Raw genomic sequence first — 71349 nt, 5'->3', positions numbered from 1 at the left:
AGGTAACAATGGTAAAATGTTTCTGTGTATGTGTTCTTTTAGAGTTATGCTAAAATCTAGAGAAGCAAAGTCAATTCTCACAGATGATTTTAGTCTTTGGACCCTGATTAGGGACAGTTTACACCCTAGACAAGAGAGAAAGTGGTTTGAGAAAAACATTCCTCCCAGACTCTCCACAGATGCTTTGGAAAAAGAAGGAAAATGAGATTAAGCTTTTTAAGAGCTCTCCTAGGGACATCCTGCCTCCTTGCTGGCTGCTATTGGAGAAGTGTTTATTTCTGGTTCTGGGTCCTTTAGGATATCTGGGTCCCTTTGGTGGGACACCATCTAGCTCCTTCCCTCTATGTCTATTGTCTGTCCTTGGTGCACTAAGCTGTCCATGTATGTCAATTTATGTCTGGGTTTTGCTTCTTGTTGCTTGAATATTTTGTTTCATGTTTAATAGAAAAAAATGGTGAAAACTTTAAATGCTGGTTGATTCCCCCCTTGATTTAGTTTTAAGTCCTTTCAAGAAAGGAACAAATAAATAAAAACAGTTTCAATTGACCTTTGGAGCCCTGCATCCTAGATAACTGGTTGTGTCTGGTGTTAACTGTCATGTGTGTCTCTGACTGGATCCGGCCTCAATGGAGGAATGTAGCTAGGAACCAAGGTCTGTCCACTGGGGAAGCTCCAAAGGGGGCTGGCTAAATGTCTACACTAGCTGCCCTTAAAGGTGCCAGCAGCTTCAAAGCTTCTATGGTAAGGGAGCTGATGTCTGATTCTCTTAGAGAAATCTGTGACTGTGATTATTGGAATCAACAGGTAACAAGGTGCTTCTTTTAAAATGACAGCTAAAAAAGTAAGAATGGTGTTTGATCTAAATACTAAAGATATGTGCACTCACTTCATTTTTTTTTGGTTTTAAATGTATAATACGCTTTACATGTCTTGGCTACAGGTGACTGGCTTTTATGTTATTTTGTAAGGTTGAAAATTTGTAACATTGGTAATAGAAAGTTGGCTTTAAAAAGGAGTCATTCTAGACAACATGTGGCATGAGCCAACCCAGGGGAACAGGTCTAGATTGGGATAATATTTTAATATAACTCTTATCATGGAAACCGGACTTATAAAAGAATTTAAGGCAATGTCTCTTTGGTGAGGTATTAGAGCCTGCACCATCGTTCCTTCATATGCAAAGCTTGGCCGTCATACTTTATAGCACGAGGAATGGACTTGGTGTTTTGGAGAGACAGGATTTTGGAGGATAGATAGTTTGGTGGAGGGTGCGCTTTGCTTTCCAAAGTTATGGCTATGCTCTGGGGTTAGGAGGGAAACTTGAAGATTGTGGCTAATGATTGCCAGTGTTACATTGACTACAGTTTACAGTCTGATCCCAGACAGACTCAGGATTCTAACTCACACATATTTGTGCTTAAGAAAAAGTCAAACAGGTGGAGACTGTGACAAGGGTTGATGAGGCTATGGAACTTATAAGAGCATTATAGCCCGGTTGCTTACTCCAACTACTATTTCAAGAAATACATATAGAATTATTATAGGTTTAAGAGATTGTTTTTATGCTGTTTCTTGCACTCTTGGGTTGTTGTGAAATATTTCACTTCTTGTGTTTCCTTGGGTTTTGTTTGACTTGACCATATATTTGTATGCTTTTTCACAGAAAAATGTGTTCATTTTTATTTATTTTGGTGAATTGTTCTTGGCTGACTTTTGTCTGTGGTTCCTCTGAATGCAGTTCCCTCGGTAGCCAGAGGAGGGAACCAGACACCGAGTTATAAATGATGGTTAAGCACCCTGTAGGTCCTCTGAGTGAAGACAGCAGGTTGCCCAGGTGTGCACCATGATGTGCTACAGCTTCTCTGCTTCCTCCTGCTCTTCCTTGGCCAGCAGCACTTATGCATTCTGCCCCTCCATGGCTCTCGGTTGGGTCTCAGTTCCCTCACTTTTGGGGATTTTAACTTTAAGAATGGACATAAAGTTTACAATTTGATGTTTGCCCTATACCTGAGAACCTATGTTGCCAGGAAAAGGGAGTTTCCATTGCACAAAATGGGATGGTAAGACAGAGATTTCAGGAAAGAACATGGGTGGATATATTGAAACCAGGACCCCTCTCAAGGCACAGTCCATGAAACAATGTACTCCAACTTGCATATATTTAAAGGTGTAGGAAAAAAATATTGGCCTCTAGGGAACAGTAAAACTGTGGAAATTGGACTATATGTCACATGCATGGACCCTGGGTTTATACATTTCAGGAAGAAGAATATCCATCATCCATGGTCTTTAGATCTTTGGCTGTTAACAAAGATGTTCTATCCATTTCAAGGCCTGATACAACTCTCCCTGTCCTCAGCAACTGAGTTGTAATGAAGGAGTGAGAACTCTGAAGCTCTGGAAGGAGAGTGAGCGAATGGGTGTTCCTGGCTCAAAAGTGAGTCTCTGGAAAAGCCACTGCAGAAACTGGTCAGTCTGGGTGGAGGTAGTTAGCAAGTAAGCTATGGCATTTCCCAGTGACATCACTGGTTGTGTCTTCCCTGGAAATTCTCTTGTATCCAGGAGACACTAGAATGTTCTAAAATTTGCCTCCCTATCCCCTCCTGTGGATATTTTTGTTCCCCCTTTAAAGAAGGAGTGAAGCCTCCTTCTTTAAAAGGGGAAAAAGAATACCCTTGGAAGGGAAGAGAGAGGCAAAGATTAAAACAGAGACTGAAGGAACACCCATTCAGAGCCTGCCCCACATGTGGCCCATATATATATACAGCCACCCAATTAGACAAGATGGATGAAGCAAAGAAGTGCAGACCGACAGGAGCCAGATGTAGATCGCTCCTGAGAGACACAGCCAGAATATAGCAAATACAGAGGCGAATGCCAGCAGCAAACCACTGAACTGAGAATAGGACCCACGTTGAAGGAATCAGAGAAAGAACTGGAAGAGCTTGAAGGGGCTCGAGACCCCATATGTACAACAATGTCAAGCAACCAGAGCTTCCAGGGACTAAGCCACTACCTAAAGAGTATACATGGACTGACCCTGGACTCTGACCTCATAGGTAGCAATGAATATCCTAGTAAGAGCACCAGTGGAAGGGGAAGCCCTGGGTCCTGCTAAGACTGAACCCCCAGTGAACTAGACTGTTGGGGTGAGGGCGGCAATGGGGGGAGGGTTGGGAGGGGAACACCCATAAGGAAGGGGAGGGGGGAGGGGGATGTTTGCCCGGAAACCGGGAAAGGGAATAACACTCGAAATGTATATAAGAAATACTCAAGTTAATAAAAAAAAAAGGAGTGAAGCATCCACATTTTCGTTATCCTTCTTGAGTTTTATGTGGTTTGTGCCTTAGATCTTGTGTATTTCGAGTATAACCAAGAGGTGAAGATGCAAAAGAATCAAATGGATAGCTTGACGCCAGAGGTTGGTGGTGAACACCAGAGGGAAAGATCATTCTTCCAGAGACAATTGGCAGATTTCTGGTAACTCAGCTTTACCAGACTACTTGTCTTGGGTCCACAGAACTCTCTGAGTTGCCAACACCAAGGTATGTTCTACCTAATACACTGGACAGTGTAGAAGGAGATGTCAAAGCCAGATGTCACATTTGCACCTATGTAAATAAAAAACAGAGATCATTTACCCAGAGAAGATTGCATACAGGTAGCCAATGCTCTGATAAATTATGGGATCCTGAGTTTACTGACACATGGTCTCCTAGAGTAAGACAAAAGTGCCTGCTTTTTTTTATTGATTCCTTTTCTGGGTGAGTAGAAGCTCACTACATCAGACTGAAACTGATCATAGAGCAACTAGAAAGCTCTGCTAGGAACTTTCCCCCAATTTTGCCACTCACTAGGAATGCTGTCATATAATAGCCCAGCTCTCACTGCCAAAGCCTGTGAATAACAGTCAAAGATGTATGCATAGTTTGGAGTCTTTGTTGTGCAGAATTCTGGGCAGGTGGAAATAATGAACAAGACATTAAAGGAAACACTATGGAAACTCTCATTAGAGTCCGGTAAGGGTGGAAAGGCACTTTCCTTACTTTGGGCTTGCTGTACTCCATACAAGGAGGGATTGAACCATAGAATATTATGTTTAGAATATACCCCCCATTGCTTCTGACTCTTAGAGATCAGCAGTTGGCAGAATTCTTCAGCTATTTTATTCTTGAAATCCTATTCGTCCAGTTCTCCGTAAAGTCTATTACTTTCACTATTGGAGAGACCCAGTGAACCTCTAAATCTACCAACAATATCCCCTAATTTGGACCTAGTGGTAGCGAACCTGCATGAGCCAATTGGGCATCGAAAAGGACAAAGCAATTTGCGATGAACTTACGTGGCGATGTTTTACACTCTTACAGTTATGAGGTTAGGTGGAATTTTAACATGGATTCCTCACAACTAGGTCAAGAACGTAGAAGCCACAGATGACAAGGCCAAATAGACTCCCTCCAGAACTTCTGGACCTATTAAAGTTGAGCTTTCACCTGACCTCAAGCCCTTCCACTCCCTGCCCAACCTCCTGAATCTTATGTTTGGCATGAATACAGGATCATGGTCCAAACTCTAACACCCTCAGGCCTGTCCCTGGGAACTCAGGAAGGTGGACACTAGAGAAGTGACGTCTAATGGAACTGCAGAGGACCAATCTCCGTCCACGTTGTCCTTTGCTCACTGATATCTGGTTATTTTTTGGAGAAAGGATTTGGAAGTTTATCATCTGAAGTAGGTGCACAACACTTAAAGTTTTATATTCACTGTGTAACTGGATTAACTATGTTACCAAGATCATTGCAACAGAGTCTCTGCAAAACAGAGACTTTGTGAGTAGACATCCATGAATATATATAAAGAAAGCCCCCTTTGAAGGAATGCACAATAAGAAAATGAAATCCAATATCCAATAAATTAAAGGTCTGGAGGGAAATACTGACTTTTGGGAAACAGGAAAACCTAGGAAATTGGAATGTATGTCACAGGACTGGATCTGGGAATAAAATTATTATGCAGAAGAATGTCTTCCACCCCATGTCCCGTGATGTTTTCTCCCCATGCCAAGCCCCTGACGCAATCTGCCCTTTCAGAGCATGAAACTACTAATGGAGCAAAGAGAAATCTCTAGCTTTAGAGGGAGGAGATATGGAAAGGGTTCCATTGTGTCACTGGAGAGCCTCCTGGAGATGGCACCTCAGAATCTGGTCACCATAAGGAAAGCTGGTTAGCAGGAGGCCCTGGTAGTTCCCAGTGACGTCGTCAGCAGACCCTTCCCTGAACAATCTCTTGTATCCAGGAGAGCCCTAGCATCTTCTATGATGCCACAAGTGTTGTGGTGGCACCAACTGCTTGTGGGATATTTCTTCAGTGCCTCCAGATTTCACTAATCAACCTGTTGTCCAGGCTAAGCAGGCCGTTTGGGAGAAAGAGCAAAGAGCATGAATCGGTGAGAGTTGGGGAGAAGGAAGCTGGCCTTCTGTCTTGTTGTAAAAAAGGAAGAAATAAATGGTCCTTGGGAAAGCTCAGTGAGCTCTGGGCTAAGGGTGAGAAGGTTCCTTGAGGAGATGGCCTTGAGCTGAGCCTTCTGGAAACCCAGAGCCGGGAGCCTATAAGAAGCAGCTGGACTTCCCTGCTTGATATGGTTCCTGGAAGTCAGAGACTTTACATCATTATTTTCTCTGTTTCAGTGCCAGTTGTTGGGAAGGGCACCACTGTTTTCCTGAGAGATTAGGGCTTTTACTCCTTTTACTTAGAAGACAAAGGTCCTTAGGAAGAAGGGAGAGACTAGTGTGGTATCCTCAGGGCTGACTGTTTCACCTTTGGATTGGTTCAGTTTGTGTCTGACACTAATATCTGGGAGAGAGAAGAACTTCTAGATGAGACCTCATCATCTCAGGCTTTCCACTAGAGTTATTCTGACTACCATTCCCTGATAGTGGTCCCCTTAGATTTCTGAGTCAACACGTGTGAGTGTCATGCAGTTTTCTAGTGCAGTGAAGAACTGTTAGTCAGTGAACCAGAACCGGGACTGGCTCCTTCCTGACTTCTCTGGGTGTCCTGAGCAGTAAGTAGGGGAACTAAACGACCATGTTCTACCAATACAAGGCATCTATTACTACAGTCCTGGGATCTAGAGAGATCTATCCATGATTCTGGGCATCTCCATAGCAACTGGGTGCTGATGGAGTTTTCATCCTGGCTTCTATACCTCAGACTAGGGTGTTCTGAAGCCAAGTTCCATCCTGTGCAGCTGTGAATATGCCTGAGGAGGCTGTCTCCTTGGTTTTCTGAAACATTGCTAAGGGAGCCAGAGGAAATCAGCACCTGCTGCTCAACAGAGCTCTGGGAATGTTGACATTCTCAGCTTCAGCTACATATTAAACTGGGTCAAAAGATCACCTATCAGGTCCATTCTTAAATATCCTACAGGGTGCTAGGGGTGGACTGTAATGAAGTAGTATGCAGGAGAGGTGCTGGCCCTCAGCTGCTACATATCAGTGTGTGTGTGGGAAACACCTGAACTCTTCTATTACAGATCAGAGAGATGAGCTGCAATCAAATTCAATAGACTGTGTATATTCCTGGGGTTTGGCTTTGACCATGCAGGTCTGTAGTCTCATACTTCATTGTTCATGTGGCCAAGTTGTGGGAAAGCACCACTCACAATTGTTTCCTATCCTCCGTCCTAGGGTCTTAGATTTTAGCACAACACTTCACATCTTACCTTCTAGATCCACTGTCCTAACTTTACTTCAACATGCACATCTCTATTATCCTTGCACCGTGTGTGTGTGTGTGTGTGTGTGTGTGTGTGTGTGTGTGTGTGTGTGTATGGGTGCATACAACTTTAGGGAAACCTTGCCACTGAAATCCTCTAGGAGTCTATGTAAGTAATCTGTAAACTGTGGAGGGGCAAAATCCAAATGCTCTCCCGCAACCTGGCCTTCTAGAAAGAGCAGCGTAAACTGCAATAAAAGGATACACTTGAGAGTAAAACTTGGACGAAATGCCCTGGCTTATCTACATTATCACTGTGAACTGTGACATTGCTCTCTTGGCTTCTGTGGCCAGACATGAGGGCTCTGAAGTTGTGCTGCCTCCTGTGGAACTGTGAATGAGCTTGTGTCACACGAAGCATGTGAATGGAGTGAGAAGACAGTAGGAGGACATTGTGACATTGTGCTCCCAATGGAGACATGGAAATGTTGACAATCACAGTGGGTGAGTCTCAAGCTGCACTTTGAGACCCAGCCAGGCTATGTTTCACCTGTCAGCTCACTTCCTGCACATCCACCACAGGCCAAGGGCAGGCTCAGATGAAGCTCTGTTGAAGACAGGTGCTGTCCCTTGTGAGCTGTGTCTCAGGGTATGCGGAAGACCATTCAGCCTCCTGTGATGTGAGAGATCAGAGTAGTAAGAGGCAGGCAAAGGGGACAGTTTTGTGTTAGTTCTTCTTGGCTACCATAACTACATCCTCCAGGTTAGGGATTTGCTCATGGAAGTCTGGTGTCTCACATGTGTAAAGGCCAAGCTGTCTGAAGTCTCAATAACACAACTGGCTCCAGGCTGCTTTCTCAGTCACTGGGATTTACAGGAAGTCCTTCGTACCTTGTCTTCTAGAACCACACATTCTTTTCTGCCTTCATATGGACAAGGCATATTTTCTCACTCTCTCTTACTAGAGACCAGTAGGAACACATATATTGGACAGCCATGCTTATTGTCTAAACTGCTGGCGTCCATGTACGGCAGTAGTGGGTACAGCATCATATCTCAGCATCTCTTACTGTAAGGGTTGGAGCAGAACTCCCACATCTCATCCTCCGTGACGATGTAGATTAGACCCATCAGATTAAATAAAGAATTGAAAAACTCTCCTGGGGGTGAGGTGGTAAGGAAATCATGTTGCCGTCCCATAAATGCACTGCTATGAGCAAGCTTCAGACATTCTGGGGGGATGCAGCCTGCAGCAGAGACCACAGGCCTTTGGTGGAGAATGATTCAGTTCAAAACTGGGGAGGGATAAGGATGGTTGATATTGTTCCAGTAGATCTCACTGCCTATAAAAAGAGTTTCTTCCAGATCAATGAATGGTTCTTGTAAAGCAGCTCCTGGACTGGACTACTGAGACCAACCATGAGCCCACCAGACTGGTGCTTTCCAACCAACAGACAAAAGTATCCACTGTACAAATGATACACAGATATATACACAGAATACCAGATGGATACAGAGTTTCTTCAGTTCCATGAATGAGGGATTCAGCAGGTGAGATGGCAGCAGATAAAGGTGATTGTTGCCAACTCCCTACACCTGAGCTCCTTCCTAGGACCTACATGATTGACGGAAAGAACAAACCTCTCACAACTTGTCCTCAGATTTTTATGTAGTTGGATTTTTCCGGTCTTGGTCCACAGAAGCAAAGACATCAGGTTTTCCAATCCCATTTGACACGGGACCAGTACCTTCAACCGAATGTTCCTTCCTGGAAAGCTGCAGCCTGTCAGCGTGGCTCAGTGGTTTGTGAACTGCAAGTTCCCATCTGGGAAGGTGGTCATGTTCATCCAGCCCACCTGCCCCTATTGCAGAAAGACCCAAGAAATCCTCAGTCAACTGCCTTTCAAACCTGGTCTTATGGATTCGTGAACATCACAGCCACTAACAACACCAATGAGATTCAAGATTAATTACAACAGCTCACTGGATGGAGAACAGTTCCTCAGGTCTTCATAGGTAAAGAAAGACTGCATAGGCAGACACAGCGATCTGATCTACATGCAACAGAATGGGGAGCTGATGACCCAGCTGAAGCAGATTTGAGCTCTGCAGTTAGGAAAGGGGTGCAGGCAGAGCCCATGCCGAGAGCCATCATCCAGCCATTCCGACGGCCAGTGCCCCTGAGAGATGATGTGCATCACAGAGGATGTCACTACTTTTTGGTGATGGGGATTTTCAACAAATTGGCTTTTATTTCTTCTTTTCCTCAGTGCTAAAACCTGTTGCCGTTTGCCTTTAACCATGGGGCTGAGAAGCTTAACAGACAACACTGGCTTGATTTTCCACTCTTCATGTGCTGACACATCTCTGCCTCTAAGCCCATGTTTCCCATCCAGTTGATCTAAATCCCCATTGAATCTGTCTCTGGTTTCCTGCCATGCTGGTCAGCTCAAGTCATTTTGCAGAAGTCCACTTCCTGAATGGTTATTAAATCAATGGATATTGTGAATTTGTTTATGACCCACACTCAGGCCTTTCCCTCCCTCCTGCAAGCACCGTCCCACTTCTCCATTCACAGCTCTCAGCCAGTGTTCTCAACCTTGCCCTCCCACAACCCACAGAACTTCACACTTGTATGAGCACGCTGTTTGAAAAATCAGATCAAGAGCTTTAGCATACTTGGTCCTCACTGTAGCCATAATAACATAGACGACAGAGCTGATGGTTCATTCATCTCTATTCGTAAAGGAGATTAAGAAAATCCCAAGAAGTTTTATGTTGATCCTAGTCAGAGTACCAGCAAAGTCAAATATGAAATGCAAAATTGCAGAGCTCTCCTACCAAGAATATCTGTATCAAAACTTGTTTGCAAAACACTGTCCTAAAGAATTTCCTCCATTCACACTTTGACATTTTGTTTTGATGTCTTGCTATGACACTTAAGTATCATGGAACTGTAGGTCTCTTCTCTGGTCTCCAGTGAGAAGGACACATTCCTAATAATGATGTATCTGTAGATGACTAAAAAAGAAAAAAGAAGATCAGGATTAAAGTTCTGGGTTAAAGGTGTGACTTCCTACCTCAAACATCCAGACTAGAAGTAAATTTGAATTTACATTAAATGGAAATCCCTCACAGATTTCCCCTCTACTTTTGTGGTTTGGTTAATCTCAGATGAAGACAATTCAACAACCAAGAATAACCTTTAGAATCATATTCTCCTCCTCACTAAAATACTTGAACAAATGGCACACTAAAAGATCAAAAGGAAGGAATGGTTAGAATCAAAAGCTACATCTGGGTCAGCTCTAACTCTCTTAGTCAAGGTGACTTTGGATACGCCCCTTAATGCCCATGGATTGCTCACATAGGACTCTGTAGAGTGTTGTTTCTACTTCCTCACTTTAAGCTCTAGGCAGACCAAGCTATCAAACCTGCCCAGGTCTCTTTGGATTGCACATAAAAGACACATACATTAAGATACTTTTGATGAGATGGCTCAGTGGCCAGGTTCTTCTAAGCCTCCTCCAAATAGGATGCCCTCCTTTTTACTCCCAGCTCAGCACCTCTAAGTCTGCCCTCAGCGCAGTTGCTCAGTTGCCTTTAGTCATAGCTCAGAGCCCAAATCTGCTCTCAACTTATTGTGTTATAGCCTCCTGCCTGCTACGCCAAGCCCAGTCTGGGAGGCCACCAATGGCCACTCAGCCCTAGATCTCAAATGGCTGGTAGCTCTTACTCCCTCTGAAGTATTAAATCCCTTCTCCTCTCCTGTGTCTCCTAGCCTGCCTGGAGGAAAACTAGAAGACCTGCCTATGCCACCCAGCTGGTTGGCCAACAGCATCTTTATTGAACTATCAAGAATCAGTGTTCACAGGAAGATTCCTGATCTAAGCATCAAAACCACACCCTACGGGACTCAACGCCTGTCTCTGGTTTAAAGTGGGAGATAGAGTAGTTAGAATTGGATAATTGAAATTCAGATAATAATGATATATATATGTTACTAATTATGCCTTGATAAAAGGCTCCTAGAGAGTGGAAATGGGTAACATTTAAGGCAAAAGGGAAAAAGCCCTAATGCAGCAAACACAGTGGACCTGCCAGAAATGCTGGGGTCTTTCTGCACATCTGAATTTGGACTTGAACTTCTTCAGACAACTTCTTGATCACTCCATGCATCCTGAGAAGAATAGAACAAATAGAAAAACAAAACAAAACAAAATAAAATAAAAAATCACCAAATGGAAAAAAAGCAAAAGCAAAAGCAAAAAACAAAACAAAACAAAAAACAAAAAACTTAAAACAGGAGGACTGAGGGAAGATTGCTTGAAGTCTTCATTGTTAACTACAACTACAAGCTACCAATGGCTTTCAATACAAAAATTATTTATTATTTTACTTGAAGCTTCTGACTGGGTCAAAGAAACAGTATTTGGAAGCAGCACCACCAGGAAACTGGAACAAATAATACTATAGAGCTCACCACTGATTATTACCGTGGTGACTGAGGGCACAGCAGAGAATACTGGTGTGAGACAATGGGTCTTTTGGTGTTCTAGATGCTTGCAATATCTATGACTCTGAAATGAGTTAGAGCCATCCTGAAATCATGACTAAATGGACTCTTCCATTTCTTTGGAGCACAAGATCTGTCATCCAATTGACTGACTATGATTAGTACTTGGGACCTACCCTCTGTAGTAAGGCTAAGGCTTCTGATGGAAAATCCTTCACCAAAACAGTGAATGGGCCATGGCGGTGCCAGCCAACAACCATGCCCTGAGTCCACCCTGCAGCCTCCAGAAGAGGTTTGAAGAGGTCAATGTTACCAACATTTTATCTGTGGCTTTGACTTGTTGTCACTTTTTATTTTAAATAAAGTTCGATTTCTGTCATAATTCCTTCTAATTTCTTCCTCACATGAAACTTCACTTGTGACCTCAAATTCTATTCATGAAGTGTTACTTTTCTCTGGAGTAGACTAAGGTTTGTATTTTCCTTTTATACCTTGCTGTGATGGCTAAGTGTAGCTGTCTAAATGGTGCATTCTTGAGCAATTGACGCCATCAGAATGGCTGGCAGGCTGTGTCTTTGGCATTTTCTTGATGGCAATTGATGTATGGGGACTTAGCCCACTGTGGGTGGTACCAGCCCTAGTAAGGGGAGGAGAGGTCATAGAGAAAGGTAGCTGAGCAGATGAATAATCAGAGTTCCTATCTGTTGTCAAGCTGCTGCCTTGTGTTCTTATCTCATATTCCATTGATGATGAACTGTAATTTATGGGGTGAATAAAACCTTCACTTTCCCACATTGGCATTTTTATGTTTCCTATAACAATAGGAAACTAATTTGAACATTTGGAATTTTCTTGAGATCTGCTCTGATAATCCCTCCTCCTGAAGGTTTTTAAATCAATAAACACAGTTCCTGGACACTCTAATCTGTTGAAATATTCGCTCTGCCAACCGCATGACACTGCTTAAGTATCTATCACATTTTTTTCTCATGACAATTTTTCCTTCCTCTTTTTTTCTCTTTAAAATTATATTTCTAAACATGTTAGCTCTTTGTACTTTAAAAGTTGTCCTTTTTCCCATAGTAGAATATTTATATTCAAATTCATGCGTTTCATAAAAGTGGGTGATTTATTGTAGTAAAATTTTCTAATCACTATTTATTGTATTAATTTTATTAATTCATCAAAAACTGACCTTATTATATTATCTACTTATCCATAAAGATATAAAAGCTTTGATTTATTCAAGTCTTTAAGGTCTTTCAGAACATCAGCTGGAAAGTTCTTATATGTGTTCAGGATGGATCATGGGTACTTCCTATGTCTTCTTACTAATAGTATGCTTTATAAGTGTGCTTATCCAGGGTGTTTTGTTATATATTTTAAGACTATTTTGAGTAGAATATTTCCCTGATTTCTTTCCCATGGTTTGTTTTTGGTATACAGGAAAGATAATGAGTTTTGTGTGTTATTTTGCATTCTACTACTTTAATGAATGTATTTTCAGCTTTAAGAAACTTAATTTTTTAGAGACAACTTGTCTGTTTAGCATCACCTCTAGCTAGTTCATAGTTGTCTTTGCATTAAATATTTTAATCCACATCATTTTATTTTATATTTTCAAATTATTATGAGGGGAATTTTTCCCAGATTTTCTCATGGTATGAATTGGATTGGCATAAAGGATGGCTAAGAAATTTTGTGTGTTCACATTGTATTGTGTTTTTATGAATGTATTTATCAGTCTTAAAAGACGGTGATACATTTTTAGAGTTTTTAAAATAGAATCAGGTCATCTGTAAATGAGGACATTTTGACTTCTTCATTTTTCATTTGGGTTACCCAAGTTCACCACCCACCACTGATGCTTATTGTTATTTATTCCACTTTTCCTCTGGGTTTCTCTCGTGTCTCTTTTCATTGTTGCTACTCCCCCCACCCTTGTCCATCCTTCCCTGCCTCTACCTAGGTCCCTCCATCCCTCTGCCTCCCATGATTATGTTGTCCCCCCTTCTAAGTGGGTCTCAAGCATCCACAATTTGGCCTTCTGACATGTTACCCTTCATGTGATCAATGATTTGTATAGTGGGTCTTCTGAACTTTTGGGCTAACATCCATTTGTCACTAAATACATCCCATGTTATGTCCTTTTCGATCTCTGTTACTTCACTATTTTCCAGTTCCATCCCTTTGCCTACAAAGGTCCTGGTATTCATTTTTGATACCCGAGTACTGTTCCTCTGTTTGAATAGAGCGCACTTTCTATATTCATTCCTCAGTTGAGTTGAGGTCTATCGTAGTTCTTTCCAGCATTTGACTAATATGAGTAAGGCTGCTATGAACATATTCAACCACACGTCCTTGTCATATGTGGATCAGGTTTGAGTATATGCGCTGAAGTGAGTGGTAAAGCTGGGTCTTCAGGTAAAGCTATTTGCAATGTTCCCTGATCCTCCACATTGATATCCAGAGTGGCTATACAGCGAGTAATCGCACCAACAATGGAGGAGTGTTCCACTTTCTCTGCATCCTAGCCCACTCTGCTACTGCCTCAGTTTTCTATCTTAGCCATTCTGATTGGTGTAATGAAGGATCTCAGGTTCATTTTGATTTGCCTTTTTCTGATAACTAAGGATGTCGAACGTTTCTTGATGAGTTTCTCAGGCATTGAGATACCTCAGGTGAGAATTCTTAGTTTAGCTCTCTGTCCCAGTTTAAAAGTCGGGTTATTTGGTTGTCTGGGAGTTTACCTATTTGAGTACTTTGTATATTTGGAATTTTGGCACTCTCTCAGATGTAGGGTTGGTAAAATTCTTTTCTGAATCTGTAGCTTGCTGATTTGTCCTACTGGCAGTGTCCTTTGCTTCAAAGAAAGTTTTCAGATTGTTGAGATTTCATACATTTACTGTTGATCTTAGAGCCTGACCCTTTGGTATTCTGTTCTGACAACTTTCTCCTGTGCAAATGTGTTCTAGGCAATTTGTGACACTTTCCCTTCTATTAGCTTCTGCATGTTTGGTTTTATGTGGATTTCCTTGATTCACTTGGATTTGAACTGTGTAGAAAGAGATAGAAATGGATCCATTGGCACTCAACTACATGCAGACCACCAGTTAGGGTAGCATCATTTCTTAAAATGCCTTCTGTTATGTTCAAAGTCCTCAGTCATCAGGGAAATGCAAATCAAAACAACCCTGAGATTCCACATCACACCAATCAGAATGGCTAACACCAAAAACTCAGGTGTTAGCAGATGCTGGCGAGAATGCGGAGAAAGAGGAACACTCCTCCACTGTTGGTAGGATTGCAAACTGGATTACCTCTCTGGAAATCAGTCTGGAGTTTCTTCAAAAATTGAACATTGCACTGCCTGAGCACCCAGTATACCCCTCCTGGGCATATAACCAAAAGATGCTCAAACATACAATGAAGGCACATGGTCCACTAAGTTCATAGCAGCCGTAATCATAACAGCCAGAAGCTGGGAAAAACGCAGATGCCCTTCAACAGAGGAATGGATACAGAAAATGGGGCACATCTACACAGTGGAGTACTACTCAGCTATTAAGAACAATGACTTCATGGAAATTTTACGTCAATGGAAGGAACTAGAAAATATAATCCTGAGTGAGGAAACCCAATCACAAGAAAACACACATCGTATGCACTCACTGATAAGTGGACATTAGCACAAATCTCAGATTACCCAAGATGCAATCCACAGACCACATGAAGCTCAAGAAGGATGACCAAAGTGTGGAAGCTTCAGTCCTTCTCAGAAGGGGGAACAAAAATATTCACATGAGGAAGTATGGAGATGAAGTTTGGAGCAGAGACTAAAGGAAAGGCTACCCAGGGACTGCCCTAACTGGGGATCCAGCCTATATACATCCACCAACCTCAGACAATATTGGTGATACCAAGAAGTGCGAGCTGACAGGAGCCTGATATAGCTGTCTTCTGAAAGGCACTGCCAGAGCATGACAAATACAGAGGCGGATGTTTGAAGTCAACCATTGAACTGAGAACAATGGAGGAGGCAGAGAAAGGATTGAAGGAGCTGAAAGGGTTAGCAACCCCATAACAACAATAATACCAACCAACTATAGCTCCAAGAGACTAAACCACCATTCAAATGGAACACATGGACAGACCCAGGGCTCCAGCAACATGTGTAGAAAAGGAGTGGCTTGTTGGGCTTCAATGAGAGAAGAAGCCCTTGTTCCTGCGAAGGCTCTATGCCCCAGTGTAGGAGAATGTCAGGGCAGGGTGGCAGGAAGGGTTGGGTGGGTAGAAAAACACCCTCAGAGAAACAGGGTGAGGGGGATGAGGTAGGGGGATATGGGTGTGAAACAGAGAAAGGCTTTAACATTTGAATGTAACTAAGAACAAATAAAGAATAAAAAAATTTAAAAGGCATAAGAAATGCAAAAGATTGGGGTGCCATTCCATACTCGTGATGTGTTTCTTCTGTGAGAGCATAGTGATTAACTCACTTCTCTATGACTGTCTTCTTATTTGAAAGTAAATAATGGGATCATCTGTGGAGTGGTTAGTAAGAATAAAAGCATTGCCTAACATGAATAGGTCCCTCCAGAGCGTGTGCTTAATATTCTAGGTATAGAGCAATTAGCTGGGGGGATTAAAAACAAAAAACAAACAAAAAACAACATCAACGATTAAAATAAATTTTGAATGCTGGGATTAAGGCGTGTGCCAACAAACACAGGTCCTGTCACAATTCTAGCAGTCGCCAGCAGAGAGAGCTGTGAGGTAGTGTGTGCTTCTTCCTTTCCAAGATACCCCATGGCCTCAGGCCTGTATCCAGTGAGCTGGAATGTAGAGCAGCCTAGTTGAAAGTCCTGTTGTGTTGATTACCTGAGACCATATGAGTTAACTCTCTTCTTCATGCCTTTTTTTCTTATTTGAAAGTAAATAATGTGATCATGTGTGGTGTGGGTGGTAAGAGTAAAATCTTTAACATGAAGAATAGTGCCATGAAGAGTGTGGGTAACATTCTAGGTACAGAGCAAATAGAGGGATTACCAAAGAAAGCAATGGGAATTCTAACAATAATTACAAAAAAAGAAGAGAAAAAAAGAGAAAAAAACCCTTATGGGTGCTGGGATTAAAGGCATGTCTCAACTCTGACCAGCATTGTAGGTATTTCCAATAAAATATTTAAAAAAACAAACAATCCTATTATTATTTTAGCAATTGCAGCAGAGAAGACTGAGAGATCGTGTGCTGCTGCCGCCATGCCATGATCCTGTAACAACAACTGCCTTGGTGATAGGAGCCTGTATGCAGCAGGCCTCTTGGTGGGCCTGTCATCTCAAAAACAGATGCTTCAGTCATCTAAAAGAGTGGACTCCAGTATACTTCAGGCCAGGAAAGAAGCCAGCCACCATGAGTGAAAGAACAAAGGAAAAATTACATTGGAAAAATGTGTGCCTTATTTGGAAGAAATGACCCTAAACTTCTGAGGCGTCCACCATCTCCACCCCTCTTTTCTGAGTTTTGCATAGCGATGTTGTACAACTCCAGGTGGGAGTCAAAGGCAGAGCCCTTCCCAGAGAAGACAGACATGATTTTCACTCTTACGTCTGTGAGGTTAGGAGGCATCATAGCACAGATTGAGCGCACCTAGGAGAGAAGAACACAGAAGCCACACATGACAATGCCAAATGGACTTTCCCCTGAACTTAGGGACCCACTAAAATTGAGGTTTAACCTGACCTCAGGCCATTCGACTCCCTCCCCATCCTGCTGATTCTTATATTTGCTAGGAGTAAAGTATCAAGGGGCAACCCCCGATATCCTCGTGCCTGGACTTGGAAATGAAGGAAGACAGATATTGGAGAAGTGATGGCTGTTGGGCTACAATGTAGGAACACGCAGTCCAGGTTGACCTTTGCTCACTGATGACCAATTTAATTGTCTGGCTATATTTGAGAAAGGAAGATGTCCAACTTAATATGTAAAAGAAGGGACAGAAATTTATGATTTTATATTTGCCCTGTAGTTAATCCCCCTATATTCCCAAGAAAAGGAAGTTTTTATTGCAAAAAGTAGGATTGTAAACCATTGACTTTGTGAAATACATGGACGTTTATGTGGAAATACTGCTGGCTATCAAGGAATACACAGTAAGCAAATATTATTCAGGTTTTATAAAATTAAAAGTATAGGAGAAATATATTGGCCTCTAGGAAACAGGGAAACTTTGGGAATTGGACTGTATGTATGTGCATTGTCTCAGGTGTAGATTTATTATTAAGAGAAATCTCCCTCATTTATGGTCCCTAGGGATTTGGGTGCTAACAAAAATCTCTTATCCAATTCAGGGTTGTAACCAACTCTCCCCATCACGAGAATTGATGACACCCGATGAAGCAGAGAGAAATATCTAACTTTGGAGGAGAAGTTGCCAAAGGATATTCCCTGGGTCACAGGAGAGGCTGCAGAAAAGGGCCCCATAGAAATTGGTTGCTTTTGGGAGAGCTGGGTAGCAGGGAGGCCATAGAACTTCCCAGTGACGTCATCAGTAATCTCTTCCTTGGACAATATCTTGTATATAAGAGAGCACTAGAATCTTCTGTGACGTCACCAGTGTTGTGGTGACACCAACTGCCTGTGGGATTCCTTCAGTGCCTTTTGGGTTCACAAACAGGCATGTTTCACCAGCTGCTCAAGCTCTTTCAGAAGGAGAGGGGAGACCAAGGAGAGACCAGACCGAGGCAGAAGAAAGCTGGCCTTCTGTCTTGTAAGTACGGAAGAATGAAATCATTCTGGGGAAGGCACAGTGAGTACTGGGTAGAGTCGGGGAACTTCCTCCAGGAGGCAAGTTTGAGCTGAGCCTTTCAGGAGTCGGCCTTACAAGCAGGAGCCTTGGAATTTGTCAATTGCAGACCAAGAGTCAAGAGTCCTGATGATTAATTTGACAGAGAGCCAGGAATTGGCAGCCCTGCAGTTTCTTTTCTATGAGCCTTTTAATTTCTACTGCCAAGGAATGCCAGGAGGAAGCCCTATGAGGATAACAATGTGCCCATTCATGGTTGGGTGCTGAAGCACTTCATCCTCTAGATTACTGTAGGTTACCTAAGTCTGTGGTGACAACAACAAGGAAGGATGAACCCCCTAGTCATGAATTGAGGTCGCAGACACTTTAAGCTTGAACACACGATTAGGGTTTAATGGTGCTGTGAACTCCAGGATTGACCTGCTCCACGTCTGTTATCTGCTGACAATGTCCCAAATCTTTATGTCTGAGGTAGATTCTATCTTTCAGTATGAGGGATCATGTAATAGTGAGTGAGGCTTATGTATGGCACTGGAGGTTGGGAAGAGGGAAATAGCTTAAGAGTCCACATTAGAGATAGCTTTTCTTCTCTTTCAGGGATTCAACAAGTCTCCAGCCTTTCCTCTTCCTCAACCTCCATTTTGAGACTCAGAATGGTCTTTTCTACCCATGGGCTATCCAATATGTACATTCACTTGTGTTTATCTATCTACAGGGTTTATTAGGAAGGCATCATCAGAAAATTTCATCAGTAACCATGAAAAGCGTATAAAGAAATTGGAGGAACTAAAATCTGAAATCCAGAAGTGTAAAATCGAGCGGGATGAACTTTCTCGAATCCTGGACCTTTATGTCAATGATGGTTTGAACTACAGGTAGTCATTATGCCCTGTAACCTATTGACTGTCTGTGCTCTCTCTGCTAAGCCAAGATTTCCTCACATCCAGAAAGTGTTTCACCTCTCATCCTGGACTTTAAGGAGCCTTGGCAGGTGCTGGCCTGTGAGAGAAGCTCGGTGCTGTGTGTTTAGGGTCAACCTCTCTTGTACTTGACCCTGAGCTCCTTGGAGTTGGATTGGATTTTTTCAACAGCTGGAAGGACCTGGTCACACTTGCTGCATCTAAGTGTGTGAATGAAATGCCTGAATGTCATCACTCTTACTCTGATTTAGGTCGTTATACACTGATTCTATGGCACCTCTATGATAAAGTTGGCATTCTAATTATGTTTGTATATGGGTTGGTATGTATGGATGGATGTGAAAGTATTTGTGTGTGTTTTGCTCAGGATCAGGGAGTCTGGGACCTTTGATTGGGTCTGAGGATTTGTTTGATGAACAGTTTGCAGGTCATGATAGTGATGAGTCTGTGGAGGCCGTCATTGATCAACAGAGTACTTTGCTCCTTCTGTTTACCTTCCAGGCACATAGGACTCTCCTGAGGGGAGGAGGTGTTATGAATCCTCTTCCCTGTAAAAAGTAGTTACGGCCTCTGGGAGTCATGTAACAAGGATTGAGAATCCCTGCTTTCAAAACAAGAGAAATGTCATCACATCTTTCTGTTGGACCCAAGGCTATGGCACAGACTGGAGGAAACATCTTATACTTCTTACACAACTGTTCAATTCCTTCATGCTTACCTGGCTAGATCTTGAAGGTCCACTCCCTCCATTTGGTCCCCTGGCTCTGCCGTCCAATGCCCAGGATAATTAGTTTAACCAGCACCAACAGGAAGGAGAAAGTTTGTGTTATATACTGGGCTTAGGTAGTCCAGAGAGCACTCTGATTTCACTTATTTATTTATTTATTTATTTATTTATTTATTTATTTATTTTTCTGCTTTGAACTTTATTTTCTTTTTTTAATTATCCAAGGATGGTTTACTGTGACTTAGAAAAGGTCACTGTGGGAATAAATTCTTGGCACTTCTTATTCCCAAACATGCAGCTCTCAGACTTTCCCCCCTCCTATACAGAGGGTCTTTATAGGACCATATCTCACCAGCCTTTTAAGGATTACTTATTTCAAAACAAATTTGCAGAGAAATGTTTTCTATGGGAGAGTGATGGTTTGAGTCTCACTGTTGTGTTTTTGCTGTGGTCTTTGAGTTTTCCACTTTCTTCCCTAGCCCCCATTCCTTGAATTTGAATTTTTTATTGGCTATTTTTTATTTACACTTCATCTAATTCTGAAATCATGAGTTCAGACAGTTATTTGTTCCTTGGGTCATGTTCTAACACAGGCTGAGTGTTGAATTGCCAATGCTTAAATCCCAACATGAGATGAGAACGATGGACATGCATAAGATGACCAACTGGATAAGTGATGCCATGGAGAAGTACAAGGAGCTCACACAAGAGAATAATTCCTACCGGTGAGTCACTGACAGAAAGGAGACCCCAGCACTAGGCAGGGAATACTTCTGTCCAGCTATGACTTTGAAAAAAGATCTGGGATCCCTGAGAAACACATGGAAAATTTGTATAGCTGCTGGGTCTTCTATCAGCCCTCAGAGGGGATTGGCCCTCTACCTGCCAATGGCTTTAGAATACCATGACACATAAGCATCCATATGCACCATTTCCTCTGCTTTGATGTATATACAGCCTCTAGTGTCAGGAGTTTCTGAAGTACTTTGATTCCCGTGGAATGCGGACTCAGGATGTGACCTGCATCTAATTGGTGATAACATGTAAACTGTGGCTCTAGTCTGGAGATGCCTGGGGACGAGGACCCTTGAAGGGATGATTGTACTTGCAGGAGTGGCAGGCAAATAGAAACTGCCTGGGATTTACCATTATTTGTTTTTGATTCAGCATCAGAAACTTCCACCTCCTGAATGAATGCAATGAATTGAAGAAGAATGTAAGGATTTTGATGAATGAGAACAGAAAACTGCTGGTGGAGCAGACTGAACTGCAAGCATCCTGTGAGGAGGGAAAGAGGTTCTGTGAGGAGGCCAGCAAGACCATGTACACCGCAGATATTGAATCCTTGTGTCCTGTTACTTTTGAGTACATCGAATGTATCCTTGTGAATCAAACAGTGATCTCGAACTCGTCACTCTTAAGAACCTTCTTTATTGAAGTGTGATGTAACCATCTGAAATCCCACCGCTCTCAGGCAGAGATGGATCTCTGCATTCTCACAGGGATTGGGCATCATAATTACTTCCCAGTCAGACTGAGATACAAAGACAATTGTACTTTCAGTGAGATTGTGTGTCAAACTCTGAATACCAACTTCATGATGAAAAAATTATCAATGCTGTATCCTTATCAAATATTTAGCCACCGCTAAAATATACTCTTTTGTGGATGAGAGTGTTGAACATATTAATGGAATATTCACCAGGTGTTCTGTAGTACCTCACAGGAAATAAAACAATATTATTATAGGGAGTATAGAAGCAGTCATGAAACAGATTTGCTTGCTTTTGGTTTCCTTCCAACATGATATCAATTGTAACTGCACAGAGGAGATAATAAATTGCAAGACCTTTCAGGGGATAGGGTTTTTATGGTTGGTTGTTTTCTTGTTCTTCTTGATTAGGATGATGGCATTTGTTCTTGACAATGTACTATGTTCCATTTGGGATTTCAACTCAAGCAGACCACATAGTTTATAATTCAGTTTCTAGATTTCTTTAAAATTTGGACAAAATATCCAGGCAAAGGTGCCCTATGAGTTTTCTCCTTTGGTTTTCCCTCCTTTGGGTGCTTTTGTTTTTGTGTGTTGCTGTTGTTGATTTATTTTATATTTATGAGTGTTTTGCCTTCTGTAGGTCTGTGCGTGCTATTCCCCAAAGGCCAGAAGAGGTCACTGTGTTTCACCTGGAACTTAAGTGACAGAGGATTGTTAGGTGCCCTGCAGGTCTTTTGAGAAACAAATTCTCAAATGATGAGCCATCTCTCCAGCCCCTACCCTGGACGTTTGTCCTTCATCGTGTTCCTTATTTGTGGCAATGGATCATACCTGAACAAAGTGTTTCTTGAGATATGTAGGGACACATTTATGGGGTCTGCATGCTAATTATCTAGACTTCCAGGCATCTACGTGAAGTTTTTAGTTAGGGTTTCACTGCTCTGAACAGATAACATGACTAAGACAAATGTTACAAAGGCCAGCATTTAATTGGAGCTGGCTTAAAGATTCAGATCTTCAGTTCTTTATCATCAAGGTGGGAGCCTCGCAGCATCTAAGCAGATATGGTGCTGTAGGAGCTGAGAGTTGTACATCTTCATCTGATGTTTGCTAGCAGAATACTCAGTTTCAGGCAGCTAGGATGAGGGTCTTAAAGCCCAGACCCACAGCGAAACACCTGACCCAACAAGGAAATACCTACTCCAAAGGAGCCATACCTTATAATAGTACCACTCCCTGGGCCAAGCGTATACAAACCTGCACATTCCACTCTGAGGCTTCCAGAGGCTTCTTCAAACATATGAGACTGTGGGGGCCACATAGTGGTGTTTCTGAGACTTCCTTTTTCAATTCAATTTATCTGATTCTCATAACCTTGGTCTCAGGCAGATTCTTCAGACAAGTGCAAAAGGTAGCCACATTCTTTACCATAAAACCTCCCCAAAGAGTCTCTAGGCAAATATTGAAATTCTTCACAGAAGGCTTGGGACAGATTCACACAATTTAAACCACTTTCAGTAACAAAGTCTTCCATATTTGTTCTAGGATAGCCCATTAAGCCCTATTTAAAGCATTCCCACAGCTTTCCAGATCCAAAGTCCCCATGAAAGAGTCAGAGTTGGGGCCAAGCTGAGGCCAGTGGGAAAATTCCACCACCAACCTCTGAGCACAGAAGGACCCCTCCCTTCCAGGAGGAGTAGAGCTAGTGTAGTTCCTGCAACAGCTGCAAACCAGACTGTTGAAAAAGCCTCCTGTGACTCCCCATCCGACTCCCTCAGAAAGTCCCAGAACAGCCCACTGACTGCAAGTCAATTTGGAGGTTGCCTCCCCCCCCTGATTGTACCCTATATAGTTACCTTTGTACAAATTCTGCCCCAATTGTTTGAATTCTACCTTAATTGCAAGTATATAACACCCTGGTAGACTCTGCTCAGGGACTTCTCTCTTTGAAATGGGATGACCCCGATATTTTGGAATGACTAAACTCTTGCCTTTACATAGATTTCCTCCTCTGTGAGTCACATTTCAGGAGGTCCACATAGTGGTTCAATTTGCACCTCATATTTTGTGTATTGGCCAGTAAACTCACCTCTTGGAGGAGACCCACAGGAGAGTGGTGAATCGGGGAAGTGACAGCTTGAGCGATGTACCACAGTTGTCTACGTCTCCTCTATCTAGCTTCCATGTGTTCTGCTTTTGGTTAGATTCATATGTGCAAGCTTAAGGAGGGCTCGGACAGCCTCAGTAACAGGACTTTGATCTGGCCAGTGGCTGGAGCAGAAGGCCTGAGTTATCCTGTCCGTGGCATGGACAGGCTGGTCTGTGTACTTCAGCTGCGAAAGAGGGCACTTTGTGTTAGTTGTTCTTTTGTTTTCTGTGTTCTTGGACTTGGACTGACGAAATTTTTTGACATGGGACAGGTTGTTAGGACTAATGACCACTTAATGTAACTTAGAGTGGCCTGCTTTTGATGTTAAATGGCCACAGGACCCCCCCCCCCCCAAGGTGTCAGCAGTAGAGGATATAGTGTTTCAGAAGTTTTCCCTCCTCCTCCCTGCTAACACTTCTTTGTCAACTGGAACAAAATCTGAGTCCAGCCTAGCGGTTAGCTCCATCCTTGTTGACAGTGTTAGCTTTGGGGCTGGAGAGATGGCTCAATGGTTAAGAACACTGACTGCTCTTCCAGATGTCCTGAGTTCAATTCTCAGCAGTCATTTGTTGAGTTTCTTTTTCCCTCAGGACCAGCTCCAGGCTTTACATTTCTCACCGGTTTATCCCCTCTTCCCCTCTCCTTCTGCCTAGGGCAGACACAGTGCAGTCTGGCATCCAGGGTCCATGACAGGAGAGGCCCCAAGTGGTCATATGTATCCATTAACAGAGTTAGCAACTGACTCCTGCTCACATCTTTTGTTCAGTAAATGAATATCCTTCTTGCCAAGAGAAATGCATGCTCCCTGTCCGAGTAAATGTGGTCTCTGAGTTTTTAAGATGAAAAAGATTTATTTTATATAAAGAAAGGGGATGCCTCTGGTAGGCTCATGTTGAGGCATCTCTTCCCCTGAGGGACCAGCCACGGATGGCATAATGTAGAATAAACTGTATTCAGGACATGACACCAACTTCCCCGAAAAGTTCTTACAGGTTCTCTTCACCACAGACATAGGCCAAGAAACTGGCCCTTGGGCCCACAGGGAACCCACCCAGATTGGTTATTTAATGGGTGTAAGGGTTAGCGATCTCCTCCAGATTTGCCACCAGGCTCTGCAAGCAGGTTTAAACAATAATTTGCCAGTGTTTAGATATGATATGAAATAAGAGAAAACAGAGAACTCTAGTAGAGGGCGTTCTTCAATTAGTTAGTGCCAAATATTAGATAAAAGTTACAGATACAAGCTAATAAAAGTTGCAAAGATTATAGAAGAGTGCAGATTAGACAAGAAGAATGAATTAGAGCCCCTCTAGCCAACAAAGCCCTGGATCCAGGAGAAAAGACTACCATAGAAATGGCCAATGGCTTATTTATCATAGAAACTGGACTCAGTGACAGCAGGATTGCCTGCTTATTATTGTTGCCACAGCACTGTTGGATAAAGATGCAGATAAGTTAACTTTGCGACTCATCACACACACACACACACACACACACACACACACACACACACACACAAAATTCTGATTGTTGTTAAGTAATGCCTACAGGCTTCATTTTCAGACTTTCTCAATTTACCATGGCTTACATATTTTCCAGCCACCTGTTTCCCCGAACCGTGCATTTCTGCTGCCCGACCCTGACTTGGACTGTCCACTCCATCAAAGTGGTTCTCCTCTGTCAGAGATAGAACAGATCTGGTTTATTAACAAAAGCAGCTTTTCACATGAGGGTCAGAGGAGAGCAGGGGCAGTGGTGACACTGGAAATGGAGGTAGTCTGGATTCAGTCTGTCCCTCCAGGCACTTCAATTCAAAGGGCCAAGCTAATAACATTAACACAGGCCCTCATCATGGGAAAAGAAACCAATGGCTAGAGATAACAGATGGGCTAACAAGGCCGCTAAGGACATAGTCTTAAAGAAAACAGCATCTCTAGATTGGATACTGTTCTACCTGAACCACCTAGATCAACTGATACATGCAGAAAAAGAAATTAAATGGGATGGTGATGATCGACTGAATGTAAGCTAATATTATCCATCTCTTTAACAAGAACTCTTCCTAGAAAGATCCACAGAGTCACTCACTTGGGGTAAAACGAATGACAAACTTTAAAGCTTATCAGCTGAGCAACACTCCCAGTCACCCCAAATATCCAAACTCCTGACTGATAGGTAAGAGCTTGGAGGCCTCTACTGGGGAAATTGACTTTATAGAGATTAAGGAAGAAAGACATGGCTCAAAATACCTGCTGGTTTTTGTGGACATTTCTTCCTGGATAGACGGATAGAGATACTAGAAGAGATTTTCCCAGGTTTGGAGCACCTAAGGTAATAGGACCAGATAATGGGCCTGCCTTCATATTTCAGAAATGTCAGGGACTAACTAAGATCTTGGGGACTAATTGGAAGCTTCATTATGCATATCATCCCCAGAGTTAAGGGCAGGTAGAAAGGATACATAGAACTCTAAATTAGACCTTAACTAAATTAGCCTTAGAGACTGGTGGGCCTGGATGACGATCCTTCCCTTTGCCCTGCATTAGATGTATATGGCATTCTAGCCCCCATTGTATCCAGCCTACAGTTGGCAGCGATTACAGAACTGAAAAATGATAATTTAATATTTAAGGTCAGCGCTACCCAATAGGCTCATGACTATGTTTGCCCTAAATTATGTGCCCTAAAAACCCTGGCAGTCCCCTACATTGGGGAAATGATCCTTCAGAGGACCGTGAAGTTAGGGTTTTACTGCTGAGAACATATAGCAAACCAAAGTGAGTCTTATGAAGGACAACATTTAATTGGGGCTGGCTTATAGGTTCAGATGTTTAGTCCATTATCATTAAAGTGGGGGCGTGTCAACCTCTAAGCAGGTATGGCACAGCAGGAGTTGTGAGTTCTACATCTCCATCAGAAGGCTGCTAGCAGAATACTAACACTCAGGCCTTTCTCTGACCCCAGATATCTTAATCAAGCAACTGGCTTTTGAAAATGCTAATACAGTAGAGAAACACTGTCTCAAAAACCAACCAACCAACCAAACCAACAAAGACAAATTAAAAACAGCAGCAAAGGGGTTGGGGATTTAGCTCAGTGGTAGAGCACTTGCCTAACAAGCGTAAGGCCCTAGATATGGTTCTCAGCTCTGAAAAAAAAAAAGACAAAATAAAAACAGGAGCAGCAGCAACAATAACAACAGCAAACGAAAGAAAGAAAACACCAATGCATACTCTTATGTGACCTTACCTCCAAGTTATTTCTGAATTGTAAATTAAAATGCCTATAGTCAAAAGCTGTGCAGAATTAAGACAGGTGTTCCCTGGGGTTCCAGCTTGGGGGTGGGAGACCATGACAGACGGGGTAGAAAGAAGAACGTAAATAGAGGAGAAGCCACCAGGAGGTAAAAATCTTTAAATAATGGCCGTGTGAGTGGGCTAATTGGAGTGAAAAGCATCCCAGACAAAACCATGGCAAATTATATAACAGAATTATTGGAAAAATATGCATAATAGTATAGAGGATAGCTATCTGCCCAGCTCTTGTGCTAATTAAGGATTATCATAGATATAAAGCTAGTGTGAATCTTTTATCCAGAAACTAACTGGGCAAAGGATGGGCAGAAATCCATGGTTGGGATCAAATATTTTCTACACACAAAACCAGATTCAGCACCTAGAATTACAATCTTCCCAACCCCAGATAACTACAGACCAGCATAGAAACACAACCAGTAACAGCCAGGGCATTCAAATCTCTATTAGAGCCCATCAACACTATGACAGAAGGCCCTGAATATGTCAACATGACTGAAGAACAATAATAAAAAAAGACTGTAAAACAGCATTTGCACATATGGGAGAGGCCTTTAAAGAGAAAGTAAAGAAATGTGTGAAAACAATAACTGTGGAAGGAAATGAATAAAGAAATCCTAAACAGAGAGATGTGGATGAGTAAAATGTAGGAACTCAAATAGTCTCTCAGAGGCAGACCTTAATAACAGACTCCAACAGATGGAATAGAGAACCTCAGGCATTGAAGAGATGATAGAAGGAATGGATACGTAGATAGAGGAAATCTTAAATCCAAAGGGAGGAAAAGAGTGGAGGGGGAAAGGAATAAAGGAAAAGCAAAGGAAGAAAGGAAGGAAGGAAGGAGGGAGGGAGGGTAGGAAGGAAGGAAGTCAATCCTGGAAGAAAACATCCAAGAAATAGACAGGATTTTTCTGCAAAATAACAAATATAATAATGATAAACACAATAAAGTATATAGGAAGGATGAAAATAAACTTGGGTCAAAGGCAAATAAAACAGAAAACAAAAACAAAAACCAACCAACAAACAAACAAGCAAAAATTCTCAACAAAATCATAAAAGAAAATGTCCTTAACTTAAACAAGAGACTTATCAAAGTAAAAGGAGCACACAGTATGAAATAGACTGGAGTGGAAAAGAAATTCTCCTGGGCATATATTACCTAAGACAGTAAAGATGGAGAACAAATAAGTGTAATAAAAGCTGCAAGGGTAAAAGTACTGGTAACATACAAAGTCAGTCCTCCTATGAGAATCACACATTACTTCTCGCTAGAGACTCTAAAAGCCAGAAGAGCCTGGATAGATGCACCGAAGACTAAGAGACGAGACTAATAAAGTTGGATTTTAGTTGACCCAAGGGCCTCTCTTCTTTTATCACATACAACATTATTAGATACTTCCTAAAATTGCCTTCAGAGCTTCTTTGAGGAAGCCTGAGGAGCTTAAGACCTCTGATAAAGTATTTTGTACAAAAGGACCTGCTTGCTTTTTCCTTATTTCTACTACAGCAGGATGGAGGCAAAGTTTTTTGCAAACTACTTTTAATAAGTAGCCCACATCATAGTTAATGGAAGAGAAAAGTTATTAGGATATGGGGAAGAGGACCTGTTCAGCAATAATTCTTCAGGAACGAGCTTGTTTTTCTTTGGCAGCAGTTCAGGACAACAGCAAGCAGCAAACCTGACTCCGGAGGGGATTTCACAGGGGAGGAAAGCAGGAGTGAGGTGGAAACATTGTGGCAGCGGCTGTGCAGACTCAGGCGCTCCTCCTCAAGCTGCAACAAGGCACCCTGTGCTCTGAAGCACAGCAGCTTAGCCAGTTAGCTGGAGACCTGGCTCTCCCACTGCCTGCCTTACCTGGAATCCGCACAGAATACAAGAGGACAAACAACTGTGCCCAAGCCGAGCAGGCAGCGAAAAAGCGCCTGTGAAGGACCCGCAGGCACCGCCTTAGTCAGCTTCATCGGAGCAGAGAGTCTAAAGGCTTTTCCTCCTTCAAGCATGGCACCCCAGCCCATTTTCTTTCATTCCCTGCCTTTATTTTGATGGCTTCTACTTCCCTTCATAAGTTTGTCGTTTAGTTTCTTTTCTCTCTTTTTTGTTTCTTTGTTACTTTCTTTCTATCAACTAATATAAAGGACCAGCAATTTGATATTTCTAACCTAATATTTGTTGTGGTTTATGCCGTACATATTTGCACATTAAAATTCTTTTTTCTTGCATTTGCCACACTTTAATCGGACTCGTTAGCTTAGCTCAATTTCAGTTCTTGGGTTTTCTGAGGTAAGTGAATGTTGGGTGACCTCATTCCCAACTCCTGATCCTTGTGCCTCTAAAGTCAAATGCTTATGAATTTTCAAAGTTTTCTTTGCCTGTGGATATGTGTGTGTCTGTGCACATATGTGCCACATATTCAGTCCATGTTTGTACCATGGGTCCCAGGTATTGAACTCAGATAATCATACTAGTGTAGCAAGTTCTTTTACCTGCTAAGGACCTTGCTGCTATTGCACAAGTGTGTGTGTGTCTAATTTTCATATATGTATACACCATATATTGCGCCAATCTCTGCCTCTCAATACCATTGTCCTTCCTTTCCTCACCTCTTCTATCATTTCTTTTTATCCCTCTGGACAGTTTCTCTTTGTTCACATCAGTTTAAAATGTAGGAACACACACACACCGTTTGAAACCAAATTAAAATGAAAAAATAAAAACATGCAGTCTTTTTTATCAGTACTCCTTAGCAATAGCTTTTCTTTGATTTTTTATACATTTGATATATAATAATTAATGGGCAATCAGCTTGAAAATTTTCCTTAATGATTATATCCTTGGAATTTTCATAAATGTTTTATAAATGTTATTATACTATCTGCAGATAAAAATGTCAACTTTTAATTCCTACTAGTGACAGGCCTTAAATTATCACCTTCCTCCATTCTGACCACCGCAGTCTGCTGTCTATAAGGGTGATCACCACTTAGTGCTCAATGAAAGGGGAACAGAAGAGTGGACTTGTTCTGACCCCTTCTGGCCAGTAGCCCTTAGGTGTTTGTCCTGAAGAAATGAGGATATAGATTGCTAGGTATGGGGTGCCACCTTGTGGAAGTGAGAATTTAGTGCACCTGAGTGAGGTCTTCTCACAATTGCCTTGGCTGGAGGAGAGGTGAATCATCCCAGTCACAAGCACTCCTCTCTCAAAAGAAACCCAACCTCAGCTTCAAAGGAAACGGACACTTAATTTCCAGTGAGATTCGTGCACATCCCTCACTCTGGCATAAGTCCAAAGGACTTTCAGAAAAATGAAAGGGCACTTAGCGCCATTAGAAAATTCATGCCAGAGTCTTCTGTCTAGTCCAATTGAACAATGCCTCGAAATACCCAGCTACAAGTTGTTAATCTATACGCCATGCCGTGAACCATCTAAGGTGATAGCATATTCATAACGCCCTAGTAGGCACTTAATTGCTTTTTTGTGGATTTAGGACACAAAGAAGAAAGTGCCTTTCATGGTGGTGGTCCACTGTTAGTTCAAGAGTTCAAGCAGGAGGGCAGAGGCAGGGAGTAGAACATCCTTGTTTACATAGATAGTTCCATGCTAAATACAAACAAAAAGATCTTCGATTACAAAATACAAAACTCAAAATGAACATGTCATTGCAGATGTGTGTCCCTTCTGAGCGCATAGGTTAAGATCAAACTTTATCATGCCAAGAGAACACTCATGAGAAAATTACTGGAGACACCAGGCAGATTAGAATAGAAGTAATGGTTCTGGAGAGGTGGTTCCACAGTTAATACTGGCTACTGTTCCAGAGGTCGGAGTTCAATTCCCAGTAACCACACAGTGGCTCACAACCATCTATAGTGAGATCTGGCGCCCTCTTCTGGCCTGCAAGCATGCATGCAGGCAGAATGCGGTATATGTCATAAATCTTAAACAAACTAAAATAAAAGTAAATAGGTTTGGAAAGCTCTGTGTGTTTTATGTAAAAAGTGCAACTACATCTACTGCTATCCTGCATAGATATCCAGTGGCCTGCGGTGTCCTTCTATTTCTGATCGTTTACTCACCACTTCAATATCTGAGACCAGTGTCACTTATGATATACTTCATCTAAGTTATAATGCACCATTGTCACTCAAGCCTGGAAATATTAACCCTTTGAAGGAATGTATAAAGAGTTTTAGTCAGTATGTTGTCACAGGATCTGTCAGGGGTTGGAGAGATGGTTCAGAGATTAAGAGTACCAACTGCTCTCCCAGAGATCCTGAGTTCAAATCTCAACAACCACATGGCTACCTACAGCCATCTGCAATGGGACCTGACGCCCTCTTCTGGTGTGTTTGAAGATAGCTACAATATACTCACACAAGTAAAAAGTATGAAAAAAAAAAAAAAGGAAAAACGGGACCTCTCAGTATAATCTGGCAGAACTAAACATCATGGACTTGCTGGGTGAAACAGGGTGGCCTTGATCCTACAGGAATCTACCTACTTCTTTATCCCAAGTACTGAAATTGGCACTTTGAGTCACTATGCCCAGTTGTGAAGAGTCCTTTCATGGTCGTGCTGAGCAACTTTGCTTATCATTTCCCAACAGCCACTTCTTTCTATGTAAATGAGACCATTTCTGTAGTGTCTGGTTTCAGGTGAATTCTGATTGGCTGTGTGATTCTGACATTTTTGTGGCTCCAGTTGACTAAAGAGGAACCCATCCATGGTTTTCTAGGTCTCTGAGTGTTTTACCTCTTTTAAAAATATTAATCAATCATGTTTATTTAAAGTATTACCATCAGAAATTTTTAATGGTAATTAAAAAAAAATCAGTAAACAACCAAATCGATTTTCCTATTCTAGCCATATAAGCCAGCTGGACTTTGTAAGGAAAATGATCTAAAGTATCAGTGCCAAGGACTACAGAAAACTGCCACCCATAGGTAAACTGCCACAGTAAAGTGACTACGGCATGGCTCTGTCACTCATACCAGACAACCAGAATATACCTTATGAAAAGAATTAAAATCTATCCAAACCACTTAAAATACTTAAATGCAGAAACCTTAATTTTCCTTCAGTTGGGCCAGAAACCACCACAGACGCTATGGTCAGGGTTCCAGGGAGAACGAGTGGAAAGTTTAAGCTTAGGCCAACCAACACAGCCCTCGATTTTTCAAAGAAATCATTTACTGGGGTATACTGTAAACAAGGACTGTGGCAACACAGGAAACAAAGGCAGTTGGCAAGTGAAACTTCTAGAAGCTCATGAAAACAATACCATCCACACTGCAGACGGAAAAGGAGAGACAGGTAATGCCATGTTCTCTTCAGTCGTTCGGTCGTGCAGGGCATCAAACAATCGCTGTTTCCCACACCAGGATGTTAGCCCACAGGAGGGGCTGGCGGGACCTGTCCACTGTGAGGACTGGAGGGCTTTCCAGGAAGGCTGAAGCCTCTCAGGTTAGGAGGCCTCAGTAGAAAGAGGAGCACAGTGATCACCATCCAGGCCATCAAGATCACAGTGATGCTGATGCCACTGTCGCCTGAGGGCCCTGGCAATTCCCGAAGGCATTCTGTGTTGGTGCAATAGGACTGGGACTGCCGGAGCAGATTGATGAATTTTCTCATAGCGCGTTCATGAGAGCAAATACATTCACAGGGATCAAATCCCCCTTCAACCATGGTTGGTTACCAGCTTGTTTTTACTCAACTCTTTAAAGCCACCCATACAAGTGGTGGTGGGGACGGTGGTGGCCTGGAGTGTTCTGGATGCCCCTGTCGCTGCCACTGCTGCTGCTGGCTGCCACCCTCCTCCCCTCCAGATTAGATAGACCATGTCACTATTAGCCACTAGACCCAGATCTGTGTTTTGCCTTTTGTATGGGTGGATGCATCACGAGGTTGTCAAGTGTGGGCAGAATCTGGGAGACAGCTTTGCCTATCGAGGTTGGTGTTAGTCTTTGTATGGTTACCAGGGACCAATTCCAGATCCTCTGGAAGAACAATAAGTGATTTCAACTGCTGTGATATCTTCCCTGCCCCTTCCTCCATACCTTGATCTTTCTTTTTCTCCCCCCCCCTACCCCCGGAGCTGGGGACCGAACCCAGGGCTTTGCGGTTGCCAGGCAACCGCTCTTCCACTGAGCTAAATCCCCAGCCCCATACTTTGATCTTTCTGTAGTCTCTCTGACTCCATCTGCCATAATGAACACTTCATCTCATAAAGCACGGTGGACAATAGCTACTGTGAAAAATACCATAAGTTGACAGAGCCTCCATTTTCACATAAATATATAAACACATAAATACACATACCTACCTAAAGAAACACAGAGACACACATAAACACACGCACAGAACACACAAAGACACACACAGCCCAAGTCATCATATTCTTTAGTAATTCTGTCCAGAGCAGAGCAGTTATAGATAGAAGAAAGTACAATTCCCAGCAATTTCAACTGAATATCATGTAATGCATATTTATGAAATACATATTTCACAGTATTTTAGGATTAGAGTACATTATACTATCTATCCTTTATTTTCAAAAGTATCGAAAGTTAGGAAGAGAATTCCAGCCTAGTATCAGACTTGTGTCCATCAGAGTCAGAACAGGTTGCTGTTTGAAACTTTCTTTTATTACAACTGTTTCCTAATGTCACATAGGAAAACCGGCTTCAGCCAGAAATGCCTTTAGCTACCACATGCATCTGAATCTCACCCTGGGAAAACCATGAGAAGCCATGAGAGAATGTGTGTGGCTCTTTGATGTCCAGCTTTCCTGTAGGTCTCTTCTGGCTTGCACGGACACCACTCCTTGATTCCTCCCTCTAAATGGCCGTGCAACCTTCTTGCCTTGCTCTGCTGCTGGTCACTGACAATTTGAGGAAGGTAAAAATTGCCTAGTGTGTTAGTGAAGCAGGCCTTTGAATGTCGCTCTGAGGGGTTTTGGGGAGAGAATCGACATAAAACTCACTCTGAATGGTGGTAACACCATAACTCACAGGCCAGGTGCCTGCACTAAATGGCACAGAGAGGAAGCTAAGAGCTAAAATTTCCCTATTTCTGCTCCCTGCTCCATCCACATGGAAAGAGTCTCATTCACATCCTGCCAGCCAGTCCACTTCTACCAACTGCACCTCTCACGGCTGCACTCACCCCTTCTAGGATGGAGTCTGTGCTTCCCGACTCTGAGCCAATGGAACCCTCCTTTCTTAAAATGCTTCTGTGACAGAATGGGAAACACGACCAGTGCAGTCACTGCTTCGTTCTGCCCTTTGCAGTCTCCTCCCGACTGGTTCCCTCACAGCCTTTCCAGTCCAATGTGTCTCCAAGAAAACAGGCTAAAGATTTCACCTTAATTCTCCTTTGACTTGTCTCCGGTAAGAGCCTTTTGCTACATCAGCCCAGGTAGACAAGTGAAAGAGGAAAAAGAGAAGAGAAGACAGTAGATGGTCTAGGCAAGGGATAACTGAAGTTCTCCTTGTAACACAAGCTACTTCCCAAGATATTACCACTAATCCAGTTTCTGTGTCAATATGGCCCCCAAAATCTAATCACCTATCATTAGAGCACATTTGCTGACACACTTTTATTGCAGTTCAATTTCTATTGCATGCCTTTTGAAAACACATCTAGGGGCTGGGGATTTGGCTCAGTGGTAGAGCGCTTGCCTAGGAAGCGCAAGGCCCTGGGTTCGGTCCCCAGCTCCGAAAAAAAGAAAAGTAAAAAAAAAAAAAAAAGAAAGAAAAGAAAGAAAACACATCTAAAAGTGGGGTGGGCTTTTCCAGCTAGATTCATGACCTTTTCTCTCCCACTCAGCACCCATACTCAAATCACCTGCGGACATCTCGTTTCCTAAACACAGGTGTGGCTGTCTCTTTTACTTTTCCCCATGGGATAGTTTAGTTAGAATGATCTTACCGCACCAGCCCATCAATGACTGGCTTTCTAGCTTTAATGACTTAGGAAAATTTCTGTTTGTTGATAATGGAAATCGCCCACTGTATAAAGTCATTTGCTCCTGCTCTCAAACAGAGGAAAAGAAAGAGAGAAAAGGTCTGCCTGCTGGGCATACTCAAGGTAGGTCAAGGCCTGTTGGCAGATTTTTCAGCCTGAGGTATGGAACCATAAGAGAAGGTGTACTTGAGGCTTAAATTTCTATTGACCTTGGTGGAAAAAAACGGAGAAGTTTGGGGAACGGGAACGAATGCATTGTTTATTTTAACAATTTGTTTCTGTTAGCTTGTGGTTATGCTTCCCACAGTACTACAGTAAAACAGGGCTTTGAGAAATATGCTCGTTGTTGCCTTGTACCCACCAGCATTCCTTTCATAACTGTGTCTTTCCTCTTCTTTTGGCCTTTCATATTCTGATCCTCATCTGCCCCTCAGAGGACCTTTCCACTTCCTACCACTCAGTCCACCAAAGTAGGGCCATGCCGTTTCAGGAAACTGGAATTTCTGAAAAGCCCATTGAATCTGGAAAGCAATATACCCCAGGATATGTCCTGTAGGTCAGAGTAAGATGTTGCAAAAAGAGGAAAACTGACTGACCTCCCACTTTGTGCTTTCAAAAAGAACAAATACTTCAAAAACTTAGTTTCTCCCTCCTCCCCATTACAGAATCTGATTTCAGCCCTGCACACTGTGCTCTCCTGGATCCATGGATGCTAAGCTGCAGGTTCTGGAGATGCCAACCCCTCAATGTCTGCTCAACTCAGTCCATTCATTCTCAGTTCCTGGAGTGATTGCGTCCACCGACCCATACGCCCATCGCCAATCGAGAGTATTCCACGCAGCAGATCGAGTTCCAGCAAGCAGAAGGAATCTTCACTCACAGAACACATTGCGGACCTTACCTGACACGCTGGACAGAACTAAGAGGTTAGTGAGAAACAAGTGTGTGTGAATACCATCCTATGTCGCCATCTTCTGGGCACATACAGAATTACATCCTATTACCTTACTTGGGAGTCCGAGGCTTCCTTCTACCCTCTCAAGTTCAAGTCACAGATGCAGATATTCACAGCCAACCACTGGACTAAGCCTGGGGACCACAATGAAAGAGTTAGGGGAAAGCCTGAAGGAGATGAAGGGTTTGGAACTCAATATGAAGAACAACAATATCAATTAACTGGAGCCTTCAGAGCTCCTCGGGACTAAACTACCAACTAAAGAGGATACATGGTCCTGGCCATGGCTCCTGATACATAAAGTGTAGAGCATGTGTAGCAACAACTGGCTCATCTGACATCTATGGGAAGGGAGACAACTGGCCCTGTAGAAACTTGATGTCCCAGAGAAGGGGGATGCTAGAGGGGTGAAGTGGAAGTGGATGGGTAGATGGAGGAGTGCCCTCTTAGAAACAAAGAGGACTGGGAGGGTATGGGGGTTCAAAGTGGAGAGATCAATGATGGGGATGACATTTGAAATGTAAACAAATAAAATGACTAGTGTATAATAGATGGTAACAGACGTCTCCATAAGGACTAGATATTCATTATCTGTAGCAGGTTCATTGAAAGTCAAACTCCATAATTGTTGTGACTTACTTATTATTGAAATTTCACATAGATGAACCCAAGCAACATTTTAACTTTTCTCCTTGAACCTATAATAAATCATTAGTTACCTTTATAAAACAATTTAAAAAGCAATTAGGGTTTCTACTCTCTTAGGCTTCGATACAGTGCCTCATTTTAGCTGTCCCTCTCTATGTTCCCTCCATTGCTGCCTCGCCCTGTCTCTTCACATTTCACATTCCTATCCCTGACAGTGTCCCTCAGCAATCCATGAGTGAACTTGTACTTCCCTAAATGAGGACAGTCTGGCCCACGTCCCTAGACCCTCACACTAAACTGATCATACAGTCACACAGATTGAAGAATCAACAGCTAACATCCACATTTAAGTGAATATGTATCCCATTTGTCTTTTTCAGCTTGGATTACCGCATCCAGAATGACTTTTACTAGATCCATTCATTGTCCTGCATAGTGCATGCTTCCTTTTTGCCTTTTGTATTGTTAAGCAGCAATGCAGTCTGTAAATGCACCACGTTTTCTTTATGCATTCATCCGTTAAGGGACAACTTAAATATTTCCAAATTCTAAGTATTACAAACGAGCTTCACTGAACATGGTTGAGCAAAGGTCTGTATTCTACGATGAATCAACATCTGGACATGAGACCTGGAGTTGTATCTTAAGGAACAACAATTTTCACCTTCCTGAAGAACCATCATACTGATCTCCGAAGTTGCTGTAGAAGTTTGCCTTTCCACCAGGAGAATATGAATGTTCCCCTTGCTCCATAACCCAGTCAGCTTGAGTTATCACACGTGTTATTAACCTTAGTCATACTGACAAATATGAAAAGTGATCTCAGAGTAATTTTAATTTGCATTTGTCTGATGTACTAGGATGTTGAATATTTCTTATGAATTTCTCAGTCATTTAAGTTTCTTCTATTATGAATGTTATGCTTAGATAAGTAGCACATTTTAATTATTTTTCTTGAAATATAGTGTTTTAGTTTTTCAAATACATTTTTTTTTATTTTTTTGTATTTTTTTTTATTAACTTGAGTATTTCTTATATACATTTCGAGTGTTATTCCCTTTCCCGGTTTCCGGGCAAACATCCCCTTCCCCCCTCCCCTTCCTTATGGGTGTTCCCCTCCCAACCCTCCCCCCATTGCCGCCATCCCCCCATAGACTAGTTCACTGGGGGTTCAGTCTTAGCAGGACCCAGGGCTTCCCCTTCCACTGGTGCTCTTACTAGGATATTCATTGCTACCTATGGGGTCAGAGTCCAGGGTCAGTCCATGTATAGTCTTTAGGTAGTGGCTTAGTCCCTGGAAGCTCTGGTTGCTTGGCATTGTTGTACTTTTGGGGTCTCGAGCCCCTTCAAGCTCTTCCAGTTCTTTCTCTGATTCCTTCAATAGGGGACCTATTCTCAGTTCAGTGGTTTGCTGCTGGCATTCGCCTCTATATTTGCTGTATTCTGGCTGTGTCTCTCAGGAGCGATCTACATCCGGCTCCTGTCGGTCTGCACTTCTTTTCTTCATCCATCTTGTCTAATTGGGTGGCTGTATATATATGGGCCACATGTGGGGCAGGCTCTGAATGGGTGTTCCTTCAGTCTCTGTTTTAATCTTTGCCTCTCCCTTCCCTGCCAAGGGTATTCTTTTTCCTCATTTAAAGAAGGAGTGAAGCATTCACATTTTGATCATCCGTCTTGAGTTTCGTTTGTTCTAGGGATCTAGGGTAATTCAAGCATTTGGGCTAATAGCCACTTATCAATGAGTGCATACCATGTATGTCTTTCTGTGATTGGGTTAGCTCACTCAGGATGATATTTTCCAGTTCCAACCATTTGCCTACGAATTTCATAAACTCGTTGTTTTTGATAGCTGAGTAATATTCCATTGTGTAGATGTACCACATTTTCTGTATCCATTCCTCTGTTGAAGGGCATCTGGGTTCTTTCCAGTTTCTGGCTATTATAAAGAAGGCTGCGATGAACATAGTGGAGCACGTGTCTCTTTTATATGTTGAGGCATCTTTTGGGTATATGCCCAAGAGAGGTATAGCTGGATCCTCAGGCAGTTCAATGTCCAATTTTCTGAGGAACCTCCAGACTGATTTCCAGAATGGTTTTACCAGTCTGCAATCCCACCAACAATGGAGGAGTGTTCCTCTTTCTCCACATCCTCGCCAGCATCTGCTGTCACCTGAGTTTTTGTTCTTAGCCAATCGCACTGGTGTGAGGTGAAATCTCAGGGTTGTTTTGATTTGCATTTCCCTTATGACTAAAGATGTTGAACATTTCTTTAGGTGTTTCTCAGCCATTCGGCATTCCTCAGCTGTGAATTCTTTGTTTAGCTCTGAACCCCATTTTTTAATAGGGTTATTTGTTTCCCTGCGGTCTAACTTCTTGAGTTCTTTGTATATTTTGGATATAAGGCCTCTATCTGTTGTAGGATTGGTAAAGATCTTTTCCCAATCTGTTGGTTGCCGTTTTGTCCTAACCACAGTGTCCTTTGCCTTACAGAAGCTTTGCAGTTTTATGAGATCCCATTTGTCGATTCTTGATCTTAGAGCATAAGCCATTGGTGTTTTGTTCAGGAAATTTTTTCCAGTGCCCATGTGTTCCAGATGCTGCCCTAGTTTTTCTTCTATTAGTTTGAGTGTGTCTGGTTTGATGTGGAGGTCCTTGATCCACTTGGACTTAAGCTTTGTACAGGGTGATAAGCATGGATCGATCTGCATTCTTCTACATGTTGCCCTCCAGTTGAACCAGCACCATTTGCTGAAAATGCTATCTTTTTTCCATTGGATGGTTTTGGCTCCTTTGTCAAAAATCAAGTGACCATAGGTGTGTGGGTTCATTTCTGGGTCTTCAATTCTATTCCATTGGTCTATCTGTCTGTCTCTGTACCAATACCATGCAGTTTTTATCACTATTGCTCTGAAATACTGCTTGAGTTCAGGGATAGTGATTCCCCCTGAAGTCCTTTTATTGTTGAGGATAGCTTTAGCTATCCTGGGTTTTTTGTTATTCCAGATGAATTTGCAAATTGTTCTGTCTAACTCTTTGAAGAATTGGATTGGTATTTTGATGGGGATTGCATTGAATCTGTAGATTGCTTTTGGTAAAATGGCCATTTTTACTATATTAATCCTGCCAATCCATGAGCATGGGAGATCTTTCCATCTTCTGAGGTCTTCTTCAATTTCTTTCCTCAGTGTCTTGACGTTCTTATTGTACAGATCTTTTACTTGCTTGGTTAAAGTCACACCGAGGTACTTTATATTATTTGGGTCTATTATGAAGGGTGTCGTTTCCCTAATTTCTTTCTCGGCTTGTTTCTCTTTTGTATAGAGGAAGGCAACTGATTTATTTGAGTTAATTTTATACCCAGCCACTTTGCTGAAGTTGTTTATCAGCTTTAGTAGTTCTCTGGTGGAACTTTTGGGATCACTTAAATATACTATCATGTCATCTGCAAATAGTGATATTTTGACCTCTTCTTTTCCGATCTGTATCCCTTTGATCTCCTTTTGTTGTCTGATTGCTCTGGCTAGAACTTCAAGAAATATATTGAATAAGTAGGGAGAGAGTGGGCAGCCTTGTCTAGTCCCTGATTTTAGTGGGATTGCTTCAAGTTTCTCTCCATTTAGTTTAATGTTAGCAACTGGTTTGCTGTATATGGCTTTTACTATGTTTAGGTATGGGCCTTGAATTCCTATTCTTTCCAGGACTTTTATCATGAAGGGGTGTTGAATTTTGTCAAATGCTTTCTCAGCATCTAATGAAATGATCATGTGGTTCTGTTCTTTCAGTTTGTTTATATAATGGATCACGTTGATGGTTTTCCGTATATTAAACCATCCCTGCATGCCTGGGATGAAGCCTACTTGATCATGGTGGATGATTGTTTTGATGTGCTCTTGGATTCGGTTTGCCAGAATTTTATTGAGTATTTTTGCGTCGATATTCATAAGGGAAATTGGTCTGAAGTTCTCTTTCTTTGTTGTGTCTTTGTGTGGTTTAGGTATAAGAGTAATTGTGGCTTCGTAGAAGGAATTCGGTAGGGCTCCATCTGTTTCAATTTTGTGGAATAGTTTGGATAATATTGGTATGAGGTCTTCTATGAAGGTTTGATAGAATTCTGCACTAAACCCGTCTGGACCTGGGCTCTTTTTGGTTGGGAGACCTTTAATGACTGCTTCTATTTCCTTAGGAGTTATGGGGTTGTTTAACTGGTTTATCTGTTCCTGATTTAACTTCGATACCTGGTATCTGTCTAGGAAATTGTCCATTTCCTGAAGATTTTCAAATTTTGTTGAATATAGGTTTTTATAGTAAGATCTGATGATTTTTTGAATTTCCTCCGAATCTGTAGTTATGTCTCCCTTTTCATTTCTGATTTTGTTAATTTGGACACACTTTCTGTGTCCTCTCGTTAGTCTGGCTAAGGGTTTATCTATCTTGTTGATTTTCTCAAAGAACCAACTTTTGGTTCTGTTGATTCTTTCTATGGTCCTTTTTGTTTCTACTTGGTTGATTTCAGCTCTGAGTTTGATTATTTCCTGCCTTCTACTCCTCCTGGGTGTATTTGCTTCTTTTTGTTCTAGAGCTTTTAGGTGTGCTGTCAAGCTGCTGACATATGCTCTTTCCTGTTTCTTTCTGCAGGCACTCAGCGCTATGAGTTTTCCTCTTAGCACAGCTTTCATTGTGTCCCATAAGTTTGGGTATGTTGTATCTTCATTTTCATTAAATTCTAAAAAGTTTTTAATTTCTTTCTTTATTTCTTCCTTGACCAGGTTATCATTGAGTAGAGCATTGTTCAATTTCCACGTATATGTGGGCATTCTTCCCTTATTGTTATTGAAGACCAGTTTTAGGCCGTGGTGGTCCGATAGCACGCATGGGATTATTTCTATCTTTCTGTACCTGTTGAGGCCCGTTTTTTGACCAATTATATGGTCAATTTTGGAGAAAGTACCATGAGGAGCTGAGAAGAAGGTATATCCTTTTGCTTTAGGATAGAATGTTCTATAAATATCCGTTAAGTCCATTTGGCTCATGACTTCTCTTAGTCTGTCGACATCACTGTTTAATTTCTGTTTCAATGATCTGTCCATTGATGAGAGTGGGGTGTTGAAATCTCCCACTATTATTGTGTGAGGTGCAATGTGTGTTTTGAGCTTTAGTAAGGTTTCTTTTACGTATGTAGGTGCCCTTGTATTTGGGGCATAGATATTTAGGATTGAGAGTTCATCTTGGTTGATTTTTCCTTTGATGAATATGAAGTGTCCTTCCTTATCTTTTTTGATGACTTTTAGTTGGAAATTGATTTTATTTGATATTAGAATGGCTACTCCAGCTTGCTTCTTCTGACCATTTGCTTGGAAAGTTGTTTTCCAGCCTTTCACTCTGAGGTAGTGTCTGTCTTTGTCTCTGAGGTGTGTTTCCTGTAGGCAGCAGAATGCAGGGTCCTCGTTGCGTATCCAGTTTGTTAATCTATGTCTTTTTATTGGGGAGTTGAGGCCATTGATATTGAGAGATATTAAGGAATAGTGATTATTGCTTCCCGTTATATTCATATTTGGAAGTGATGTTATGTTTGTGTGCTTTCATTCTCTTTGTTTTGTTGCCAAGACGATTAGTTTCTTGCTTCTTCTAGGGTATAGCTTGCCTCCTTATGTTGGGCTTTACTATTTATTATCCTTTGTAGTGCTGGATTTGTAGAAAGATATTGTGTAAATTTGGTTTTGTCATGGAATATCTTGGTTTCTCCATCAATGTTAATTGAGAGTTTTGCTGGATACAGTAACCTGGGCTGGCATTTGTGTTCTCTTAGGGTCTGTATGACATCAGTCCAGGATCTTCTGGCCTTCATAGTTTCTGGCGAGAAGTCTGGTGTGATTCTGATAGGTCTCCCTTTATATGTTACTTGACATTTTTCCCTTACTGCTTTTAATATTCTTTCTTTATTTTGTGCGTTTGGTGTTTTGACAATTATGTGACGGGAGGTGTTTCTTTTCTGGTCCAATCTATTTGGAGTTCTGTAGGCTTCTTGTATGTCTATGGGTATCTCTTTTTTTAGGTTAGGGAAGTTTTCTTCTATGATTTTGTTGAAGATATTTACTGGTCCTTTGAGCTGGGAGTCTTCACTCTCTTCTATACCTATTATCCTTAGGTTTGATCTTCTCATTGAGTCCTGGATTTCCTGTATGTTTTGGACCAGTAGCTTTTTCCGCTTTACATTATCTTTGACAGTTGAGTCAATGATTTCTATGGAATCTTCTGCTCCTGAGATTCTCTCTTCCATCTCTTGTATTCTGTTGGTGAAGCTTGTATCTACAGCTCCTTGTCTCTTCTTTTGGTTTTCTATATCCAGGGTTGTTTCCATGTGTTCTTTCTTGATTGCTTCTATTTCCATTTTTAATTCCTTCAACTGTTTGATTGTGTTTTCCTGGAATTCTTTCAGGGATTTTTGCGATTCCTCTCTGTAGGCTTTTACTTGTTTATTAATGTTTTCCTGTGCTTCCCTAAGTGTGTTCATGTCTTTCTTGAAGTCCTCTAGCATCATGATCAAATATGATTTTGAAACTAGATCTTGCTTTTCTGGTGTGTTTGGATATTCCATGTTTGTTTTGGTGGGAGAATTGGGCTCCGATGATGGCATGTAGTCTTGGTTTCTGTTGCTTGGGTTCCTGCGCTTGCCTCTCGCCATCAGATTATCTCTAGTGTTACTTTGTTCTGCTATTTCTGACAGTGGCTAGACTGTCCTATAAGCCTGTGTGTCAGGAGTGCTGTAGACCTGTTTTCCTCTCTTTCAGTCAGTTATGGGGACAGAGTGTTCTGCTTTCGGGCGTGTAGTTTTTCCTCTCTACAGGTCTTCAGCTGTTCCTGTGGGCCTGTGTCTTGAGTTCACCAGGCAGCTTTCTTGCAGCAGAAAATTTGGTCTTACCTGTGGTCCCGAGGCTCAGGTTTGCTCGTGGGGTGCTGCCCAGGGGCTCTCTGCAGCGGCAGCAACCAGGAAGACCTGTGCTGCCCCTTCCGGGAGCTTCAGCGCACCAGGGTTCCAGATGGTCTTTGGCTTTTTCCTCTGGCATAAGAGATGTGTGTGCAGGGAGCAGTCTCTTCTGGTTTCCCAGGCTTGTCTGCCTCTCTGAAGGTTTAGCTCTCCCTCCCACGGGATTTGGGTGCAGAGAACTGTTTATCCGGTCTGTTTCCTTCAGGGTCCGGCGGTGTCTCTGGCAGGGGTCCTGCTGCTCCCCCACGGGAGCCCAGAGGCCTTATACAGTTTCCTCTTGGGCCAGGGATGTGGGCAGGGGTGAGCAGTGTTGGTGGTCTCTTCCGCTCTGCAGCCTCAGGAGTGCCCACCTCACCAGGCGGTTGGGTCTCTCTCTCACCGGGTCTGGGAGCAGAGAGCTGCTCAAATACATTTTTATATTAGCCTGTTGGGCCATACCTTGGAGTGTTTCCCTTCCCCCTCGCTGTGACTTTCAGCCTGCTATGGCAAGAAGTTGTTTACACCTTTGGCAGCTGCTCTAGGCCCCTAATTTGGGGCCAGTACCTTCCATGGCACCCAGCCCTCTTGCTGAGCCTTTCAGCTTATTGATGTTAAGAAGTTGTTTAAGCCCCTGTGTTGGGGCCAGAACTTGCCACGATGCAGATTTTTCCCCTTTTCCTATTTTCCTGGTTGGGGATTTTCGCCTGCTTTATTGTTTTTCCACGGCTTTTGCCTCTGGTATATAAGGAGATCTCAGTAAAGCCCGGATAGCATTCTTTTAACACGAATGACCCGAGTGTGTGTTCCTTCTTAACTCTTATAGTCCTATGCCCGAATCTCAGTGTCTGGATGACACAGGCATCATCAAATGGAGGTCCCACCAAGATCGGGAAAGAGAGGACAACCTGACGAGATGGTCCCAGGAAACCAGCCAGTGAAGGAGGGATGCATTGGGGAAAATGGGCCAGGAAAGGTCCCAGTAAGCAGGATACAGAAGCACCGTGGGCATTGAAAACACATGCAAAGAAAAATAAAGATTTGGGGTAGTGGTGAGTAAACCTTGTAAAAAGGGACAAGGTAATAATGGTCAAATGTTTTTGTGTATGTGTTCTTTTAGAGTTATGCTAAAATCTAGAGAAGCAAAGTCAATTCTCATTGATGCTTTTAGGCTTTGGACCCTGATTAGAGACAGTTTACACCCCGGACAAGAGAGAAAATGGTTTGAGAAAAACAGTCCTCCCAGACTCTCCACAGATGCTTTGGCAAAAGAAGGAAAATGAGATTAAGCTTTTTAAGAGCTCTCCTAGGGACATCCTGCCTCCTTGCTGGCTCCTATTGGAGAAGTGCTCATTTCTGGTTCTGGTCCTTTAGGTAGGATATCTGGGTCCCTTTGGTGGGACACCATCTAGCTCCTTCCCTCTATGTCTATTGTCTGTCCTTGGTGCACCAAGCTGTCCACGGGTGTCAGTTTATGTCTGGGTTTTGCTTCTCGTTGCTTGAATGTTTTGTGTTTCATGTTTAAAAGAAAAAATGGTGAAAACTTTAAATGCTGGTTGATTCTCCCCTTGATTAAGTTTTAAGTCCTTTCAAGAAATAACAAATAAATAAAAACCGTTTCAATTGACCTTTGGAGCCCTGCATCCTAGATAACTGGTTATCTCTGGTGTTAACTATTATGCATGTCCCTGACTGGATCAGGCCTCAATGGAGGAATGTAGCTAGGAGCCTAGGTCTGTCCACTGGGGAAGCTCCCCAGGGGGCTGGCTAAATAGATTAAATAGACTAAATACACTAGCTGGTCTTAAAGGTGCCAGCAGCTTCAAAACTTCTATGGTAAGGGAGCTGGTGTCTGTTTCTCTTAGAGAAATCTGTGACTGTGATTATTGGATTCAACACATAACAAGGTGCTTCTTTTAAAATGACAGCTAAAAAAGTAAAAATTGTGTTTGATCTAAATAGTAAAGATATGTGTAGTCACTTCATTTTTTTTCTGTTTGGTTTTAAATGTATAATACGCTTTACGTGTCTTGGCTATAGGTTACTGGCTTTTAAGTTATTGGGTATGGTTAAAAATTTGTAACATTGGTAACAGAAAGTTGGCTTAAAAAAGGAGTCATTCTAGACAACACGTGGCATGAGGCAACCCAGGGAAACAGGTCTAGGTTGGGTAATACTTTACTATAACTCTTATCATGGAAACAGGACTTATAAAAGAATTTAGGGCAGTGTCTCTTTGGTGAGGTATTAGAGCCTGCACTATCGTTCCTTCATATGCCAGGCTTGGCCGTCATACTTTATAGCATGAGGAATGGACTTGGTGTTTTGAAGAGACTGGATTTTGGAGGATAGATAGTTTGCTGGAGGGTGAGTTTTGCTTTCCAAAGTTATGGCTGTGCTCTGGGGTTAGGAGGGAAACTTAAAGATTTTGGCTAATGATTGCCAGTGTTACATTGACTACAGTTTACAGTCTGATCCCAGACAGACTCGGGATTCTAACTCACACATATTTGTAATTAAGAAAAAATCAAACAGGTGGAGATTGTGACAAGGGTTGATGAGGCTATGGAACTCATAAGAGCATTACAGCCCGGTTGCTTACTGCAACTGCTATTTCAAGAAATACATATAGAATTATTATAGATTTAAGAGATTGCTTTTATGCTGTTTCTTGCACTCTTGGGTTGTTGTGAAATATTTCATTTCTTGTGTTTCCTTGGGTTTTGTTTGACTTGACCATACATTTGTATGCCTTTTTGAAAGAAAAATGTATTCATTTTTATTTATTTTGGTGAATTGTTCTTGGCTGACTTTTGTCTGTGGTTCCTCTGAATGCAATTCCCTCGGTGGCCAGAGGAGGCACCAGATACCGAGTTATAAATGATGGTTAAGCACCCTGTAGGTCCTCTGAGTGAAGACAGCAGGTTGCCCAGGTGTGCACCATGATGTGCTACAGCTTCTCTGCTTCCTCCTGCTCTTCCTTGGCCAGCAGCACTTTGCGTTCTGCCCCTCCATGGCTCTCACTTGGGTCTCAGTTCCCTCACTTTTGGGGATTTTAAATTTTCAGAATGTACAGAAAGATTACAATTTGATGTTTGACCTATACCTGAGAAGCTTTTTTGCTAGGAGAAGGGAGTTTCCATTGCATAAAATGGGATGGTAAGGCCAAGATTTCAGGAAAAAACATGGGTGAATATATTGAAACCATGACCCCTCTCAAGGCACAATCCATGAAACAACGTACTCCAACTTGCATACATTTAAAGGTGTAGGAAAAAAAATATTGGACTCTAGGGAACAGTAAAAATTGTGGGAATTGGATTATATGTCACATGCATGGACCCTGGGTTTATACATTTCAGGGAGAAGAATATCCATCATCCACGGTCTTTAGATCTTTGGCTGTTAACAAAGATGTTCTCTCCATTTCAAGCCCGGATACAACTCTCCCTCTCCTCAGCAACTGAGTTGTAATGAAGGAGTGAGAACTCTGAAGCTCTGGAAGGAGAGTGTGCGAATGTGTGTTCCTGGCTCAAAAGTGAGTCTCTGGAAAAGCTACTGCAGAAACTGGCCAGTCTGGTAGAGGTAGTTAGCAAGTAAGCTATGGCATTTCCCAGTGACATCACCGGTAGTGTCTTCCCTGGAAATTCTCTTGTATCCAGGAGACACTAGAATCTTCTGAGATGTCACCAGTGTTGTGGTGACACCAACTGCCTGAGCAATTTCCCTTCAGTTTCTAATGGGTTCCCGAGGAGGCATGTTCTCCAGGATCCTCAGTCTCTTTCGGAGGGACAATCATATCCATGCAGAGACCAGACCAAGGCAGAGGGAGGCCAGCCCTCCATCACGTTGGAGAAGAAGACGAATGGAAAGGTCCTGGAGGAGGTCAAGTGAGTACTGGGCAGGGCAAGGGGGATTCCTGGAGGAGGTTGGCTTGAGCTGGTCCTTCCAGGAGTAGGACATATGATTTAGAGCCCCAGTCTTCCTAATGGCTGACGCAGACACAACAATTTCTGATCATTAGTTTGACAGAAAACCAAGAACTGTTATATGTCAAGGGGCTTTCCTTGGATCTCTTTAACATCATGGGCAGTGTCAAAGAATACCAGGATGAGCCTCTGTAAGAATAACAAAGTGTCTCTCTCAGGATCGGCTGTTGAAGCACTTCATTCTCAGCAGTGTCCTGTATATTACGTGGGTAATCGATGCCAAGAGGGATACTCTCCTGGTCATATATCAAGGTCTCAGTCACTTTGTCCTGGAACACACAGACTAGGGATTCAAGATGTTAAGCAGTTTGAACTCAAGGACTTACCTGCCTCACATCAGACATTAGCTGAGAAGGTCCTCCATTTCTTCTTGTTTAGGCCAGCTTTAGAATTTCAGTGCCAGAGGAATGGTTTTAGGAGGTGTGGTCTATATCTATGATGGCATATGTCATCATATGGCTCTGATGGTGGGAACAGGGAACTAGCTGAGTTCAGCTTAAAGATAGCTTTCTTGCTCTGTCAGGGATTCACTGTATCTGTAGAACTGTTCATCCTCAGACTTCTGTTTAGAGCAAGCATAGTTTTTCTTGACACTGTGTCCACATATATGCCTGTTCACTGTTGTTTATCTACCTACAGAGTTTGATCAGAAGGCATCGTCCCAACCCTCCACAACACCTGTTGAAGAGGAGAGAATGAAGCGTTTGGAGAACCTCAAAATTGCTCTCCACAAGATGCAGAAGGAGAGAGATGAACTCAGGAGAATACTGGCGGATTACCCGGGAAAGAATTTAAATGACAGGTAGTCACAATGCAAGTTCTGTTAAATCCACATGTCCTCACATCGCAGTAGGCTACAACTCCAGGGTGTCCTCATGGTCAAAAGCACTTTCCTGATTGTATCAGAATGTGAAGTTCAGATGGGAATGGGATGGTGGCACAGGCTATTTTAATTCCTACAAACGTAAATCATAGCCTGTAGCCTGATTGAATCACAGTCTGGGAGTGAGGGTAGTAGTGTGTGAGCTCTCATTGTGTGATTTAAGTAGCCTGGACAGGTGTTGGCTTGTGGGAATTTCTAGGTGCTCTGATTATGACCAATCATTGTTGTAATTGACGTGGAGGTGCTTTGGGTTCAATAGGTCCTGTGAGGAGCTGGAGGGGCCTAATCCCACTTGGTGCCGCACAGTGTGTGACTGGACTGACAACAGGGGATCATTGGTGTTCTCTGATTTTATTCATTGTATTTGGAGATAATGCCACATCCTTGTATTTAATTGGCATTCTAATTGTATTTGAGAGAGAGAGAGAGAGAGAGAGAGAGAGAGAGAGAGAGAGAGAGAGTTTTATGTGAGTTTGTGTATATGTGTCTGCATGTGTGAGTGTGTTTGTGTGTATCACTTAAGATCTGGGTATTCTATGTACTGATTTGGCCTGAGAATTATCCTGTGTCAATTTCCATGGCATGATGATGATGAGGGTGAGAGCCTCACTGTGAGCAGTAGAACATTTCACATCTGCTCAGGTGGACGCACATGGGAATCTCCTGGTGCGTGTTATAAATTCTTTTCCCTGTAAATACTGTTCATGTTCCTTTGGGTTTTCATGTAGCAATAGATTCTATGATTGAGAATTGTTACCTAAGAACAGGAGAATAGTCTTCATGGGCTTAAGTTGGAGCCTGGATTGTGACACAGGGTCCTCAAATGTTCTTGGTAAGCTAGTCTATTCCTTCAAACTCCCTCAGGGAGCTCAAGCAAATCAGCTCCCTCCTTTTGTTTGCTGGCACTGCTGTCTCCGTGTTCATAATAATAAACTTAATAAATACCAAATGGACCCCGTACCAAGAAGCAAGGGCGTGGCATGTCCTAGTCTGGGGTAGTTCAGGATTCAGTCTGAATTCATGTAATTCTTGAATCCTTCATTCATAATGTTATTTCATCCTTGGACCATGCCCTACCACAGGAACAACTTTGAGTCCGAGATGCTCACGATGCAGCACCAGGAAGTGATGACCGACATGAAGAAAATGAGCGAGCAGGTCAATAGAGCTTTGGTCAAATGTACACACCTCACACTGGAAAATGACTGGTACTGGTGAGTAACTTACAAGGTTGTGACCCCAGCACAGGGCACAGCATGTGTCAGCCCATTCTTATCTTTGAAGTAAAGTGAGGATCAGGCTTTATAGTGTTTGAAGCAGACCAGGAAGCCTGTGTCTAAGGAAGGCTCTAGGACACACAAGACACAGAAAGATTGGCCTCCAAGCGACATTCTAATAAAATGGACAAATAAGCACACATAGGGATTAAGTCCTCTTCTGGGAAAAACTTGAATCAATGGTGTCAGGTTTTTGAGAAGTGCCCTGAGTCTTCTGGAATGTGGCTCTTTTCTCCATTTGACCTGTCTCTAGGTCATGCTCCATGGCTACTGTGGAATTGGACTATAATCTGGGGCTCTCTTCAGATCAGGACCCTAGAAGGAGTAATGGACTTGGAGACGTGGGAGGAAGTTGGAGAATGGCTGGGAGTCACCATTTTTTCTTTGTGTCTCAGCCGCAGCTTCTGCCCCCTCCTAACTGAGTTGTTTGAGCTGAAGAACAATGCCCAGAGAGCACGGCATGAGAACAGGGAGCTTCTATGGGAACAGATTGCACTGGAAGAGTCCATTAAGGAAACAACAAGGATCTGTGGGGAAGCCAGTATGAAAATCCGTGTATCAAGCAGCCTCAGGTAGGATGAATGAAGCATCAAGGGCAGGTTTTCCTGATATCTAAGCATAAACCAAGTCAAACCAGTTTAACCTTCTCCAACTTATCCAGACACTCTCCTAGGTCTCATCCAGTTGTTCATCTCTTTGAACATTTACAAAACTTTCTGTGATGTTAGCTTCATGCAAGAAACTGGAGGATTGACAACCAAATCCTCCTGCTCAACTAGAAAATGCATTTCCTTAGGGGGATCTGTTGATCACACACTGCACACTTACATGCCATTATGCTAGAGGGATGCCATGTGGTAGCCGTCTTTGTAGTGCACAGAACTGATTAGAGTTCAGTTCAATTGCCAAAAGAATGGCTCTCATTGTCAATTATGATGGGGCTTGTGGACTTTCTCTCCTTTTCCCCGTACATTGAAAATGGTCCCTCCTGCCTGTCCAAATCGTGGTTTCTAGTGACAGAGCTTGAGAAGCAGTTTGTCCGTCCTGTTTTATGTCAGTGTTTTAGTGGTCTTTCCTGTGGCTTATGTCCTGGAGCTGACTGGATGAACAGGGATGTAAGAAAGACTTCTCTCAGGGTGAGGGTTTGTGTGAGATATGTGAGGATTAGAGGGATATTTTTGTCCAGCTCTCCCAACCTAGTGTGCCCAAGAAGTGCATTCCCTACACAGGTTTACTCTATAAGGGATGGATAGCAGTGTCTAAGCTCTCACTTGACACATTTCCTTTGCCTCATCTGCATTCAACAACTGTTCTTCCAGCATGATGGCCTCCCCATTCTTTTCTGCTTCTCACTTATGATTTCTGTTCTCTCTCTCTCTCTCTCTCTCTCTCTCTCTCTCTCTCTCTCTCCCCCTCTCTCCCTCTCTCCCTCTCTCCATCTCTCTCTGACTCTGTGTGTGTGGGGGGGTGTTTTTTGTGTGTTTGTGGGTACATATATGTGTGATCATGTTTATGACTATGGTGCATATTGTACTTTGGAAGTTGTTTGTTTTAATTGTTTGTGATATGGGGGTCTTATATATATAAGTGTGTGTATATGTGTGCTTTTTCACATGTGTGTGTGAAGTCATCAAGTTTCTGAACACAGACACATATATATATTTATATATATTGTATAAGTCTATATGTGCATATTTAGAAACATGTAAAAGTATACACACACACACACACACACACACACACACACACACACACACACACACCACAAACACTCTGAGAGAGAAAGAAGAAGAGAAAACATAATCTTTCCAATTACATTTTAAACTGTTCTTAATGGGGTCTTGATCACTATTCAAACTATTTACACTGGGAAAACTATTCATAAACATTGATATTACTTGGAGAAAACTCAGGAATAGGGTACAGGGATGTGAGGAGAGGCTGCTGTGTGAAATCTATATACCTCAGTGTAGAAACTGATGACTCAGAGCTCTTCTGCCTTCTTTGCTCTCGGTGTATAGTAACACTGGAAGGTCATGTGGCTTGTTGTGTCTTCTCAGCATCCTGGTTATGTTAATCATTACCTGCCACCACTTTCTCTCCAGATTGGCCTAATTGGTTGAATATACCTTGGCTTTGGAGTTTGGCCTGGAATTTGTTAATTGAAAGATTAATTTGCTTAGAGTTGAATCTGCAAGCAGAAGATGTCCAGGAGTTATGCTGAGGTGGAATCACATCTGTGCCTCAGACAGAAACTTAGGCTCAAAATCGTCCAAAGCACTCACCCTGTGTTGTGTTGTGGCACTCTCAACCATTGTTATTCAAAATCATTTGATCTGAGTGAAAATCATCTGTAAGGAGGGTTTAGAACAGTGATGACCCTCAGACATTGCTGGAGGTGTCAAATGGGTAGCCCTGTGAGAAGCTGTGTACAACTCTTGTGAAAGTTCAACCTTTTGACACAGCGATTCCAGAACAAGAAGTAGGTGTGAGCAGAGAAACTGTGGCACATTAGTGTTTAGTGGTTCACCTCAGAGCAGCCATGAAGCAAAATTATCCAGATGTCCACCAGTCAGAAAGTGAAAAGGTACAATGTTGTCCAGCCCTTCCATGGACTGTGGCTGAGTTTGATTATACCTGCCAGCATTTGGCTTTGAATTAGTCAGCCTTATCTTACTGGAATTATATCTGATAGCATCCCAGTCCAAGTTTTACCTTGGATTGTGGTTATAGAGATTTCCTAGCTGTTTGTGCTGGTAGTTTGTTTCCCCTGTCAGGTACTGTATGGTAAAGGGACCTCATATTGAAAAATGCAGCTCACTTTGCATGCACTGGGAAACAGTGGGCCAGAGGACTGAAGAGGCTCACCTGCCCCCCCCAGTGCTCTGTTTCCTGAAATCAGCCTCCTGTGCACAGCCTTGTGACCTTGCTAAGCAGGCTTGGCTAACAGGCCTAGATGTCACATTTCTAATTTCTGATTTTCATGGGAATACACTTTATTGGCTGAGCTGTCTTTAGGCTATGCTCACTGTGTACTTACCCCACTCCAGGTTTTTTTTTTAATGCCACAATAGTAGACTGGGTGAACCCTTCTATTACCATTAACTGGGAAACTAACCACATTCTGCAAAATACTCTGCTTGTATATGTGAACAAATATATTTGGGTGAGTTCAAAAGTGTGTATGTCTGGGTGTCTGTCTGTCTGTGTCTGTATACATGTATGTCTCCATGGACAATATAATCTTCTAATGACCAGGATGAGGAGAGAATGGAGGAAAGTCTGCAGGACCCCCTGAATCAGCAAAAACTGGTCACTGAGCAAAAGGCCTTGTCTGAGAAGATGCAGCATCATTTCAGTGTCACTGAGAGGATTTGAAAGCACAGGATGAGAGGACCCAAGTAGATTCCCTGTACTTATAAACTGTCTTATTGGGTGTGTGACTTTCTCCATAGTTCTCAGCACCTGTCAGCTAGGAGCAGCTCAGAATATTTTTCTTGTCCATTTTAAAAGAAATTCCATCCATGAAGTGTATGTGATCCATAGAGATTCTGGCTATTGTGTACTGATCCCTCCAGTCTGTGCTCTCTTGTATTATCTGAGCCCAGTGCCTTTAAGTCTCCCCACAAATAGTTTTACGATACCCATAAACAAAGGAGTGGTATAGTTTATTTTCTGCATGAGTATCTCCTTTGGACTTCAATGCCTACCCTCGGCAAGATTTCCATGCAGCATATTCTTGCCAAGTATAATATCACTTCAGTGTGCATGTACTTCTTGAGATATTGTTTCTCTGAGTCTTTGCAGATATTGAGGTTGTCATGTGGACCCCAGGCATATTCCTGCACTGGAGGAATAATAATAGTCTTCATTTCAGTGATGGCCAGGCTTCCAAGGCCTTCCTATTGTTTTCTAGTTTGTTCATATCTCTCCTCATCTGACATTGAGACATTGCTACATGATATTAAAATATAATGTATACGTATGATTGGAATTATCTGCTGTTCACTGTTTAATTTTTAGCAGTTTTAAAAGCTGGGAAAATATGCAGGCCTGTGTGATCTCTTACCCTTCTCACTTGGGCATGAGAGAATGACCTCAGATGAAAGATCATCCTGGATTATCCTGCTGAATTGTGCTGCTGTGTATGGGATAAGTGACATGGCAGGTCCTCACCAGGTCTTATCCACCCCTAGGTCTGAACACTGCAGCAGAAGCTTTCCCAGGGCACAGAGCAGGACTACAGCTCTCAGAGACAGAACTGTCCACCAGGAGCACTGAGGGTGCAAAGATTGACACCACCTCCCACATCTCAGTCCTTGTAACCATACCAATCTTGGGCTAATTTTGAAAGACCTTGAGATGTGGCCTGGAACACGCCTCACGTTTAACCTTTTGACGACTTGTCCATCAACAACCAACCACTCCGAGTGAGGCAGGTCTACATTCCTCTTGAAGAGATTTTTACCATCGTACCTGCCGTTCTGCTGTGTTTGCAAGGCCAGCAACAGGCTGGAGTTATATGTTGAAGAATCAGCAGGAATTGAATGCTGACTAATTTACTTGTTATATTTGTTTTTAGTTTGAAGTTTGGTTTTATGCATTTGGTTTTATTTGTTTACATTTGAAGTTTTGTTATTTATTTGTTAACTTTAGTTTTTTAATTAATATGCTATATTCTTAAGGCTATATACATTGAACTCATTGACTCCCCACTTTAAAATGTTCTTGAATAAATTAATTTTTGCCAATAAATAACAATGTGACCTTTAACCCTTCACTCACAAGACCGTCCTGAGTCGTGTGTGGTTTTTCCTCCTGTAACAGCACAAGTGTAAGGCAACAGTGGTTTTCTGCAAGTCTCATGGAGCTTAGGCTTCACCATCAGTTCACAGCCAGCCAGAGCTACGCAGGAAACTGTGCTCTTGATGTAGACACTTTGTCATGCTCTGTGGAACCCACCTTCATGATGAAAAATATCCTTGCTTTATCCTTGTGCTCACAAATTTAGCTTCCTTTATAATGACAAACAAAGGAGAAACAGAGAAGTATTTCTCTAATACATTAGAGGAAATAAAACCATTCAGTATAGGAATATAAAAAGCGATCAGGACACACGGAGCTGTATGCCTCTGCATTCCTTGTAATAAAGCATCGGTTATGACTGCAGATTTATTGAATTCCAGCAATTTTGGAGGAACGATATTTTTAAATTCTTTTATTAGATATATTTCTTTACTTACATTTCAAACTTTATTCCCCTCCCTTGTTTCCTTCCTTAAGCCCCCATTCCCTTCCCTCTCCCTTCCCCATATGTGTATCCCCTATACATCCCCCTTATTGTTCACCACTATTCCCCTGCACTGCCCCTGGAACATTTTCTTTATTGTTTTGTTGGTTTGTTTGTTGTTACTCTTTTTCTCCTATTTTTATTAAATTGGGCATTTCTTATTTACATTTCAAATGTTATCCCTTTTCCCGGTTTCCTGTCCATCAGCCCCCTAACCCCTCCCCTCCCCTTCTATATGGGTTTTCCCCTCCCCATCCAACCCCCATTACTGCCCTCTCCAACATTCCCTACACTGGGGGTTCAACCTTGGTAATACCAAGGGCTTCCCCTTCCACTGCTGCCCCAACAATGCTATTTACTGCTACCTACGCAGGGTCAGTCCATGTGTAGTCTTTGGGTAGTGGTTTGGTCCCTGGAAGCTCTGGTTGGTTCTTATGGGCTTGCAAGCCCCTTCAGCTGGCCTCATATGGACAAGGCATATTTTCTCACTCTCTCCTTCTAGAGACCAGTAGGAACACATATACTGGATAGCCATGCTTATTGTCTAAACTGCCAGGCGTCCAGGTAGGGCATTAGTGAATACAGCATCATATCTCAGCATCTCTTACAGTAAGGGTTGGAGCAGAACTCCCCCATCTCGTCCTGGGTGACGATGTAGATTAGACCCATCAGATTAAATAAAGAATTGAAAAAAAAATATTTCCTGGGGGTGAAGTGGTGAGGAAATCATGTTGCCGTCCCATAAATGCACTGCTATGAGCAAGCTTCAGACAGCCTGGGGGGATGCAGCCTGCAGCAGAGACCACAGGTCTGTGGTGGAGAATGATTCAGTTCAAAACTGGGAAGGGAGAAGGATGGTTGATATTGTTCCAGTAGATCTCACTGCCTATAAAAAGAGTTTCTTCCAGATCAGTGAATGGTTCTTGTAAAGCAGCTCCTGGACTGGACTACTGAGACCAACCATGAGCCCTCCAGACTGGTGCTTTCCAACCAACAGACAAAAGTATCCACTGTAAAAATGATACACAGATATATACACAGAATACCAGGATGGATACAGAGTTTCTTCAGTTCCATGAATGAGGTATTCAGCAGGTGAGATGGCTCAGCATATAAAGGTAATTGTTGCCAACTCCCTACACTTGAGCTCCTTCCTAGGACCTACATGATTGAAGGAAAGAACAAACCTCTCACAACTTGTCCTCAGATTGTTATGTAGTTGGGTTTTTCCGGTCTTGGTCCACAGAAGCAAAGACATCAGGTTTTCCAATTCCATTTGACACGGGACCAGTACCTTCAACCGAATGTTCCTTCCTGGAAAGCTGCAGCCTGTCAGCGTGGCTCAGTGGTTTGTGAACTGCAAGTGTCCGTCTGGGAAGGTGGTTGTGTTAATCCAGCCCACCTGCCCCTATTGCAGAAAGACCCAAGAAATCCTCAGTCAACTGCCTTTCAAACCTGGTCTTCTGGAGTCTGTGAACATCACAGCCACTTACAACACCAATGAGATTCAAGATTAATTACAACAGCTCACTGCATGGAGAACAGTTCCTCAGGTCTTCATAGGTAAAGAAATACTGAAAGACCCCCTCCCAGAAAGGGAATTGTACAAGCCCAAGGCCCTCAACTATAGAAGTAAAAAGTAAGTTTTTAGATATGTGGGACAAGCTGACCCATCATTTAGACGAAACAGACCATAAAAGAAAACAAAATGCAGAAACCAGACTAAATTATGGGCACTGCTTCATGGGCCACCTGGCAGAAAAAAGAAAAAGTCCCTGACCCCCCGGAAGCCCTGACCACCATGTACTTTTTGCTAACTCACTGTTATGATTATAGCCAAAATAGGTAACATACACGTATGCCTCATTTACTCCACCAATCACATCCCTGTAACCATGCATCTGCTTCTGTAAGCCGGCTTCTGCTCCCCAAAATACTATAAAAAGCCCACCCTGGCTCTGCTAGGCGCGCCAGTCTTCCGAATTGACTGGGACACCCACAGATACCTGTGTATCCTGATCAATAAAAATCCTCTTGCAGATTGCAGCCTGTGGACTCGGTCTGGTCATTGGGCTTGAGGATCTCCCTCCTGAGGGAAGATTCTCTCTGAGAGTCTTACATATGGGGGCTCGTCCGGGATCGGAGATCCTCTGCCTAGAGACCACCGACCACCCACCGGGAGGTAAGCTGGCCAGTGTTTGTCTTGTCCTGTCTTGTCTTGCTTTGTGACTTGTTCTGTAAATGCTTAGTTACTTGGCTTGGGTCTAGACCGTTTGTATTTGGGCGGGCCAGAGAAGGAGCTGACGAGCTCGAACTTCTCCCCCGCAGCCCTGGAAGACGTTCCAAGTGTGTTTAGAGCCCGGTTTTTGGGGCCTCAGCCTGTATCGGAAGTTTACGTGGTTTTGGGTTGGAGGAGAGAGGAGAGAGCCGGATCCACTGAAGGATTCAGACCCTCGTCGCCTCTGTCTGAATTTTTGGTTTCAGTTTGACACTGAAGCCGCGCGGTGCGTCTGTCTGTCTGACTGTTGGAATTGTTTGTCTCTTTGTGTCCTAATTTTCTTTGAACACCTGTGGAAATTGGTTATAGGATGCTTTGTCTTGGTCTTGTTTGTCTGGGTTGTTTTCTGTGGTATTGTCCAGTGTCTTTTTGGCTTTTGTTTCGTTTTTGAACTTTGGATAGACGACTGTGTTTAAAATCTTGGAATGACACTGTGTTTGAAATCATGAAACTGTTTGCTTTGTTTGTCAAGGAGTTTTACTTGGTCCTCTTGGTGCTTAACTTGGAAATAATTTGCTTGAGAAAAATTGTTTTATCTTTCTCTCTTAGCCTCCTCCCCAAGGAGAGATGCCCCTCCCTTTGCTCCCCTTGTCCAGTCTAGCTGCTGTTAACAGTTGTGTATGAAGAACTCCAGGTTAGTGAGTGACCCTGTCTGAAGCAGGTATTAACAAGAGCCTGAAAGCTTTACCTTAGATCCTGAAGAAAAATTCTCCCTGTTGCTTAAACATTCACAGCTTCTAAGGAAGGGACAGCACAGAGTAGGACAATATAGGGGCTGAGGGTGACAAGCATGCAGGCCTGCTAGCAAGCTGCAGGCTGCGCGTGGGCAGTGGTGCAGCTCAGGCCAAGTCAGCGTAAGAGGAGTTTCAAGGTGATGAGGCCGGCCCGGGTTGATGCTTTGACAACAAGAAGATAGCGTAGAGTTAGTGGTTGTTTTATGAGACTTTTGGCCCTGAAAAAAAATAATAATTCCAGTTGCTGCCTTCAGTGACCAGACCTTCAACACTTGCTCACAGAAGGAGAGTGTTCATTAAGAGAAGTTCTTTAAGGGAGCCTGCCATATCTGCTGGCCCTATTCCAAGAGAGGAGTTGATCTCCAACATTAAGTAACCTTCCCTGTTAGTCATCATTGACATGGAGAGTGCCTTTGATCCTATCCCCACAGCAGCCAGTTCCTACCCCTGTGGTCAAAATGCCCCAGGTTTGGGGGCAGAGAAGCCCCTAAAATAGTTTCGAAAAGAATCTGCAACAAACTGTGAAGAACTTTGTTTTGCCAGTCAAAATTTAGAATTCAGGCTTTGGCTGTGGCCAAGGTCAGGATTAATGTTTTCTTTTCCATGGGCCTTTAGCCCACTGAGACAGTTTGGTAAAGGGCTGCTACTGAGGTCCTGAAAGTCCCAGGTGAACTGGTTACAATTCTTTTGTCAGCCACTTGGTATCTAGCACCCAGGTCCTAACCATCTCTCCATCCTTTTGTTATTAGTTCTTAAGTCCAGAGAGATGGTCGGTAACAGATCAGCTCCCTCTGCTTGCCGTTCTGTTTCACAGACACAAAGCTTGTGCTTATTTTTACAACAGCCTTTTTGTCCCAAAAAGTCCTCCTGGTTTAGCTGTGTGACTAAATGCTATTTGTCCTCTTCAGTGGACCTCTATTCTCAAGATTCTCTTGTTTTCTCACCATCCCATTTGAGATGCTTGTTAGTAACTGTTACAGGTCTTCTTTACCACTGAGGAAAGACAGAATCCTACTGGAGGCCAGAAAGAATGTTCCAGACATAGATGGAAGACCCTCACTCTTGACTGTTGACTTGAATACCCCTGAAGGTAGGGAGTGCTCCAGGTCTGCCACCAGGCTCCAAGGGTGGGTCTCTGAGGGGCTGGAAAATGCCCCACCAATCTGGCTAAGATAAGAAAAAGATATAAAGAGAGAAAGTTACAAAAATTTAAAGGGTTAAGCTAAGTTGCTGAGAGTTAGTGTAAGTTGCAGAGAAAGTAAAGTTGAAGTGTAGTTACATAAGTGGACAGCATCTAATAGCTGTAGAGGAAGATGCAGAAGATATGAGAGAGAGACTGAGGAAGAGAAAGAGGAAAGAAGGTAAAAAGAGCAGGAAGCTAAGGAAGAAAAGAGACAAAAGGAAAAAGAAGCTAGAGAGCTAAAGAGGGATAAAAGACAGGAGAGGAATATATACTGGCCACAGTAGTTAGGGAACCTAGGAAGACAGTACCTGGCAACAGAAGAGAATTCCTAGCTAAAGATCAGTGTGCCTATCGCAAGGAAAAAGGACACTGGGTCAGGGACTGCCCCAGGAAGAACAAGAAGGGCCTCTCCAGCAACCCGGAAGGCAAGCCTCTTGGTCCTAGAGTGCTGGCTATGCGCTAAGATAGAAGGGAAGCCCGCCCAGCTGTTTTGTGAATATGGGGGCCCAACACTCTGTGCTCCTACGCCCAAATGGGCTAGTGTCCAGCAAAAGACCTTGAGTACAGGGGACTACCGGCAACAAATGATACTCATGGACTACCCGAAGAACAGTGGACCTTGGCGTGGGCCGGGTATCCCACTTGTTCCTTGTGATTCCAGACTGCCCCTACGAGTCTAAACCCTGCAACCCTGCTCCCGGACCCCGACCTAGACACCCCCCTTCATGACTGTCAGCAGGAGCTCACTAAAGAGTGGCATAAAGATCGGACTGATCAGCCAGCAGAGGAGGTAGATGCCATCTGGTTCATAGATGGGAGCAGCTTCTTACAGAAGGAAAAAGATGGGCTGGGGCAGCAGTGGTAGATGGAAACAGAGTCATATGGGCTCAGGCCCTACCAGAAGGCACTTCTACTCAGAGAGTAGAGCTCGCTCCCCTCACCAAAGCCCTTGAACTGAGAAAGAGACTTAACATCTCTGTGGACAGCAGCAGAGGGGCCTGCTGACATCTGAGGGCAAGAAAAAAAGAGATTCTGGCTCTGTTAAGGGCCCTACATGACCCAGCCAGGCCGAGGAAGAGACTCTGGTACACCTCAACGAGAAAGAAGATCCTGCTACAAAAATAGGCAGAGGCCATGATAAAACAAATGCATCAATAGACTCACTTAGGGGTAAGCAAACTCATCCAGACGTTTTCAAAAACTAAATATTATGTCACAGGTCTCAAGTATCTCGTGGAACAGATAGTGCACTGATGTATACCATGCCAAAAGGTAACTGTTTTCAGGAAAGTTGACTGTGGTAGGAGGCTCCGTGGGGAACGGCCTGGATACTACTGAGAAGTGGACTTCACAGAGATAAAACCAGGAAAATATGGTTATAAATGTCTCCTAGTGTTTATAGATATCTTTTCAGGAATAGATAGAAGCTTTCCCCACCAAACAAGAGACGGCCTCTACAATCATCAAGAAGATACTGGAAGAAATCTTCCCCCGATTTGGAATGCCCAAGGTAATCTGGTCAGACAACAGCCCTACTTTCGTTGCCAAGGTAAGCCAGGGTGTGGCCAAGTATTTAGAGGTCAATTGAAAATTACGTTGTATTTACAGACCTCAAAGTTCAGGACAAGTAGAGTAAATAAATAAAATTCTAAAAGAGACCCTGACCAAATTGACCATGGAGACTGGCACAGACTGGGTGACACTCCTTCCCTCTTGTTCTCTTCAGAGCAAGAAATACCCCTTCCAGATTCAGCCTTACCCCTTTGAGATCTTATATGGGGCCTCAGCTCCCCTGACTGTATTAGATGATGTTACTGAACCAACATGTCATAGTAATAATGATTTATATGCCAGGCTAAAAGACCTACAGGTGATACAGAAAGAAATCTGCTCACAGCTGACAGCAGCCTATGCCCCGGAGACCCCTGAGACATGTCATCAGTTCCAGGTTAGAGACTACAGCTACACTGAGCCCAGACACTCGAGCCTCGCTGGAAAGGACCGTACCTGGTGCTGCTGACCACCCTGACATCCGTCAATTCTCAGCCCTCACCAGCAGCGTACTAGCTGTTGGGGCTGAGAGCTGGGACCTAGAGGCACACTCAGATCTTCAAAAAGCTCCCTAGACTTAAGTGACTGGGAGGTTGCTAACAAGAACTTCATGTTTGCCTGTTTGCCCTGGGTTCCCTCGGAATAGGTGTAAGGATAGGCTTGATTTTTATTACAAATGATGTAACATTACATATGTTAGTACTCCTAACACTTCTTGGGACTGTGCCTCAGGGATCACAACCTATATAAGTTTAGAAGTTCTAAAAGACCTTGGTGTATAGGTTCAGATAGTGTCCAGATTAGAATCCTGATGCTAAAGACTTAATAAGACACAAAAGAGAGTTGAGAATTATTTAAGGCTATCCAGGTGCTACAAGGGCAGCACAAGGACATCTGCTGTTGCCTTACAATGCAAGGCTTATAGAGAATTCAGAACTGCCATTGACTCAGATATAAAAAGAGTAAAAAAGACTTTTTAGCTGACCTCCAAGAATACCTAACCTCCCTCTCAGAGGTAGTCCTTCAAAATAGGAAAAGATTAGACCTGATATTCCTTAAAGAAAGAGTCTGTGTGCTACACTAAAAGAAGAATGTTGTTTCTATGCAGATCAGACAGGAATAATAAGAGATACAGACTTTCAGTCATTCAAACTTTTGTGCTGAGACAACAGTATCAGATGGTGAAAAAAAAAAAAAACAGAGGTACCTAAAACAAGTTGAGTGGAAGATTCCACTCAAGGACAAAAAAAGAAAATGGGGGAATGAAAGACCCCCTCCCAGAAAGGGAATTGTACAAGCCCAAGGCCCTCAACTATAGAAGTAAAAAGTAAGTTTTTAGATATGTGGGACAAGCTGACCCATCATTTAGACGAAACAGACCATAAAAGAAAACAAAATGCAGAAACCAGACTAAATTATAGGCACTGCTCCATGGGCCACCTGGCAGAAAAAAGAAAAAGTCCCTGACCCCCCGGAAGCCCTGACCACCATGTACTTTTTGCTAACTCACTGTTATGATTATAGCCAAAATAGGTAACATACACGTATGCCTCATTTACTCCACCAATCACATCCCTGTAACCATGCATCTGCTTCTGTAAGCCTGCTTCTGCTCCCCAAAATACTATAAAAAGCCCACCCTGGCTCTGCTAGGCGCGCCAGTCTTCCGAATTGACTGGGACGCCCACAGATACCTGTGTATCCTGATCAATAAAAATCCTCTTGCAGATTGCAGCCTGTGGACTCGGTCTGGTCATTGGGCTTGAGGATCTCCCTCCTGAGGGAAGATTCTCTCTGAGAGTCTTACAATACTGCATATGCAGACGCAGCGATCTGATCTCCATGCAACAGAATGGGGAGCTGATGACCCGGCTGAAGCAGATTTGAGCTCTGCAGTTAGGAAAGGGGTGCAGGCAGAGCCCATGCCGAGAGCCATCATCCAGCCATTCCGATGGCCCGTGCCCCTGAGAGATGATGTGCATCACAGAGGATGTCACTACTTTTTGGTGATGGGGATTTTCAACAAATTGGCTTTTATTTCTTCTTTTCCTCAGTGCTAAAACTTGTTGCTGTTTGCCTCTAACCATGGGGATGAGAAGCTTAACAGACCACACTGGCTTGATTTTCCACTCTTCATGTGCTGACACGTCTCTGCCTCCTAAGCCCATGTTTACCATCCAGTTGATCTAAATCCCCATTGAATCTGTTTCTGGTTTCCCGCCATGCTGGTCAGCTGAAGTCATTTTGCAGAAGTCCACTTCCTGAATGGTTATTAAATCAATGGATATTGTGAATTTGTTCATGAGCCACACTCAGGCCTTTCCCTCCCTCCTGCATGCACCGTCCCACTTCTCCATTCACAGCTCTCAGCCAGTGTTCTCAACCTTGCCCTCCCACAACCCACAGAAGTTCACACTTGTATGAGCACGCTGTTTGAAAAATCAGATGAAGAGCTTTAGCATACTTGGTCCTCACTGTAGCCATAATAACATAGACGACAGAGCTGATGGTTCATTCATCTCTATTCGTAAAGGAGATTAAGAAAATCCCAAGAAGTTTTATGTTGATCCTAGTCAGAGTACCAGCAAAGTCAAATATGAAATGCAAAATTGCAGAGCTCTCCTACCAAGAATATCTGTATCAAAACTTGTTTGCAAAACACTGTCCTAAATAATTTCCTCCATTCACACTTTGACATTTTGTTTTGATGTCTTGCTATGACATTTAAGTATCATAGAACTGTAGGTCTCTTCTCTGGTCTCCAGTGAGAAGGACACATTCCTAATAATGATGTATCTGTAGATGACTAAAAAAGAAAAAAGAAGATCAGGATTAAAGTTCTGGGTTAAAGGTATGACTTCCTACCTCAAATATCCAGATTACAAGTAAATTTGAATTTACATTAAACGGAAATCCCTCACAGATTTCCCCTCTACTTTTGTGGTTTGGTAATCTCAGATGAAGACAATTTAACAACCAAGAATAACCTTTAGAGTCATATTCTCCTCCTCACTAATATTCTTGAACAAATGGCACACTAAAAGATCAAAAGGAAGGGATGGTTATAGTGAAAAGCTACATCTGGGTCAGCTCTAACTCTCTTAGTCAAGGTGACTTTGGATTCGCTCCTTAATGCCCATGGATTGCTCACATAGGACTCTGTAGAGTGTTGTTTCTACTTCCTCACTTTAAACTCTAGGCAGACCAAGCTATCAACCCTGCCCAGGTTTCTTTGGATTGCACATAAAAGACACACACATTAAGATACTTTTGATGAGATGGCTCAGTGGCCAGGTTCTTCTAAGTCTCCTCCAAATAGGATGCCCTCCTTTTTACTCCCAGCTCAGCACCTCTAAATCTGCCCTCAGCGCAGTTGCTCAGGTGCCTTTAGTCATAGCTCAGCTCCCCAAATCAGCTTATTGTGTTTCTAACCTCCTGCCTGCTACACCAAGCCCAGTCTGGGAGGCCACCAATTGCCACTCAGCCCTAGATCTCAAATGGCTGGTAGTTTTACTCCCTCTGAAGTATTAAATCCTTTCTCCTCCCTTGTGTCTCCTAGCCTGCCTGGAGGAAAACTAGAAGACCTGCCTATGCCACCCAGCTGGTTGGCCAACAGCATCTTTATTGAACTATCAAGAATCAGTGTTCACAGGAAGATTCCTGATCTAAGCATCAAAACCACACCCTACGGGACTCAACGCCTGTCTCTGGTTTAAAGTGGGAGATAGAGTAGTTAGAATTGGATAATTGAAATTCAAATAATAATGATATATATGTTACTAATTATGCCTTGATAAAAGGCTGCTAGAGAGTGGAAATGGGTAACATTTAAGGCAAAAGGGAAAAAGCCCTAATGCAGCAAACACAGTGGACCTGCCAGAAATGCTGGGGTCTTTCTGTGCATCTGAATTTGTACTTGACCTTTTTCCGACCACTTCTTGACCACTCCATGCACCCTAAGAAGAATAGAACAAAAAGAAAAACAAAACGAAATAAAACAAAATAAAATAAAAAACAACCAAAACGAAACAGAAAGCAAAAGAAAAAAAAAAAAAAACCCTTGCTAAAACAGGAGGACTGAGGGAAGATTGCTTGAGGTCTTCATTGTTAACTACAACTAAAAGCTACCAATGGCTTTCAATGCAAAAATTATTTATTATTTTACTTGAAGCTTCTGTCTGGGTCAAAGAAACAGGGTTTGGAGGCAGCACCACCAGGAAACTGGAACAAATAATACTATAGAGCTCACCACTGATTATTACCGTGGTGACTGAGGGCACAGCAAGAGAATACTGGTGTGAGACAATGGGTCTTTTGGTGTTCTAGATGCTTGCAATATAATATCTATGACTCTGAAATGAGTTAGAGCCATCCTGAAATCATGACTAAATGGACTCTTCCATTTCTTTGGAGCACAAGATCTGTCATCCAATTGACTGACTATGATTAGTACTTGGGACCTGGCCTCTGTACTAAGGCTAAGGCTTCTGATGGAAAATCCTTCACCAAAACAGTGAATGGGCCATGGTGGTGCCAGCCAACAGCCATGCCCTGTGTCCACCCTGCAGCCTCCAGAAGAGGTCTGAAGAGGTCAAAGTTACCAACATTTTATTTGTGGCTTTGACTTGTCACTTTTTATTTTAAATAAAGTTCGATTTCTGTCATAATTCCTTCTAATTTTTTCCTCACATGAAACTTCACTTGTGACCTCAAATTCTATTAATGAAGTGTTACTTTTCTCTGGAATAGGCTAAGGTTTGTATTTTCCTTTTATACCTTACTGTGATGGCTAATTGTAGCTGTCTAAATGGTGCATTCTTGAGCAATGGACGCCATCAGAATGGCTGGCAGTCATGTGTCTTTGGCATTTTCTTGATGGCAGTTGATGTATTTGATTTAGCCCACTGTGGGTGGTACCAGCCCTAGTAAGGGGAGGAGAGGTCATAGAGAAAGGTAGCTGAGCAGATGAGTAAGCAGAGTTCCTCTCTGTTGTCAAGCTGCTGCCTTCTGTTCTTATCTCGTATTCCATTAATGATGAACTGTAACTTATGGGGTGAATAAAACCTTCACTTTCCCACATTGGCATTTTTATGTTTCCTATAACAATAGGAAACTAACTTGAACAATCGGAATTTTCTTGAGATCTGCTCTGATAGTCCCTCCTCCTGCAGGTTTTAAAATCAATACACACAGTTCCTGGACACTCTAATCTGTTGAAATACTTGCTCTGCCAACCACATCACACTGCTTAGGTAACTATCACATTTTTTTCTCATGACAATTTTTCCTTCCTCTTTTTTTTCTTTAAAATTATCTTTCTAAACATGTTAGCTCTTTGTACTTTAAAAGTTGTCCTTTTTCCCATAGTAGAATATTTATATTCAAATTCATATGTTTCATAAAAGTGGGTGATTTATTGTAGTAAAATTTTCTAATCACTATTTATTGTATTAATTTTATTAATTCATCAAAAACTGACCTTATTATATTATCTACTTATCCATAAAGATATAAAAGCTTTGATTTATTCAAGTCTTTAAGGTCTTTCAGAACATCAGCTGGAAAGTCTTATATGTATTCAGGATGGATCGTGGGTACTTCATATGTCTTCTTACTAATAGTATGCTTTATAAGTAAGCTAATCCACAGTATTTTGTTATATATTTTAAGAGTATTTTGAGTAGAATATTTCCCTGATTTCTTTCCCATGGTTTTTTATTGGTATACAGGAAAGATAAAGAGTTTTGTGTGTTATTTTGCATTCTACTACTTTTATGAATGTATTTTCAGCTTTAAGAAACTTAATTTTTTTAGAGACAAATTGTCTCTATTTAGCATCACCTCTAGCTAATTCATAGTTGCCTTTGCATTTTAAATGTTTTGATCCACATTATTTTATTTTATATTTTCAGATGATTATGAGGGGAATTTTTCCCAGATTTTCTCACGGTATGATTTGGATTGGCATAAAGGAAGGCTAAGAAATTTTGTGTGTTCACATTGTATTGTGCTTTTATGAATGTATTTATCAGTCTTAAGAGACGGTGATACATTTCTAGAGTTTTTAAAATAGTATCACGCCATCTGCGAATGAGAACATTTTGACTTCTTCATTTTCTTTTTTTTTTTGTTTCTTTTTTTTTTTAATTAACTTGAGTATTTCTTATATACATTTCGAGTGTTATTCCCTTTCCCGGTTTCCGGGCAAACATCCCCCTCCCCCCTCCCCTTCCTTATGGGTGTTCCCCTCCCAACCCTCCCCCCGTTGCCGCCCTCCCCCCAACAGTCTAGTTCACTGGGGGTTCAGTCTTAGCAGGACCCAGGGCTTCCCCTTCCACTGGTTCTTCATTTTCCATTTGGGTTACCCAAGTTCACTACCCACCACTGATGCTTATTGTCATTGATTCCACTTTTCCTCTGGGTTTCTCTCTTGTCTCTTTTCATTGTTGCTACTCCCCCCACCCCTTGTCCATCCTTCCCTGCCTCTACCTAGGTCCCTCCATCCTTCTGCCTCCCATGATTATGTTCTTCCCCTTCTAAGTGGGTTCAAGCATCCACAATTTGGCCTTCTGACATGTTACCCTTCATATGATCAATGAATTGTATAGTGGGTCTTCTGAACTTTTGGGCTAACATACATTTGTCACTAAATGCATCCCATGTTATGTCCTTTTCGATCTCTGTTACTTCACTATTTTCCAGTTCCATCCCTTTGCCTACAAAGTTCTCGGTGTATTCATCTTTGATACCCGAGTACTGTTCCTCTGTTTGAATAGAGCGCACTTCTTATACTCATTCCTCAGTTGAGTTGAGGTCTATCGTGGTTGTTCCCAGCATTTGACTAATATAAGTAAGGCTGCCATGAACATATTCATCCACACGTCCTTGTCATATGTGGATCATGTTTGAGTATATGCACTGAAGTGAGTGGTAAAGCTGGGTCTTCAGGTACAGCTATTTGCATTGTTCCCATTATCCTCCACATTGATATCCAGAGTGGTTATACAGCTAGTAATCGCACCAACAATGGAGGAGTGTTCCACTTTCTCTACATCCCACTCTCTCAGATGTAGGGTTGGTAAAACTCTTCTCCGAATCTGTAGCTTGCTGTTTTGTCCTATTGGCAGTGTCCTTTGCTTTAAAGAAAGTTTCAGATTGTTGAGATTTCATACATTTACTGTTGATCTTAGAGCCTGACCCTTTGGTATTGTGTTCTGAAAACTTTGTCCTGTGCATATGTGTTCTAGGAACTTTGCGACACTTTCCCTTCTATTAGCTTCTGCATGTTTGGTTTTATGTGGATTTCCTTGATTCACTTGGACTTCAACTGTGTAGAGAGAGAAATGGATCCATTGGCACTCAACTACATGCAGACCACCAGTTAGGGTAGCATCATTTCTTAAAATGCCTTCTGTTATGTACAAAATCCTCAGTCATTAGGGAAACACAAATCAAAATAACCCTGAGATTCCACCTCACACCAGTCAGAATAGCTAAAATCAAAAACTCAGGTGTCAGCAGATGCTGGTGAGAATGCGGAGAAAGAGGAACACTCCTCCACTGTTGGTAGGATTGCAAACTGGACAACCTCTCTGGAAATCAGTCTGGAGTTTCCTCAAATATTGAACATTGCACGGCCTGAGGACCCAGCTATACCTCTCCTGGGCATATACCCAAAAGATGCTCCAACATACAATGAAGGCACATGCTCCACTATGTTCATAACAGCCACATTCATAACAGCCAAAAGCTGGGAAAAACCCAGATGCCCTTCAACAGAGGAGTGGATACAGAAAATGGGGTACATCTACACAGTGAATACTACTCAGCTATTAAGAACAATGACTTCATGAAAATCTTACGGCAATGGAAGGAACCAGATAATTATCATCCTGAGTGAGGAAACCCAATCACAAGAAAACACACATGGTATGCACTCACTGATAAGTGGACATTAGCCCAAAATCTCAGATTACCCAAGATGCAATCCACAGACCACATGAAGGTGAAGAAGGATGACCAAAGTGTGGAAGCTTCAGTCCCTCTCAGAAGGGGGAACAAAAATACTCACAGGAGGAAGTGTGGAGATGAAGTCTGGAGCAGAGACTGAGGAAAGGCTACCCAGGGACTGCCCTAACTGGGGATCCAGTCTATATACATCCACCAACCTCAGACAATATTGGTGATGCCAAGAAGTGCAAGCTGACAGAAGCCTGATATAGCTGTCTTCTGAAAGGCACTGCCAGAGCATGACAAATACAGAGGCGGATGTTTGGAGTTAACCATTGAACTGAGAACAATGGAGAAGGCAGAGAAAGGATTGAAGGAGCTGAAGGGGTTTGCAACCCCATAACAACAATAATACCAACCAACTACAGCTCCAAGAGACTAAACCACCATTCAAATGGTACACATGGACAGACCCAGGGCTCCAGCAGCATGTGTAGAAAAGGATTGACTTGTTGGGCGTCAATGAGAGAAGAAGCCCTTGGTCCTGCGAAGGCTCTATGCCCCAGTGTAGGAGAATGTCAGGGCAGGGTGGCAGGAAGGGTTGGGTGGGGGGCAGAACACCCTCAGAGAAACAGGGTGAGTGGGATGGGGTAGGGGGATATGGGTGTGAAACAGAGAAAGTCTATAAAATCTGAATGTAACTAAAAACAAATAAAGAATAAAAAATTTAAAAGGGCATAACAAATGCAAAAGGTTGGGGTGCCATTCCATAGTTGTGATGTGTTTCTTCTGTGAGAGCATACTGGTTAACTCACTTCTCTATGACTGTTTTCTTATTTGAAAGTAAATAATGGGATCATCTGTGGAGTGGTTGGAAAGAATAAAAGCATTGCCTAACATGAATAGGTCCCTCCAGAGCATGTGCTTAATATTGTAGGAATAGAACAATTAGCTGGAGAGGGGGGATTAAAAACAAAAACCAAACAAAAAACAAGAACATCAACGATTAACATAAATTTTGAATGCTGGGATTAATGCGTGTGCTGACTTTGATCAGCTTTGTAGCTGCTTCTCATAAACACACACATGTCCTATCACAGTTCTAGCAGTCGCCAGCAGAGAGAGCAGTGAGGTAGTGTGTGCTTCTTCCTTTCCAAGACACCCCAAGGCCTCAGGCCTGCATCCAGTGAGCTGGAAGGAAGAGCAGCCTGGTTGAAACTCCTGCTGCCATGGCAGATTCTGCAGGAACATTTTCCTTTGCCCACAAGGAGCCTGTGTGGAGGGGACCTTTTGGCGGGGTCCTCAAGGACTCTGCATGTCCTATTCTACAGGGAGAAGCCCAGATAGGTCTTTGAGAAAGGTCAGTGAGTTGTTCGGGAAGTCTCTGTGTGGCATAGGGCCTGGTATGGGTGAAAGAATGGCTGCTTCCCTGAGGGCAAAGGATAGACCTTCTAGGGCTATGTCCTCCTACTTTATATTTTCACCTGGTGGCTTATTATTCATATTTTCTTCATGGGATACGACTATGGTCTTGGTGAGCATCTTGTCTCTCTGATTCTCAATCAGTTCTTTGTTGTCACAGAGCTTTTGAGCTTACTCCAGCCCCTGGGACTTATTCATACCTCCAAATTTCTCTGACTCTTGGCATTCCTAATATTTGTGGCATACTGAGTGACAAAAGCAATGAATTAGCCTGGTGCCCAGTGCATATGGATCTGAGGGTGTATAGATATCATAAGCCTCTAGGATACACTCTAGGAAAGCAGCAGTGTGCTCTTAGGTCCCCTGTGTGACCTCACTTAACTTTGCCTGCTTTGTGGGCTTCTTCTATTCTGCTGCTCTCAGAAATGGAAACTCCTGGAATAGATGTATAGTGTCCCATTACCTTTGTCATTGTTAGGATATTAGTGGGGGTAAGTTTGATTGAAATATACTCTCAAGAACATTATCCAAACCAGTGCGTCTTGTGTACCATCTATATGAAGTACCAAGTTCACAGACAGTTCTGCATGAACTTCCCAAAGCCAGCAAATTGGAGCATGAAGAAAGCCCAAGGCATCCATTACCAGCATCCTTAGCACCTGCCCCAGGATGGGTAAATTGGCTTTGGTGGAAGAAGGGATCTACTGTGATAGCTGGCCCTCATACACCCAGAGAAGAATATACTAGGAGAGTTGGGGAAGGATTGTGGGAGAGATTAACTGGGTGACAGGGGGCAGTGAGCAGCATGCAATGTGAATAAGTAAAATATGTATAAATAAAGTTCTTTAACAAAATGGGACACAGTGTATTGTTGTACTAACTCTACTATGTTTACACTAGTGAACACTTTAACAACTAGAGAGACTAGACATGATAAAGTAGGATGCCTTTGTCATTTACAAATACTATTTACACAGCAAAGATAAATGAAATGGAGGACTTGCAGCCTAAAGATTGGTTGTTTCCAGCACATCTATGTGACCCTCCTTCCCTTTATCAGGACTCTGGAGGCCTCTGTTCATCCAGGTCTCACAGATCACCCAAAAGGCTGTCCTTACCAGCTCTGGTCAAGTGCCCTTGTGCTCTTGGCAGACCTCTGCTCAGGCTGCAGAGGCACTGAAGGGCCAGCCTTCTCCTTGCAGGGGTAGCCATTATGTCAGCCATTCCAGACTCTCTGCTACCCAACTGGAGACTTCTGCAGAGGCCTGTCGATCTCAAAAACAGGAGCTTGGGTAATCCAAAACCCTAGGATGCCATCCTGCACTCATGATGTGTTGATTACCTGAGACCATACACGTTAACTCTCTTCTTCATGCCTGTTTTTCTTATTTGAAAGTAAATAATGTGATCATGTGTGGTGTGGGTGGTAAGAGTAAAATCTTTAACATGAAGGATAGGGCCATGAAGAGTGTGGGTAACATTCTAGGTACAGAGCAAATAGAGGGAATTACCAAAGAAAACAATGGGAATTCTAACAAAAATTGCAAAAAAAGAAGAGAAAAAAACCCTTATGGGTGCTGGGATTAAAGGCATGTATCAACTCTGACCAGCATTGTAG

The 71349-nt window shown here is 42.6% G+C and overlaps 2 protein-coding genes, 1 long non-coding RNA gene and 2 pseudogenes across 6 annotated transcripts; 4 read left to right on the top strand and 1 right to left on the bottom strand.

Moving 5' to 3' along the window:
• Nucleotides 1–5309: 5309 nt before the first annotated feature.
• Spetex2cl1 (Spetex-2C protein like 1) lies at nucleotides 5310–21542 on the top strand. 4 transcript variants are annotated; one of them, XM_087587012.1, is made up of 6 exons: nucleotides 5310–5446; nucleotides 16448–17382; nucleotides 17907–17999; nucleotides 18751–18910; nucleotides 20276–20407; nucleotides 20850–21542. In XM_087587012.1, the coding sequence occupies exons 3-6, from the start codon at nucleotides 17909–17911 to the stop codon at nucleotides 21124–21126; spliced, it is 660 nt and encodes a 219-aa protein (XP_087443138.1). In that variant the 5' UTR covers nucleotides 5310–5446; nucleotides 16448–17382; nucleotides 17907–17908; the 3' UTR covers nucleotides 21127–21542. The 4 variants fall into 4 exon arrangements, with proteins under 4 accessions (XP_087443138.1, XP_087443141.1, XP_087443139.1 ...); XM_087587015.1 differs by lacking the exon at nucleotides 16448–17382 and having other exon boundaries at nucleotides 5385–5446; XM_087587013.1 differs by lacking the exons at nucleotides 5310–5446; nucleotides 16448–17382 and adding an exon at nucleotides 6529–6606.
• Nucleotides 21543–32027: 10485 nt separating this feature from the next.
• Nucleotides 32028–32327, bottom strand: LOC134482177 (small integral membrane protein 14-like; annotated as a pseudogene).
• A 14509-nt stretch (nucleotides 32328–46836) lies between these two features.
• Nucleotides 46837–54108, top strand: LOC148000744 (disks large homolog 5-like). Its single transcript, XM_087587153.1, has 5 exons — nucleotides 46837–47064; nucleotides 47803–47965; nucleotides 49129–49260; nucleotides 49719–49895; nucleotides 53520–54108. The coding sequence occupies exons 1-5, from the start codon at nucleotides 46914–46916 to the stop codon at nucleotides 53602–53604; spliced, it is 708 nt and encodes a 235-aa protein (XP_087443279.1). The 5' UTR covers nucleotides 46837–46913; the 3' UTR covers nucleotides 53605–54108.
• A 1809-nt stretch (nucleotides 54109–55917) lies between these two features.
• On the top strand, nucleotides 55918–62327 carry LOC148000742 (glutaredoxin-1 pseudogene; annotated as a pseudogene).
• On the top strand, nucleotides 56705–62093 carry LOC148000743 (uncharacterized). Its single transcript, XR_015638630.1, has 2 exons — nucleotides 56705–56795; nucleotides 60663–62093. It is a non-coding gene; the product is annotated as an uncharacterized LOC148000743 (long non-coding RNA).
• Nucleotides 62328–71349: the final 9022 nt, after the last annotated feature.

This window comes from Rattus norvegicus, chromosome 15, assembly GCF_021556685.1.
Source record: "Rattus norvegicus strain SHRSP/BbbUtx chromosome 15, alternate assembly SHRSP_T2T, whole genome shotgun sequence".
NCBI lineage: Eukaryota > Metazoa > Chordata > Mammalia > Rodentia > Muridae > Rattus > Rattus norvegicus.
This window is presented reverse-complemented; position numbering and strand designations above follow the sequence as displayed.

What these genes read in the sequence shown, in the direction of transcription:
- Spetex2cl1 (XM_087587012.1), top strand. Translation starts at nt 17,909, where the DNA reads ATGTTTCACCAGCTGCTCAAGCTCTTTCAGAAGGAGAGGGGAGACCAA. An exon ending in AATGATGGTTTGAACTACAG is followed by an intron (nt 18,911 to 20,275) that starts GTAGTCATTATG and finishes GTTCTAACACAG; the next exon opens with GCTGAGTGTTGAATTGCCAA. An exon ending in CAAGAGAATAATTCCTACCG is followed by an intron (nt 20,408 to 20,849) that starts GTGAGTCACTGA and finishes TTTTTGATTCAG; the next exon opens with CATCAGAAACTTCCACCTCC.
- LOC148000744 (XM_087587153.1), top strand. Translation starts at nt 46,914, where the DNA reads ATGGGTTCCCGAGGAGGCATGTTCTCCAGGATCCTCAGTCTCTTTCGG. An exon ending in GGAAAGAATTTAAATGACAG is followed by an intron (nt 47,966 to 49,128) that starts GTAGTCACAATG and finishes GCCCTACCACAG; the next exon opens with GAACAACTTTGAGTCCGAGA. An exon ending in CTGGAAAATGACTGGTACTG is followed by an intron (nt 49,261 to 49,718) that starts GTGAGTAACTTA and finishes TTTGTGTCTCAG; the next exon opens with CCGCAGCTTCTGCCCCCTCC.